Below are 71,796 nucleotides of genomic sequence, written 5' to 3'. Positions count from 1 at the left end.
GAGGAACAGGATTCGTCGTCAGGAGTTGCAAACATGGATGTGAGAGAAGAAAACCTGGCAGATCAACGCAATTCTTGTGTGTCCAGCATTACATGCCCTGCTTTCTTGTGCAATAATTTGCCTCAAACAAGCTGAGCTTTGTCATCTGAAGCTTTATAAAAGGGACGCACCAGCTGCTATTTCCCCCTTTACTGGGACATTAGATGGATGCGCAAAGCGCTCTGGAGTACTTTGGTCCTGAACAGTTGTCCAGTAGTTGTCATCTGTGGGCTGTCGTTCTATGGTGTCGTGAGGAGAACATCGCAGAGGCTTCACCACCAAAGCTGAGGGACAGCGAAAAAAAATTTGCCCCCTTGTGGGCTTCAAGCTGCAGTCAGCAGACCAATATTTGGCTGACGTGTCTATGGAACTTCTGGCCAGAGATTGTGAATGTTTTCTTGCCGCATTGCGAAAGGTTTTGCAGTGTTTTGTTATAGCCCCTCTCATCACTTGCGTTCAAGGAACTAAGCCTTGGTCGAAACTCGGTGCAGCTAGCTCGGAAATAAGTAGTTATCAAATATAACAAACTAAATGAAGATGCATCCTGTCGCGAGTGCAGTGCAACAAACAATCGCTACAAAAACAATGCTGGTTATAATGGAGCTTGCTCCAGTATCAAATGCAAACTTATTTCAACGAGGTACATCCTAAGCTCTGCGTAACATGGATATAACGAATTATTTATGCAACGAAGTAAATGTGAATTTGTCTACAGTGCAACACGTAAACTTCTATGGAGAGTGTCGGTCTTAACAAAGCTGTATTATCAGACTCGGCTCTCTTGCAACAAGGTTAACCGCAAAGTTTGACCATAGTTTGAGTGAGAGATTGAGAGCTAGTATGTTGTGAATGCGCTTCCGCTTGGCCTGTCATTAGACAGAGCATGGAGGGAAATTGGTTCAAGAAGTGAGAAATGTTCGCCCTGCAAAAGTAAGCAGCCCCCTTTTTTTCCCCCCGAAGCAACAGTTTAAAACGCTATTTTGTCTATGCTCTGTTCGTTCTGAAAGTCTGCCTTACTGCTACTCAAAGACGATTTTCGCTTTTTTTTTTTCCCTGCGTTTCCTGCAACTGGACTTTTCCACCTTGCACACTCATGTACTTTTGTTAGCCGAATTTTTCGTTCCATCCTTTCCTGAGGCTGTTTTTGTTGCTTCTTTGTTTGCAGCCTTTTGTTAACTGTTAACATCTGCCCTCTCGTTATATTGCTGCATAGTATTTTGTTTGTATTACACTCATTTGTTGGTTGGGATCACTACCTGTTCTATAATTTTTGCAATGCAATAGAAAGCTGATGTGATAGTGGCAATCGGTCCTGTTATTAATTTGACGCTTCTTGTCACCCGTTGCTGCTTTTCAGCCTTTGTCTTTCTTCAACATGTCTTACGTCGCAGCACATCCCGTCAACGTACTTTTCTTCTGTGGCCTGTTGTCAAAGTCCTTATACCGTCCCCATCATATCTATTCACACTGTCAAGCCACGATTTAATCGAGCGTATCTTGTTAAATGTGTTTGAATTTCCACAGTTATCTTCTACTCATTTGTCCGTGAAATCATTGATTTAATTTGCTGCAGTGTTCGACCAATCGCACTGCCCAAGATAGTGTTTGTACATTCTGTAAATGTTGGTGAGCCGATAAAAAAACCTTTGTCCTATAAGCTAATATGAGCTACAGGGTGTTCAGAGTACTCAGCTGCCCTCCAAAGTTTTTGCTGAAAGCAACGGTGTGCATTTATTTCGGGACACACTGGAGTGACTGTGTGCGATAGTAGAATAGTGATGTGTGTGTAAATCGTACTTCAGTGATTGCAATAAGTTTGAGCATTTTGCGGTTAAAGTGAATTCATTGTTTATTTAGACACGCCAGGAATATCGGGCCTATGATTTTTTTGTTCCCGCCAAGCAGTGGTTGAACAGCATTTCAGAATACACTCCTGCCAAGAATGCATTTGAAAAGCACCATAAGTTATAAACGGAGGCAAAATTTAAGCAAAGCAGTAAATTCAGTCGTTCGAAAATCGGAGCGCATTTTGTTATGCCTCCTGTAATTTTCTACCAATTAATATTGCACGTTTAGAGGTGTTGATCTAGTCTATTCTTTTTTTTTTTCTCTGTGATAAGTTGCTCATTCTGTGTATGTAATAAGAACCAACTTTCTGCTTGTTGTGTACCTCGCTGTTTGTCTTCATTAAAGTTTCACACTTTCTTGTTTTTTATCCAATTGGCTGCTTGACACAAGGCACACGCCTAATTCTGTGCCAGAAAGCTTTATCAGCATTGCTTGAAATGCAATGTGCTGAGCCATCTGTGTTGTGCTAGTGCAGGGCTATACTACAGTTTTTTTCATGCCAATATCTATGCCAGTTAAGAGGGCTGAACGCTGTGGTAGGTGGTAATCCATAACTACAAAAACTGTACGAAAAAGAGGCAAGAAACAGAGGAGGCTCACACACAAGCATGTGCTTGTGTATGTGAATTCTCTCTTTCTTGTCTTTCTTGCACAGTTTTTATAGTTACCTATGCCAGCTTTTCATTTGTGCTCCCTCTCTACAGTTTGCAAATTGTCATGCAACACTACTGTGACGCTTCTAGCAGTGCACCTAAAAAATATTTCTATGGTAGTCCTCGCCATTGAATTTGTCTTGCGCTTCACGTAGTCAGTAAGAATGCTCGCAAGGAACTTCAACAGAGAGTTGGCCGAGATGCGACAACTAGTGTGTGACTAAATAGAAACGTGGACCAAAAAGTATAGACAAACAGGTTCTCGTAAACATCATCACTGAAATGGTTTGTGACAAAGAATTTCCCGAGTGCACTTGTTTTAACACTATTGGACAACATATGCTGTACTTGCAGTGCCCTCATAATCTTTCTCTTGTATTCGTTGTTCACTGCAGTCAAAGCTTTGTGAGCAGAACAATAACTGCCAAATTGCATTTCGGCGGTGTAGCATGGCCATAGTATTCCCCGTCGTTGGCTATAGTGACTGCGCAGTGGCATATCTCTCTCTGCCACCAGGAGGGGCCCTATGGCTCCATCAGAAAAATGCTTACCCAAAGGTATTTAAAAAACATCTTTCTCTATTGTGTTCACACTGTAACTGTATGTGGACTAAGGTTCAGTTCTGTTGTGAAAGGGGCGGACTTATGACTTGATTTTCCAGGACAATGTATACATCAATGGAGTATACTCACCAAAATGTGTGCTGGTGGGTGCTAATAATGGTCCAATGGTCTTGCCTGCAGTAGTCAGCCCTATACATAGTGCCTCAGTTGTCTACGATTCCTGTTCTTCCTTTTCAAGTGGGTGAATAAATGTTATATTACGTACTCAATTAACCATTTGTAGAGGTACCACAGTCAGTCCGTATGGCCCATGTATGTGCCATTCAGTAGCTTATATTGGATTATTTAACCTTGCTGTCATTGCCGTCAGCCAGGCACGGGCGGCACCAGGATTTTTTTTACCAGGAGGGGGGCCCCCTGGTAAAAGACAAGCGAGTTCCTTCAGGTGGGCAGGGAGGCTGGGAGCCTATGCTGCGTTGTGAATTGACTATATATGCTTGCTCTTGGGGGGGGAGACCAGTCGGTCTCACCCTTGAGTCTCAAACCCCAAGAAAAACAAATTGGCCCCGTATCTGCATTTAATCTGCGAATGTCGTCGAAAGGTGATAGTCTTGCATGTAAGGAAAGAGAACAAAACATTTATTTGATGTTCGGCTCAAAAAAATTGGTGAATGGTATTCTGGAGGCGCTGCGTTAGAGTGCCTCGAGTGTGCAGCGGAGGCGAACGAGCGCACAGGTGTTCTGTGAGCGCACCAAGTCACGTCACATGTGAGTGATCCCCGCCGCGGTGGTCTAGTGGCTAAGGTACTCGGCTGCTGACCCGAAGGTCGCGGGTTCGAATCCCGGCTGCGTTTCCGATGGAGGCGGAAATGTCGTAGGCCTGTGTGCTTAGATTTAGGTGCACATTAAAGAACCCCAGGTGGTCGAAATTTCCGGAGCCCTCCACTACGGCGTCTCTCATAATCATATGGTGGTTTTGAAACGTTAAGCCCTACAAATCAATCAAATCACATGTGAGTGAGACATGAGCACCACCTGGCAGTTTTTTGTTTTTTTTTTTTTTTCAAAACCAAAACGCGTGGCTCTGAGACGGGTGTGCGCGCCCGCCTCGGAGATGATAAGGTGTACAACGCAAGGTGACGGGGAGGTGCCACCACCGTCTCGTTTTAGCAAAGCGTCGGAAACACGCGCCTTTCCGTGCAAGCGTTGGATGGTCAGCGCAAAGTGACGAGTGCTACGGTCCTTAAAATGACTTATGCATGCCTTTTCTAGTAAAAGGCGCACATGCAGAATATATACGTGTTATGCTGCCCCAAACACGCGCAATAATTGCTTTTTAATCAACAATTGCACAAGTATGAACGCTAAATCTTGAGCAACATAGGTGGGCGCTACGGAGGTAGTCGACTGTTTCAAATACCCAATGCTGTTAAGAATGGACAAACAGACAAATGTACAGACAGACAGACCAAAACTTTTGTGTCGAAGGTCCCCAAGAAAAACTACTGTCTTAAAAAAAAAAAAAATACGTGCACACGCATCCACACTTTTGTGGGGTTGTTTTGCCCCTCAACAACATCCGTAGCTTCCACGGTGCATGCGCACACTGGCGCACGTGCGCTATGTACGCACCTTGAAAATGACGTAATTGCGAAAGAAGTCATTTTCATGTTACTCTATGAGAAGTCTATGCTAGATTACTCACTATTACCCATTACATGATTATGCACGACGGTCAAACGATTACTTATTGATGGCGGCGTATATATGCGCGCATACTTATAGCTGCCCTTGCAGCGCGTCGTTGACACATGACTGCTTCGTGTGTGCCTCGCCAGGGTCACTTTTCAACCCGGGAAAATTTTGAAAGTCTCCATTGTCTTTCTCTGATCATCATCATCATGATCACGTATTGCCATTTGTTCTTGATATACTGATTACGACATCGGTGACGTATTGCTCACATTAGGGACGTCAGCACAGATAGGCTTGCGGACTTAGTCTGTGACTTGGCGCTTTTAAACAAAGGCGACGAAGGGCTTTCGAGGAATGGCGGCGGCAGCGTCAAAGGCCCTACGGAAGCTCGACCGGCCGCGGCCTCTGCGGTCGGCACAGGGTGCAGTAGGTGACCCGAGCGGCGGTGGAACGCCAAGCTTTGCAGCCGCAGCCGTGCTTGCTTCGACAAATCTGATCGAGCCGGTGGAAACGCTTTGCACATTTCTCGACAACGGGAACCGAGACGCTCAGACGCTGTCCCAGATCGCCGGCGTCTGCAGGCTCTTGAAGGACAGGGGTGCCGACATGGACCGCGATTATGAAAAGATCCTGGATCGCTGCTTCGCCATCTTCCGAAACGCGTCGAGGGACAACCAGCTCAGCTTTCTCGATCGGCTGCGACTGGTGGAGGTGATAGAAATGCGCGCCATGCGCTGGAAGGGAGACGAGGCGCTCGCCGAGCAATACGGTACCAGGTACGCACAGTTCGAAAACGCCGAGTGCGAAAAGTTTGACGGCGCTTCGTCGACGGAAGAGCAGCGCTTGTTAAAGCAGGTACAGCCGAGTGAGCAGTGTCCACAAACCGACAAGCCCGGGACAACCACGGACCTCGGTGGACAACCCAAGGTGCCTTCGACTGCGGCTGATGGCAATACGGGCGAATGGGAGAAGAGCGTGTCCGTTGGCATGGAATTGCTTCGCATCAGTGGAACGAACGAAACCATCGTGAATGTTGCTACATCGGTCCTGCAGACCTTCTTTACCAACACGAGTGTGGACGCCTTTTGTTCCTCGAACCAAACGCCATCGTGTGTGCCGTCTGACGCACTTGCGGGTAAAGCGGTGGCTCAGCCAATCAATAACATCTCGCGGCCTGGCGACGCGGCGGACGCACTTGGCGCACAGAATACTTCCGAGGCACCAGGCATAACCAATACATCTGAGAATAAGGGATTTGTTTGTCTAGGAAGTCAAACACGATGCACCAGTACTGGTATACAAGTATCTGTGCCTGACTGCAAGTCTTGGGCCAGTAACGACAGACCTGACCAAGCCAAGTGTTTTGACAGACTTGGAAACTTGCCACAAATCCCAGGACCTATTGAAGAGGAGAGTGTGTTTTCGACTGTCTCGAAGACAACGGGCTCTGCCAGCAAACTGGACCTGCCCGAGCCCATCAAGGGCCTTGAGAATTCTGCTCAACTAGCAAGGGGCGATGATGGCCGTCAGTTCTCCGCTGGCTTTAATGCATTGGGAGGTACCGGCACATATACCCAGTCGGGACAGTTTGGAAGTCGTAAGGGCTTGACACCACTTTCAAGCGACGCTGATATTCAGAAGTTGGATCCCTCGGGAGACTGCAAGGGATTGGCTAGCGGTGACATGACTAACAGGAGCAGGCAGCTCTCTAATGTGCACTATTCAAAGCAGCATTTCAACACCACTGATAAGCAAATGACCAAGGCTTTAGACAACATCGATGTGCCCAGCCAGCCTAAGCAGTCCAAAGGCCTTGGAAGACCGGCTCAGTTTTTGAGCAAGGCTCATGACAACAATCGGCAGCCACTCTCAAATGATTTCACTGCCACGACAAGTGGTACCAGCGGACAGAACCAGCGGAAACAAACTGGCGTCAAGACACCGAGCGTAAATGAACTGCCAACAGAGAAGCAGCAGCCAAAAGTGCTAGAACGTTTGGCTGAATCGGGAAACAGTGATCATAAAAGCCAAGTGCTCCAGCATACTTTGTCACCGAACCGCAGAGCATACAGTCGAAACTTTCTCCTGCAGTGCTCACACTCGCCATTGGCCACTAAAATGCCGCCGGACTTTCCGCTTCTGGATCCAGAGGTTGCAAGCGTGATGCTTCGTAAAAGTTGCAAATAAAACACTCTGCAAACAGAAACCACTTGGAGTACCGTTTTCTTTGCTGGTATTCTCAGCCAATCACCTTTGATGACCTTTTCACTTTCACTCGGCACAAGACTAACACCAGACCTGTTTGTCAGCTATGAGCTGCCTGGAATGTTTCCAAGTGTGCTAAAACCGTGCTAAAAATGTCACCTGTAGCTTCCAACACACCAGGCACTGATCTCAGGGTATCTTGCCGAGGTGGAGGCATCGCCAAAAGCAACTGCCCAAGAATACCATTCTGTTTCAGTTGTTCCATTACCTCTGTAACATTCATTGTAGCTTGTTTGATGCAAAAACATGTGATCCACATCACATTGTGATTGTTGTTTAGTTTTTAATGTTTTCTAGGATGAGCAATTTCTTGAATTATTTTGGACAGGTCAGTTACGCGATGTCATTCCCTAGAAGTTGCTTTTTATAGGTGGTGTTTGTACAGTTGCGAGAAGTTATAGCTGTTTTACATAACCCCAGATATTGCACAGTCATTCTAAATGTGCTCATTCTGTCAAGGTTAATGGGACAACAATGTGGATTATATGCCTCGTATTGCTGGTACATCTCTTCTATATTTTTGTCCAGGAACATGTAAAATTTGTCATTTCTTCGTTGAATTCTCGCGGCTTTATTTTCAAATTCTTGGGCCAATTAGTTTACATAAAGTCTCGTCTGACATGCACATTTTTGCCTGCTCAAGCTTGTCATTTTTAACATGGGCTTAAGTCATATAAAAGCTTTAGTCACAAGGTTGTCTTTAGAAGCCAGATCAACCCAGCGATGCCTAATGAAAGAGTCAAGCATGCCTGCTCTGCGATTAGGTTTGGAGCATTTTTGTTGCACGAGCTGGAAAATCTAGTTGTTTGCCTAGATGTGTGATTTATAGTCTAATAAATAGACAAATTTTAAGCTAAATGCACTAAAAAAAATTTTGTTTGACCAGTTTTGAAAGCATTAACTCTGCATGTTGTTTGATTTCGTGTTAGCTGTTGGGGTCAGTTTGAACATTTCTATTTCAACAAATTGCGAGCACAAAGACGGTTATCTCGCACTCTTGTGTTGTGGCATCTCTTGCGTGAAACTGACGAGGCAACTTGTATAGTGCTCGGCGTATCACTGAAATAGAGACTTGTAAATCGGGAGTGTCGAGCACTGCCAGATGAGTGCCAGCTCTTCTCGAAAGGTTTATTATTGTATGCTTGATTCGTGGTTGGTCGCAGCTGTCAGCACAGCCAAAAAATGTTGCTCACTGCCAACAAAGTGTGCTATGCACAATGACGTTGCAGAGAAGTGTCTGTGGTGTGATGTATTACTGCTCGTTGAAACTGCTGTGACTTGGAAACTATGAATTGTTTATCCGCACTATTGTGTAAATATAGCAATTGCCAGACCCTGCACAGCTGGTTAAAATATGCTCATAAAAGTCACAAAAGCCAGCTTTTTTGGAAGAAGGCGTTCTGCATTAAAGGGATACCAAAGCCAACTATTAAGTCTACGTTGATTGTTGAAATAACGGTCCAGAAACCTCGTAGTGTTACTTTCGTGCCAAAGAAGGGCCTACTTTGAAATAAAATCATGTCTTAGTGCTCCGCATCGGGTTAGCACACTTCAAATTACGCGCCTCAAGAAGCGGACAGACTGGACCTTCTCACGTCACTGTTGTCGTGCACAACGTTGCCCGGCTTTACTGTGCTAGTAGCAGCAGACCGAAAGCAGCGGGAGCCACAGCAGCAACAACGGCCATTGATCAATTTCTTGCCATTGGCTTCAAGACTGCAGGTGCTTTTGTTTGAACTGCACCCCGCTAGATGACACCGCCTGTCTTGTGCAACCAGAAAAATGAATTTTTGAACCACTGGCGTCATTCCCCAAAGTGACATCCGGCAGTTCTTTTTTTCATGAATCAAACAGAAACGAACAAGCTGCATTTTATTGCGTTTCTTGATGCACGAAAGGTTCCTTATTTAGTGCAGTTAGATCAATTACTAGTGATTAATTGCAGGCGGTCCGTCTGATGTTATCGGATTATTTTGAAAATGTCCTACTGCGGCGCTTGTGTTCTTGTGCATTTACAATAATTTCTCGGTAAGTAGGGCACTGTTGTTGATAATATTGTCGTTTTAGATTTTGTCATACATTGAGCTTTCACGTTTTAGATTTTGTCATACATTGAGCTTTCACTCTGACGTAAATTGTTATTTGATTTTAATCACTTTAAGGTAAACCGATTTAAGACTTAGTGCAAACATTTTAATTAAACCTTTTGCGCTGTAATGGACTACAAAACACCAAAATGGGGCGCCTAAGTTCATGTGCCTTGGCATCCATTCATACATATGTAGTGCCTCTTCCCCCCCCAAACACTTTGTTTTTCTTGTAGCGCATATGTGCATTCACTCAGAATCTTATCAATAAAAAATGGCACTTGCCAGCTTACACTTTTGTCTGTCCTCTCATAATGTTTTCCCATAAATTATACACCAAACAGCACAAGCTTCTATACTTCACCCTTTGCTGTACAGTCATGGTTGTATTTGCAGGCTTGTTACTTGTTTGGTGGCTCAACAGCAGCAACATTCTCTTACAGCAGAGCATCTTTATAAAGTATTCGCTGAGTTGCGTGCTTCCTTAACATTAACTTAGACGAGTTGTCACGAATTTAGCATGCAATTTCAGCCGAAAAATCGCACTTTGAGGTGCATGCCAACAATCTAAGCTGTCTCTTGAAAATGGAAGTAGCTCTTTCCTATGTATAAACCTATATTTAATTTTCTAGAAACGATGAGGTGAAAATTCTGAGGCTAGAATAAACACTGACGTACAAAAAACAATAAATATAAATGGGCTTCAAATTTTTCCAGGTATATGAGCAGCCGGCATGTCTGAACACAACACAGGCAAAAGGGCAACCAGTTGAGTTTTAGGCGTCTACTCTTCACTGCCTTGAACAGCACTTCCCGAAGAGTAACTTTGGCAAACTTCCCTACCGAGATTGTGTGCACTATAAGTATATACTAGGCTTGTGCGAGTAGCGAATTTTAGGTTTGAAGCGAAATTGAAGGATATAGTTATTTTCGTTGAATAATTTCAAATCTAATAGTATATATATTGCACATGATAAATAAAAGGCATACTTGACATGACCAGACTAATCTGCACGATATCTTTTAAAAATGGAAACAAGGACCGTGCAAACGCCTTTTTTTCCATCAAAGAAAGTGAAAACAACATCGAATTGTAGCAGAATTTGACTCTCAGTACATTGCTAGTGACGGCTTGTAAAATATGTTACATTTTAAACTTTGCTGTATTAAAGCATGTAAGTCGGTATAACGAGCTTCTAAATTAGAAAAAAATTAATCAATGTACAAGTAATATCTTTAATTAACAAGTGGGCTTCACTGCAGTGCAGTTTTTTTATAAATACGTGTTTTCACGGCTCCACTGCAGTAGAACCACCTTTACAGGACGTCGCACGCAAACAAATATGCATACTGAAGTTTTAGCGCGCACGCACGAGGACAAGAACGATAACAGGGACCAGGACATTACTGCAGACAAGTATGCATTTAGTCATTCATTCCGAATAATTTGAAATTTTCAATAACTAAAGTTCGATTCGAAGAGAGTTGGAATACTGCATTATTCGTTCGAAAATTCGCACAAGCCTACTATATACTCGATAAAACCCAAGAAAAACGACTTTTCGTTGTCGAAGGACTCCTCTCCAGCCAATGGTGTTGCAGATGCTTTGAGACACCCTTTGACACACTGGTTTGCGATTCCTCTCGTGGGCACGAGGCGAAGGTGGTCTGCCATAGGATTGCAATGACACCGCGACGCTGTTGCATGGAAGAGGGTCCTTTGATGGTGAATAGCAGGCTTTGTAGCATAAGCTGCATTTTTCGAGGTTGAGATGTTTCGGGTGGCTTATCGAGAGCTGTGCCGCAGATTCCCGAGGAGCAGCTACCTCACACTGTGCACAGCTGCAGCGCCGGAGAAGGCCTGAAAGCTCCAGGAGTGACGCGTCACTAATGGGCTGGCACTCGACTCGTGCAAGCTTGCTTGATAGTGCGTCCATCTGATTCTGTCTATCCATAGCTCACGCTAGTATATCCTGGCATAGCCAAGCTAACCCAATGGTAACTTTTTTTCTTCAGTTTGTATCCAAGTATAGACTAGGTGTCATTTTTCTTTTTTATCTGCCCTAATTGTGATGCCATGCCGCAATGTTGAGATGTGATGCTCATTTTGTCCATAGGAACTCTGTAATTTGGATGGAAAGTAATTCACCATGCCTCATTTCGATGAAATCTCTATTTTTTATTTTGTGGGTTTCAGCAATTTTCAGTGTTGGGAAGGACTAAACGATATTGAACAGGAGAGATTCAGAAACACCAACCTTGCAACTGAACGGATCAGAGCCAAAGAAAAAACAAAACCTTAAAAAAAAATGAACACCTGTTCCTAACAGTTTGGAGATGTTTAAATTTTTATTTGGTAACAGACTTATTCACCAGAGTTTAACTTTTTCTTTATTAACAGACTTATTCACCAAAACCCCACCTCCCCCTCCCCCCTCCCCCCCCCTTCAGTGGCTGAAAAAAAAAAAAAAGACAGTTTTCTATGAATGTTGGAAGTGGGCCCAAAGGCATTATTTTGCAATTACTACCGCTATCAATAGACACACGGCAATATACCTGCACATAACTTGTGTATTAAACGCTTAACATGCAAACAGAGTAAAGCTTTCAGGACATGAAAGTTGCTACTTTGGCCTGCACGAAAATTGGGAATGTAAACCATAGAGAGATATAGTGAGGCATATTGTGACCGAGAATTGACACATGCCAAGAGGTAGCCTAGTTGTGGAAAAAATAGAGGTGATGTTAACCAGCAGTTCACCTGTCTAGGTACACATACTAAAATAGAAATTGAGCCACGTTGTGTGCGTTGCGAAAACCAGCGAAAATTTGCAAAGCTAGGACTGTAGGTCTAGGTTAAGCTGAATGAAGACTTTGCTGTTTTGTCTGCAACTTGCTTTTAACCTGTTGCCTTTTGTACAAAACATGTGGCTTTACAAAACCCCTCTCAAAGCCTTAGCTATTTACAAGTCGTACTTAACCATAGGGTGAACAAACAATTACTAGTAGTTAACCCAGCTAACTGCTAGCAAATATGCCAATCAGGATTGATTATGAGAAACTAAAGTATTGGCTAAGTGCAATAGCAAGAAACACACATACAAAAAATAACAAAGATGACAATATGTCCTATTTTTTTCAACAAAAATTAACATCCGACTTGTCATGCAAAGTGTGCGTTCTCATCTTTTAAGCCTTTAACAAAACTTTTCCCTGAAGCTTCAAAACTGGCTAATCATTAGCTATGGCAGAGTGATTTCCCAATTTTCCAACAGTGGGCATAGTTCTCTACAAGAAACTTTGGCAAGATTGCAATTGTTGTAATTTTCAAAATTTGATGTTTAACATTTGGCAATAGCTAATAATCATGACTAGTTAACAAGTACAAATTACGCTGTCGTGGTGTAGAACCTTGTCTTTCACATTCTATGCACATTCTGTTTAGTGAAACACAAAATAAGTGGCCACTTTATGCCGTTGTGAACAGAAGACCGAGAATCCTCAAACAATCAAAGACCATGCGCACATCTAATTTGTACCAAAATGATTCCTTTAGAACTCTCTATCAAACCCACAACAAACGAGGAACACTTTACAAGCTCATAAGGAGGTAGTTTCACCCTTTCACTTGTGAGACATCCGTGACCGTCACAAGCCTCAAAGTACTAGCACCAGAGATGCAAAAAGTATGACGTTTTTAGCGCCAACCATCCATTCTAGATTATCCACGCTGAATACAAATGTGTACCCTCGCATGTAAGTGACCATCCCCCAACAAGAAGTGCGACGAGTTTCCTGGTGGTACTTGCCCATTTTGTGAATTCATGGGGTAAATGTTCTACCATGCCTTGTAAATGACAATTGTCAACCATCTAGAGTAGCTGACCGTCACAAGTCGCGCAGCGCCACAAATGCGTCACCATCGGAATTACAACGTGCCACAACTATGTCGGGTCAATCTCGGCTTGCAAATCTATTTGGTGGAGCTCTATGCTTCAGTGTGCGTCACAGACAAATCCTAAATGTGTAACAAATGAATCATTGTGAAAGTCCCCCAAAAGGCTGCTGTAAAGCTTCCCCAAATGTCGCAATGTTCCCAACCACACCAAGCCATCCGTTCACAGCTGCCCCGAGTTAGCTTCCCTTCTTGCTATCTTCGCGGTTTGCCGCGCAACGAGCGATGAGCCGGTAGAAGTGCAACTGGTAAAGGCATCCCACGACGCGCAGGGCGCCCATGGTGAGAGCCTGCATGGCCACCTCAAGCAGCGAGCTGGGTGGCATCATGCCTGCGCACATTATCAATGCCACTTGACCGTCGAGTCCCAGGGCTGAGGTTGTGTTGCTCTCCAAAATGTCCTGCAGCATGGTGGTGGCCACCGCGTCGGCTGACGACAGGCCGACCATCGCCGAGATGAGCTTGGTCTCAGTCGGCTTGGTGCGCTCCTCCTCTGCAAAGCCAGGCGTGTCTGTGTCCGGTGGGAAGGCCACCATCACGTGGATGCCGTGGTGCTTGACCTGTGCCAGAATTAAGTTTGTATATCAAGTAAACCTGAGGTACTGTAAAAGGCATTCGAGCAGTTTATATCTGGAAAGCTTACACAACACAGCTATCAGTGCTTCTGGCATTACAATAAATAACTTGCAAAAAAAATGAAGATGCAAGCTGAACACATTCAGCACCCAATATCATTCTCCAAAGTGCTACTTTTCTACTGACTTGAAATTATGATGCTCCAATCCGCCTAGCTCGCAGTCTTGCCGATTTCATTTCTAAATAGTCACACTTATGACGTATTTGGTTGACCGCCCTGGTCCTCTGGCTCAGAGTCGCCAGATGCAGAGGCAGCTCGCAATCGGAGCGCGATAGGCAGCGTACCAACCGAATACATCAGCGATCTCGGAGCACTTAGAGCAGCTAAGGGGCCGAGTAGCGCGCCTGTAGCCCCACGGTGCAGCCAGCGCGGGAAGCTGCCGGATTAACATGGTTGCGTCGCATCAACAAAGGTTTCAATCAGTTCAGTGGACATCATTTAACCGTATGGTGAAGTAGCGCAAATTCACGGGGACGAAGAGGACAAGAAAACACGACACTCGTGTCGTGTTTTCTTGTCCTCCTTGTTCTCTTCATCCCCGTGAATTTGCGCTACTTCACCATACGGTTAAATGATGTCTCACCAACTAGCCCAGCTCTCAACCATACAGTTCAGTGGACATCTCTGACATGCCTGACCTTCGTTATATTCTTTCTCTCTCTCTCTGACATGCCTGGATATAGCAAAAGCCTTCTAAGATCAGCACATAAATCTGGTGATCGTTTTCGTCCAAGCTTCTATCTTCAAGGCAAATCACAAGGCTGTCTGCGAGCTGCTGCAATGACAGCATTTTGCTAGCCGCCTAACTATAGACATGGTGCATTTATGGCCTAGTAAGTGTGAATTTGCCCCACACATGCGCATGAACGCCATTGGCAACGTACATGCATAAAGTATTACGCATCTGGCGATACCACCTTCCCAAATGCACACTCGTGCACCTCACCTCGTTCTCCTGCAGGCAGCCATGCGATTGGCTGGCTTGTGTCACGTGATCTGTCTTCCCGGTCAGATCACGCCACGCTCTCACTTGGAAGTCAGAGCGGACGGGAGCGATCTGAGTCAGAGGCTGACGCTCTGAAAGAACCAACTGAAGGTAGTCCGAGCGCTCGAATTCTACCAACCAAAGGCGCAGCCACTTTTCAGAGCGCCCGAAAACAACCAACTAAATGCGCCATTAGAAAAAAAAAAGGTTTTGCCAGTTTGCCCAATATGCAAACAAATCGCAATGACAGCTCCCAGCTACTTGTAGTATTGTAAAAGTTACATCATTTTTCTCACTTTGACAGCTCTTGCTATTTTTCACATCCAATCCAGTTTTGCATTATACTTCCAACATGCTCTAGAGTAACTTTAGATTGACCCAGTAAACTTGCTGCACGATTTTTCAGCAGTGTGCCTGTTATTGCAAAGTCTTTCAAACAGTAGGTTCACAGGAGAAGAAATCGTGCTTGTTTTATGAGACGACGTTGTGGTGGCGTAAACCTGTGTTGCAGAACGGGCACCTTCATTCCGTGTCAATTCCATTCCGGGGAACTAGAACATGCCGCAATTACACTCCTTTCAATTCCTCAGAATGAAAAAACTTGGCTCATTCCCACTGCAGCCATTTCAATTCCATTCCTTTAATTCCTCAAGGTAGGAAAAACATCTTGATAGTTTCATTGAGTTTAGGATAAACGCCCCATAAAGCTGATGTCATCACGTGCATTAAGAACTGCAAAATTACTTCTTTGTTGTCCTGATCTTTGTGTGTATACTGTTAGCTACTCAGTGATGTTTTTCATGACCCAGTACTGATGCTCATTTTATTATTATTATTATTATTATTACTAATATTATCTGAAGCATATTCTAAATTTTTTGTGATTAAACATAAAGAATACACTTAAACTTCATTTAACAAGGTTTAATCTTATACAAAAATAATTTTGTTATATTTGAAAATTCATTATAAACATATATTCATAACACTGTATCTATTGCAACCCTTTTTTCATTTACTTCATTACAACCGATAATTCTTTATATCCATGTTCGTTATATCGAGGTTCGAGTGTATACTAATAAAAACAAAATGGCCACTATTGCCACATGTGTGTCCCCCCTTGTGGTTCTTCTGGACTTGTGTCATTGAGATGGAAGTAGTAGCACCAAATGTGATGCATTCCAGAACGAGGCAGTCTGCACCAGTCATTGGTGTGAATGTCGCTGGCCGGCAATCACTTCCCGGCTGTCGGTAGTGAATGGTCACCAGCTGTGCTACTGGGGCTCTTCGATTTTCCACTTCTGGCTACCCGCGGGCTGCCAGAGCCAGCCAGAGCGCGCTCGTTTTTCTCTGGCTGCTCCGCTCCGCCCCCCCCCCCCCCCCCCCGCGGCGCACTTCCTTCCGGTTGGCGTTCGTTTTTCTCGGGTTGGACGTTCTGGCGACCCGCGGGGAGCCCGAGGGTCGCCAGACGCTTTCAGGACAATTTAGTCGTGGAAGCTTTCTGGAAGGTTGTGGGCAGGTTTCGGGCTAGCAGATGCCAAAAAGGTACGATGCGCGATCTGTGCCATCTTTGTGTGGACTCAATGGATTGCAATGTGGGCACTTGAGGACTGCGCCTTCACTTGTCATTACGCGTGGCGTTATCTTCTAAAGCCTGTTCTGCCTTGCGAGATGAGGCGATTACGAGTGGTGGCGAGTGTGTAAAGCTACTGTTCATCGCATTTGTTATGCTTCCCGTGACGCTTCCTTCTGTGAACAATGCTATGAACTGTTGCCTGTTGACTGCGTCGTGCACATGCCTTAAAAGTTATGTACGTACTACACATGGGAACATGGGAGAGGCCTTTGTCCTGCAGTAGACGTAGTCAGGCTGCTGCTGATGATGATGACGTACTACACGTTCGTGCGCACGCATGGAGACAACTTTGAAGTTAATTTTTTTTTTCCGTAGTAGTCGTTTGTGGAGCTGTGCCTGCTTTCTGTGCACTTAGCAAAGACGATTGTGATCGAACTAGCTCGTTCCTTCGTATGTTTGAACCTCTGTCCTGACTACTCGATTGATCTTCGATGGTGACAAAAGGCCCTAAATCGCGACTGTTGCTGATGCTCGCTGGTCGCGAACGGCGTGCAAACCCACTTCGATCTATAGGCCAGCATATGTGGTATGATATTATACGATACGGCGCGAGAAAGAAAAAAAGAATGGATTCAGAAATGTATACATCCTTTCGTGGCCCATTTCATGGTTGGCTTTGTCTTTTTTCACCTCTTCGTAATAATGCCGCGCAGTATGTGCTATGACCTAGTAGGTCAAATCAAAGCTGATATACATGACATTCGTTAAGTGCCACTTAGGACTGGAAAACAGGCCAAGGCAAGTTCCAAAATGGGTCGAGAACTTGTCATGCAAATGTTTATTTTATATACGACATGCACTCGTGGTACCGATACCTGCGCATATCATAAACTTTAGACAAAAACGTAAGTTGGTCAACGCGTGTTTGCGACATACAATACACGATAGCTGAGCAGGTATATATCGTCGAGCTCTTTTTGGGACACAATCACTTTCGCATGACATCGCGTCGTGTTGTGCAGTGACTGATACATGTACTAAAGAAATGTGAGCTTGTTAAGCCGTCAGCGTCGCGGCAGCTCACCTTGCATTGTTCTCGAGGCAGCGTCCGCCAGCTGGCTGTTTCGTTCGCGGACGAGGCAAGTGATCGTGTGAGCGTACGAAGCCGTACCCAAAATGCGTACGCTCGAGAATATTATTTCAGCTTTTGGCGAGCTTAGCTACGTATTTCCAAGCGGACAATGCAGAAAAAACTAACATACACGCGGCGCATTGTTTTGTTTGCTGCCATGGTGGTAAAGTTTGTTTATGTTCACGCTGGCTGTCCCAGCGTGCGATTTTGCGATCTTCGAGCAGCTTCGGGTTCCCCACACACGTGACCACGACGCTATTTCCTGTCCAGACCGGAACTAGCTGACTGAACCTCTGGCTACCTCTGGCTGCCAGAGGCCTGAAAATCGAACAGCCTCACTGTCGACCTTTACTGCAAACTAGCCCTAATAGACAGAGGCTCGCACTCGCCTCCATGCGGAGCGACTGCGCCAGACCCACGAGGGCAAACTTGGACGGGCAGTAGGCCGTGTAGCCATACAGGCCCATCAGGCCAACGATGGACGACACAAAAGTGATGCTGCCCGAGCCTCGCTGCTTCATGCCAGGCAGCACTGCCATGGTCGTGTGCACCGCACTCAGGTAGTTGACCTGCAGAATGAATAGCAAGCATGTTCAGTGCACTGAAACAGAATGAGACAGATCAACACTTGTAACAGTCTACAACAAAACCTTGCTTGTACAGTCGTCAGCAAGCCTAACAAGAATGCTCCATGGTGTGCCTTGAAATAGTTTGGTTGATGCTAGCGCCGCGTAGCTTTGGTTTCTGTTGCGGAATGTTACCCGTGCATGCCGACATGCTATCCAAGCATACTGAAGTATTATCTCGGTAGGAGTTCCCAGCACTTAGAGGCTGGCATCAGTCAAAGTAGTCCAGGTCACGTGTCACAGGGTTTTAGTTAAGCTTGCTGATGATTGTGCATAAAATAAAGAAATGTTGCAAGAAAATGTGCTACTACTATAGCAAAAAATACTTTTGAAGCTCACTAAAGCATAATGTGTTTTCGTTCGGTAATCATATCACAAACAATGGCACTGGGAAACAGGAACGTACCCAATGAAGCTCTACAGAATTTCGTAGGGTTGTTTATTGCCTTCTTAGCGAACTCAGGTGCTTATCTGATGCGTGAATGTACAGCCAAGCATGAATGTGGGAAACACCAACAACACAAGTACAACATGTATTGCTTTCTCAAAAAAATCGCTATCTACCTGCAATTCCTCACCTAGTATTGCCATATATTGGCTAATATAATTGGGCCAACAGCCACTCAGCTGCTGCTCTTAAAGCGCTTGACAATGTAGCAGTGCGTTGGTAAGGATAATCACCATGTTGTCATACTAACAGCAACAAAAATCCAGAGCAGAATCTGTGTAAGCAGAAATTCCTCAAGGGGGCTGTTTTTATACAAAACTTTTCCTCCATTTGTGGTGGTTTTTCACCTGCTTGCTGTACACAACTAACATCTTGCTCAGCGAACAAAATCCTTGTTAGAACAAATTTTTGCAGTCCCGTAGGGCCCTGCATAAAAATATTCTACTATAAATAGTTGCACATTAGACAGCAAACACAAAGCAATAAGAAGCATTGAGACTGCTATCCTCAGGGCTTGTGTGTTTTGCATTAGCTGCTGGATCTACCCCCTAACGTTCCAACCTCTGCAAAATTTGAAATTGCCCCGCCGCCGTGGTCTAGTGGCAAAGGTACTTGGCTGCTGACCCGCAGGCCGCGGGATTGAATCCATGCTGCGGCGGCTGCATTTTCGATGGTGGTGAAAATGCTCTAGGCCAGTGTGCTCAGATTTGGGTGCAGGTAAACAACCTCGGGTGGTAGAAATTTCCGGAGCCCTCCACTCTCATTATCATATGATGTCTCTCATAACCATATAATGGTTTTGGGACGTTAAACCCCACATATCAAACTATCATAAAAATTTGAAATTGCTAAAAAAAGGAGTTTCAGATTGTGTAGATGTAAAGCGTAACATAAATCCGTGCAGCTCGGTCAGTAGAACACGGCCCGTACAACTGATAGGGGCCTTCAAGAAAAAGAAAACTTTTGAAAGATGAGCAGAAACACCACAAAAAGCTCGCAAAAAAAAAAAAAAAATGTCTGTCATTGATATCGATCGCCACATGAGCCAACAATTGTACCAACCATGAATCTTTCTTCAAAAGAAAGTCATTTTATAGAACGGTTTAACTTTTACCGCCACATGCCCAGTCGAATTTTATTTTGCTTCAGGGTTTTTGCGATGCCATCCTTGTGTATATATGTGAAGAAAACGCCTGGAAATAAAACAGTTGTTAACCTGCGCTGTGTTTGCGGTGTACTCAGGGCATCCCTGTACTTAAAAAACAATTGCCTGGAAAGTTAATATAGCAGGCCTTTAATGACACACTGGCTCGCCCAGCTGTTGGTTTTGTGAATGTAAATTGTTCGTGGCAGGTTGAAGTGAAGACAGCTTTTAGGGCACTCACCTCCATCATGCGCCGAAACTCGATCAGTGGTGTCTCATCGAAACGCAAGCTGATCGCGGAGCCGGCGCAGTTCACAAGGTAGTCCACGGGTCCGCAGACCTGCTCGGCCTCTTCGATGCCCCTGGCGAGCACTGCCTCGCTAGTGTTGCCCTTTGCCAGGTCAGCCGACAGCGTGTGGACGGCCTGCTCGGGTGAGCTGGCTTCTTCGAGCAGCTCAAGCTTTGCCTCCTCGAGACGGTCCAGGTTTCGTGCAATCTACACAAACCCCACCTTCTAAGTGAGACCTCCGCGAGCCTACCACCTGGACGTGAACACTCCTGAAACAACCGTAACGTGCAATACGGTTGAACCCTTGCACAAGAAACACTGATATGAGAGACACCAGTGTGTTTATATCCGAACAGCGATTGCAAAGAAAACGATAATGCCCTGCCCTGCTAACAAACGACCTCTCTAGCAGTACTCGCTGTTGGGCTAGTTGGTGCATGTCTGAATTCAATAGTCAATTTCACGCGACAATCACAACCACACTGAAATTCGAGAAAGGCCCTGGCTATGTGTTTCTTCACTTTTAGTGTGGTCATGACTTTGGCCCGAAATTAACCTTTGGATTCAAACGACCTCTTGTATAAGTGACAGGACTTGCTCCCCGATAAGCATCTCTTACAAAGAGGCTCAACTATACTACACAAGTGCTGCTTCAGAACCAGCAGGTGATGCTGTGAATGATAAAGCAATGTTTCAGACTACTACTTATGTTGGCCAGCAAGAAATAGTACCATGCTGGTTACTTAGGTGCAAGCTTGACTGTGAACTGTACGTTGTTGATAATACATGAAGCAAATGTTAAAGACAGTAACCATGCTTAGTAACCATGCCATGATGATAGAGACTCAATTTTCCCAGCTGCATTTACTCCACTCCGAATGCACTGCTCATATTTACATTTAAAACAGTCATTATGTACGACATATTGACACATCTAGAATATATGTGGTGCAATGTTAGCTTTATATATTATGGGCATAGCTCTAAGATTTTGTATGAATCCGGAAAAGCTTGATAAACACTCGCCGGTCAAGTTTTTGACCATTCAGATATATTCAATGAACTTTGTAATAGCCAGTTTGACCCTGTTCGATTATTTCTAGAAAGGGCATGCTTCAAGCAGTCACTGATACATATATGAACTGTACGTCATTGCCACAGTACCTTTATACTGTACCCATTTACCTAATGACTTGTAGCGCATAGAGCAAGGGCCCCTAGGAGCGCAAGACGTTGTCCTAATATACGGCCCTCTGGTGGCGCTGGGACGCGCCAGGCAATGTCAAATATATGGACCTATGTATGCTAGCATGTTGTGATACGCAGTAATCTAGGTAATATGTATTCAAACATTTGTGCTCATGTGTATAAATGTTTGTGAATTCAAACCTTCCAGAAAACTAAAATACGGTTAGTGTATTTTGATGTTTTGAGATTCAGATATCATTCCTGATATCTGATTATTGAGAAGAAGATGCTGAGATAATGAAGCGTTGAGAATAAGGTAATGAGGAGATTAGATACTTTAGAGCAATAAACTACAATAAATGCCAAATTTCCACCTAGAGATACTTAAAGAAAAAACCTCCAAAGTTAAAGAAATAAAAAGTGATATCATAGCCCCAATTATGACTCTAATACATTCTGTTAATTACAAAAATGAAATGCCAGTTCCTTGTTTGCAACTGAAACATATCAGTAAAACATATCAGTAAAGTGAAGCTGGTAAAGAAACTGTGCAGTACTTTTACAGTGAAAGCTGTTATGAGATCACAACTCGGGTCACGCGCAGTTGTACGCTGCCACCTGTGTCCGTAACCACATCGTGCAAAATTAAAAAAAAAAAAAAAAACTTAGCACCGATGACACAGTGAGGCTCGAACCGGGTCCGCTGGGGGGTCCGCTGGGTGCCAGCCCAGTATTCTAACACTGAGCTGTGCTGGTGCTTGTGACTTGTTGGCAAACTTGCCTTAGGCAGGTTTGATGTCGGAAAAGCAATCGCGTTAATATTACTTATAAAGCGTTTTAAAACAGCGAAAGAACAACCCGGCAGATTACTTGATGGCCGACAACAGTTCTTGCTGCTATAAGCACACAGGTTAAATTACTCGCACCCTGACTTTTCATTTTCCTGGCACGGTTTCCCAAAAATTAACGGCTCTCATCTTTAATAAACCGAGTGCTGTCCTCATCATTGTCCTGACTACGTGACAGCACGATGTATCAACAATAGGTAAGACGGCAATGCAAGCTGTGTCAACAGCCACTAATCACTGTGTTGTAAAACAATCATCGGCCATTACAATAAAATAATTGAGAAAAGGTATTGAAAGGCAAATCTGGGACAGCAGATTTCACATGCACTCCAGTGCAAGAAAAGAGCTTGGCAAGGTGCCACCTGTGGCATGCCACCCAAGCAATGTTTACATTTTTTTTAAGAGGCAGCGCACAAAGAAACACAGTCATGCACACATAAAATTGGTACGACATGCGCATTATTTTGATTTCACCCGCTTAAACTATTAACAATGCTCACCACAGACTGCACTTCAATGTTTGAGAAGCATTGTGATTGTTTGAGATCATTCTGTTAAGACTACACGTAGGACATGAATCGTGTTATGACTTGTGTGTCTGATTGTGCCCTTTTGTGCTTTGCCTCATGAAAAGTCATACTCGCCAACAACTCCACCAGTACATAATAAGCAACTTTGCATTTATTTTTGCTATTTTCTTCTAGTTTACTTGTTTCTGCTTTCAAGTCACTTATAAACCACACAATGCCAACATTTGCATGTGTGCCTCTGATAACGTTACAGGGAAGCAACTTACTATTGTCACATTAGCACCTCTTCGTACAGCAGCTCGGGCGAGCGCACGGCCGATACCGCTGGAGCCACCGGTGATGACAAAGTGTCGGTGCCGCAGACAAGCGTGTTGAGCCCGGTATCGGCGCCACAGCTTCGACACTACAAGGAGCGCCACTGGGGATGTGAGCAGGAAGGACACATAATACTGCCACGGTGTGGACAGCAGCGATGAAAGCAGTGCCATCGTCCAGTCTTCTGACAGAGATTGTAAGCTGAAAAAATAAAATTGTAGGGGTTCCTTACGCAGCTGCCTAAGGGAACATTATAATATGCAAAAGCTACGGGCAACTTATATGCCGATACTCCAATTGACTGCTGAGACATTCCCATGCAGCGTGTAACAACAATATCTTGCTAAAACAAACAGCAGAACATTACAAATGATTTGCCAGAAAAAACAAAGGTGGCAGCATCTGTTGACTAGCTGTCCACGCCGCATGGGTCTTGTGATATCTTTGGTACCATTTGTTCGGTCGCCAGTTGTGCACAGAATAAAACTGTCAAGTTTCACTCTTATGAGCAACCTGAGGCTTCCACATTAGAAAAATAATAAATAAATAAAAAACAAAAGGAAAACACGCAAGAGAAGCAGTGTTTACAGGAAACATGTACAACATATTCAAGTTCTGTCAGTGCCAACAGCCTAGGAAACACTGCTTTTTTAGTTGGGCAGACTATTAATAAAGCATTGCACAGATGCAGTAGAGGCTGTAGTAATACATTATGGAGATGTCATTACTTGACCTTTATGTTTAAAACAAATCATACAGTCAAATTACGCATGTTCCTTCAAAAACATACAGTGCATAAGTTATTGGTTAGTTCAAACCCATGCTAAAATGTCTTAACGATTCGTACACTTCAAGAGACTTCACTTCTAAAGCACCTTGATACACGATGGCTATATCCTCCCGAGATCTGAAGAGAGCTAAGAGACACAGCGCTAGACTTGAAGCAGCACACACAGAATGAAGGACAGTAAACAGGAACACTGGCTAGCAATTGAATTTCCGTGAGGAAAGCATCCACTGTACACAAATGAACAGTAAGGTACCTGCAGGGCAATGTGAACAGCAGGTCAATAGAACGCAGATGTCAATTATCCGGCAAGGCACAAAATTTAGGCATCGTGCAACATGACTGACAGCTGTCTACATTTCTTTTTTACATAGAGAGGCCACAGGCGATCGAGGCATACATTATAAAAATGAGAATTCAGGCACGAGCATGTGGATCGTAAATAATTTCATACAACATTGAGGCTTTACACGTTGATGGACAATGAAAAAAAAAAGCACTTTGCTGACTTGCTTTCTAACATTGGTTGTCATTTTTTATATTTGTATCAGTGGATGCTGTGCCAGTACATTTACTTGCGAATCTTTTTTTTTTTTTTTGCCATCTTTCCGGGCATTGTTTCAAGCTCCTTTTATCACATTCCCCCGGTGCACAATTTGATCTTTCGATTTTTATTCAGGGACATAACCACTTTTCCAAGCTGGTCCCAAGTAGCGACTTGTACGTTATGAACATGAAAAACCTGCTTTTCTTAAATATAGGATTGCCAAGATTAAAGCTTGGACGAGTCGGTACACATTCATAGTAAAGAAACAGCACAAAATCGACAAGAAACAGAAGAACCAGGATAGAGCACAAACATACAACTCGTACTATTATGAACTACTATGACTATTAAATGTAGGAGCTGGATGCTAAAACTGCAGTCATTACGTATGTAGAGAAAGTTACAATTTTCTCACATTGGTAAGCAAAAAACTTTTTCTGGGAAATGAGAATATTAAAGTTACATCACACATTTTTGCATCACATCTCGTTACTCAAGACCTACTTAACAGAGGCTTTTTGTAGTACGAGGGCCACGCGAGAATGGTGACATCAACTTTTTATGCTTTCACTTACTTCTAACTTGACAGAAAAATATGGTCAAGCTACTTCCATAGAGTTGGAACGACATCCGAGTTTTTACAATGGATAAATAAAATTCCATTTGCCTTCTTCAATCCTTTCTGAACACAGTTAAAAGAAATATGCAGTACAAAATACAGGTTCTCTAGGAACAACTTTAGAATTTACACCAAGCCTTTGTAATGAGTGCCTTTAAATCCTTGTAGTTTCTTGCTACTAATGCAGTGCCTGATTCGTAAGCTCGCTACGACTATTCTTCCAATTTTCACTCTTCAGTTCTAATTTTCAAGGTCACACTTTCCAAGCAAGCATTCCGCGTACAAACTATATAAGATTAATGGAATGTGACAACCTTGCCCGACTCCCTTATGAATCATAGAGGGATTTTCCAATACTTCTGAAGCATTTATTTTTCATTCAGTGTTTGTGAAGACAGGTTGCTGGGAACAATTTTAGGTGTATGTCTAAATGTCGATATTAAATGATTTAGTATTTTAATCTTGCAATAAAGTCACTACATAGCTGCGACCGCTTCAGCATGTGGTGGCGTTCGCCAGAACTTATACGGGCGGAAACGTTGGCAGATGGGGCAAGCTTAGAAAATTGCGACATTAGAAGCGATCGTGGCGTGGAATCAAAACTGAGATCACTAATGTGTTTCATTTTTATTATCTGTGCTTTTTCATTGAATCCCAAACAGACGCTCCTGCAACAAAAAAGGTCACCTTGACTACATAGCGCGACAAATGTGCTCACTACTTGCTTGAACCCTGGATTTCACCTCTGGATGTTTGGCTTGCGCGGGTCAGATGTTCATACGAAAGGCTTTTCTCTCTTCTTGCTTCTGTGTGTTTGCGAGCTGCCTCTTTTTTCACAAAGAGTAGGCTCTCGATTTTTGTTGAGGGGGCACAAGCAATCCCGTTTGTTGAATTGATGTCGCTGCACCCTTGTAGTTAATCATGCGGCTCACCGAACAACCCGCGAAGGATCAACAGTACTTCACACCCTGTTTAATCTGAAAATTCCTTTTTCAGAAGGAGAGAAGGGGGTGACATGGAATGTTTTAGTAAAGGACAGCAGAAAATACCTTGCATCGAAGCAGTAGTACCTGCTCTGTCAAAGTCAGGCATCATGTTTGTTACTATGACATCAATGTCTCCAATACATTAAAAGGACAAGCAACAATGAAGTGCGAGCTTCCCAATGTAGGAGATTCCAGCTTCATTTCATTGATGGAACCCTCCAACACAGCAGGGCTTGTCTAGGCGAGTGAAACATGGTCAGGTGACACCACGAAAATCAGTTAAGAGTAGGCATTCCTTCCTTGTATATTGAATATACTAACTATAAGAACTTCGGATGCTGTGCCGTTCTTGCGGCATTACTCTGTCTGTACTTCAGTCCAAACAACTTTGGAAGGCCCCTTTAAAAGCCAATTTGCGTTATGAACATTTGTCTTAAAGGGGCCCCGCAACACTTTTTTAAGTAGCCATGAAATCAATTGACTAAAGAAGCTTTATAGTCTCACCAATTCACCGCTGTAAAAATTTTGAAAATCCGTCCAGTACAAGTGGAGTTACAAAGATTTCTCACATGCTACAATTGCATTCTCTCTTCTCTCGTGCTGACGAAAGCGCTGCAAGTTAAGCAGGGATCGATGGCACGGGGAAAGAAAATACGTCACGTGCACCTCGTGACCTTCAGCATTTTCTTTTTTTTTTTGTATGCATGGCTTTTCAAAGCAATCACACACACATGTGGATAAGTCCTAGCCTCCCATGGCAGCCCTCGTAACAACTGAGCGCGCCATGCTCAAATCACCCAATAACTGACACAATGGTTGTGATGAGTGATCTTTGAACTCGTAGCGTCATTTGTCGAGACAATAGAAAGCAAATTTTAGCTGACTTTGCGAACGCCAGGCTGTGTGCTGCGCTATAATATTTGGCCCACGTGTATTCGGGAACCTCGACTACCGACAGGCAGCATTTTCTGAGCATGCTGAATAAGTGTTGCAGGGTGCCTCTAATGAGCGCTTCCTGTCCTGTGCATTATGGGATGCTTGGGGATATCCATTTTTATAATACACATCCAGAGCTTTGGAGTAGGCTTCTAAATTCCTGAAGGTTGCCATCAACCACTTCATACTTTTTACGTGATCCCGCAGCACCCCTTTCCGAAGCCTGCTTGCTCTATTAGCATTTTCATCTCTGCGTGCAAGACTCAAGCCTTTTTTGCTACTGTGAGTAGCACTTTATTGATATGAAAAGGCAATGGTTCGACTGTTCCACATTGTGTCACATGCCTAGAGTTTGTTGGTAGAAGAAAAGTTGATTGTGTTGCGATTGCCACATTATTTTGCAGACACCCAATGCAAGTTAACTAAGTAACAAAGAATGAAGAAAAAGAAAAGGCATAGTGGTCATGGAGGTCAATCAACTGCTACGAAATGAATAAAAGAAGTGGAATGGATTTTGAAGCCCATTTTTTCTTACAGGCAAGTTTGTTAAGTTATAGAATTTTATAACTGGCATTCAGCAATGCTTAACCCTATGTTTTCCAGTGCATTAATCTCCTGACTCTTCATTTACAGCATCACAAGCTGCAAGTCAGTTTTCTATTAAACAGCTGGCTTTATGCTTTACACAGTTGCATGGAAAACTTCGCTCCAAAGACTGAAAACGCGCTATGCGAAGTGCGGATATATTTGTAGAAAAAATAACACACAAGTAAAAAAAAATTGTGGACTCACTGTTCGCTCCGGGGACAGTGTACAAAGGGCACCATTATTTTTCTAGACACAACCCCATTCCGAAATGTTCACCGTCTACCCCCGAGTGGGTCACACCAGGGCGTTACAACCTCGAGCCCGGCAGTTTTGTGAACCCTGGATTGTCTCCAACGCTCAGTCAACAGTGAGTTCGATTTTCGACGCACGCTCCAGCGTGCATTTGTGACAGGTATAGTATTCATTTGTGGCACTTCAGTCTCAATCACACAGTACTAAAGAGCTCGGCTTCAACGAGGGCAGCAGGTGTCGCACGGTTAAATATCACACATGTCGCGACTTCCCGATCTACAGCAACAGAAGCGTGGCCACATTTTTTTTTTATTTCGAGGGGTGTCTTACCGCTCCTTATGCGAATTAAGGCTAGTGCTTTTCATACAAGTACAAAGTGTAGGTGGAAACAGTTAGGGGATAGCTTAAACGCCTCCACTTGACACCGTCCGCCGCTACACGTCGGCCAGATAACGAAACCGTTCAACTACTCGGGTAAAAGGTACAGTGGGACGAGCGATGCAGTAGCACAAGCTCTTCAGCAATGCCGAAAGTATTCCGTTCCCTGAATCACTACATGGATCGTAATCTATGCGTAATCGCGGCGGCCCGAAACTGATCTCCCCGAAATCACACCACCTTAAACACGTCGCGTGCGGTCAGTCTTCTCGAACACACAGTCTCGTTGGACTTACCCTGATGGCAGCGTTAATGGATCAATCAAGAGGCAACGCAGCGGTAGCAAAATAAAAAGTTCCCGCCTTCGAACGATGATGCGAGAGAACGCGACTTTGTCTACGTTTTTCCGTCGCCGACGACGCGAAAACAACTGATGACAATGAAGATAGCACTGGCTGGGCACGAGTCAGCTCACGTAGCAGCTGCGAGCTGTCGTTTTAAGCCCAAACTCCATACGCGCGAAAATGCACGCGACAGCGACGAGCGACGCTATGAGCGACGAAACAGGGCGTTCGCGCGACGTGTCGCGTGCTCGTTTTCGCGCGATCGCTCGGTCCTCCAGATTTGGAAACCGTCGCTCATCGCCCGGAAGTGCTGGGCTCAAGCAGCCCATGACCTACTACACTCCTGACCTGCCCAGAGAGCACCTCTTCCAGCGCCCACGTTCTAGTTCATACCTTCTGCCGCTAGGGCCGTCACCTACGAGCGGCGTGGCGCTAGGCAGCACCTGTTCGCTGACGTCACCTTCACTCTTTGTAGTCAAATTTTAACCAACAAAGCACTCGTAGTGCGAATTTATGATCCACAATTTAGAAATATCCAGAAATAATAATACTAAAAGACATTCAGAATTTTTTTTGCAATAAAATGCACGCGACAACGCATAGGCTGTCCAAAATCATGTAAATCCACGGGTTTCCACGTTTGTCAACCAGTGTGCTATAAATTCTTAAGCGCACTGAACAGCTTACTTGACCAGCAATGTATGGGAAGAAATAGTCACATATATGCCGACAGTTCACCACAGAAAGCAGGCATTCTTATACCAGCGCCTACAAAACAACCGTAAAGAAGCAGACGAACAGGTTATAGGTAGCGCCACCTACGGCGAGCGATTGAACGAGAGCGGGGACACGCGCTCCCATAGGAACCCCGCTATCTGAACAGGTCAGGAGTGTAGTAGGTCATGAAGCAGCCAATAGCGAAAAACCGGAAAAGACGAAGACTACATAGGTGCACGTGACCCTGGCCGAGTCACGTATGCGCAACAAGAAATAACGCAATGTTTATTACGCATGCGCATATAAAAAATGCTGCAAGGCAATAATAAACACTTTCCGTTCCATTACACAACAATATATCTTATTTTTAAATTGGAAACCGCTCGCTACGCGGTTTTCTTGGTGCGAGTTGACGGCCTCATGCCAGCAACAGTGGAATTCGCTCGCCGAAGCCGTCGCGTGAATGGAGTTTGCCTGCGCGAGCGACTGATCGCGCGACGCCGATCTACGTCGCGTCGCTCGTCGCTGTCGCGTGCATTTTCGCGCTTATGGAGTTTGGGCTTTAAAGTCCCAAGGACAAAGATTAGCGGGCGACTCGCGCCCGTCTCTGTCAGCGCTCATCACACGATGAGATCACCGAAGCACTTGAGCGAACTTTGAAGGAATTCGCTTTTATGCCCTTCGAAACTGAGGCGTACGGCACTCGACAGCAACAGCTAAACGCGCCGTTTTTTTTGTTTTCTTTTTCTTCATATTTTTCGACGTTTCTCCTCTTGTTTATTACATGACTGGCGTAAAGTTTGCCGCCCGATGTAGACGCAGTTGCCGCAGCTTGCGTGGATCGGCGTCGAAGTAGCGCCGGTCTCATCGTCACCATTTTTTTTATTCCGGGAACTCCTCGTTTCCCCGCCGTCCGCTGTGATTGCCGCGAGGCGCCTACGAACAGGAACTGACCGCGACCAGCGAAAAAAATAAAGCCCGCACTACCTTGAGCGGACTCAAACAAATCTGGCTCGCGGCCAGGTGTATCGGCCTCCGTTCACGTTTGTTTATCGCAGGAACTCTGCGTCCCGCTGCTCGTCTTCCAAGAAGGTGCCTCGTTTTACACAGCGACATGACATCGATCTGGAAATCGGTGTGGTCTTCTCCCATGGGACTGCTGGGTCGTCTTCGACATAAAAGTGAGTCGCGACATTTTTTCCGTCGTTCCCTGCTGTAACTGCCGCGAGTGTCTCTCGAAACGGCGTGCTTCCTATGCACGCTTCCTTTCCTCAGCGCGAGCGAGAAAACCGGCACGTTTATACTTTCTTTTAGCGGAGAAAACGCCGCACGTTTCCGCCGCGTGTTTCTTTTCGTTGAAAACCTCCGCCTTTAATTCTATTGAATGGGCGGGACCCTTCTGTCGTTTGTGCCCAAAAAGAACCTCGCTCCAATTGCATGTGACAATCAAGCCTGAGCGATCAGTTAACGTTCATTTTGTCGTGGACACAGCTTGAAATAAACAAAGAAAATGCTGTCGCTTGTGGTGAAACTGCAGTCAAGCGCGCGGTGCAGGTGCAGCGACCGGCGCTCCTCTGGCGCGTGACTAATCTTCGGTTGCGCTTGCAAACCACCGAGGCGCAGAGCGATTGTCACGCGAATGTTTATGCAAATGCGTCGCTGTAGTCGAAGTTGCGTTGCCCAGAAATAGCGTTTTCGCCGGTCGTAGACTCCCGCTTCGCATTCTTTCGCAGGGCGTGCCAGAGAGGCGCAATATGCGCGTGCAAGTTGCGTCATGTCACTCAGTTCGCCGTTACTTTGTGTGATTTCAACCTGCGGAGATTTTGCGCATTTGCACTCCGCGGAAATTGAACAACAAAATAGAAGGATCGAGATTTTAGGTAATGCTCTGGTCAGCTAGACGGGATCGCAGCAGAAGCCGCGGTCGTGACCGCTGAGAACGCGACGCTTGTCACGGGCACCCCGCCGTCAAAGGCCCCTTTGAAGAGCTGTTTTGTATCCGCCGTGTCTTGTGTGCGTGTCGCGGCGTGTGTGTACAAGCACTGCCTCCTTTGGACGAGGCGCGCGTCTCCTGGCGAACGGGCCGAGGTCACCGTTAGCGCTTAGCGACCGTCCGAGCGCGGGGGACGAAGCGAAAAAGAAACTAAATTTTGCTTAGCGGGAGGCCGGCGGTCAGGAACTGGCTGCTAGTACACAGTGTGGCGCAACGCTGCAACGGAGGCTGGTTGCGCAGCTTCAGGCGGGTTCCTCGATGTACGGGACGCACGCGAGAAAGAGTTTAGTGGACGCGCTTCTAGGACGCACCATCTCACGAGCGCGCCGCCTTCGAAGGACGGCTGCGCAACAAGTCGGCTCATAAAGTAAGAAAGAAATGAAGGCCCAAATATAAGCGCTCTGCGAGGCGGGGGAATGTTGGCAGAGGGGTCCGTATAAGATCTGGTCGGGTGCCATGTATACATATTACACGATCGAATGCCTGCATTGGTATTAAGGGCTCCGTGTAGACGTACTAGCAAATATAATGGGTGGTTGAGTCGCTCCTAATGACGACATCTAGCAAACCCGTTTGGGGTCGTGATTGTATGTCAGAAACACCTGTGGGACGTTTGCATCTGTCGACGTGAACATGTACGCATCAATTTATAAAATGCCACTATAGCGATACGTGGCCTTCTTTGTCTTTTCATTTGGAAGATGGATGGATTTAATCGAACTGTGTGGTTAGTTGAATGCTTCGCGGTGTGCTAGTTCTTATGCGGCATATCGCACACATTTTTCGTAGTGATACTGTGTGCAAAAATACTTCACAACATATCTAAATAAATCGCAAAGTGTGCTCATAGAGCAGTCTAGTTTCTTAATTGCTTTCAGCATCCAAAAAAGTATGAAGTACGGGAGTTGTGACAGCGGAGGCCACTGGATTAATTTAATGTTGCCTCAAAGTACAGTGTACAAGTATTTTTCATGTTTGGAATGTGGCTACCAAAACACTTCAACTCATCGGGCACAGAGCTCCTGTAACGAACTCTGTAATGAAGAAATGCAGATGGTAAGAAAGCCTGGTAATTAGGACATGTACGTCTGTATACATTAATTCTCTTGCATGTAAAGCATGCCGGTTGTAATGCACAATGGCGAAGTAGTGTACAATACCAACAGCTGTTAAAAGAGTCAACTTGACAGTTTCCGTCTGTTGTTGGCAAGCGTAGTTCTGGTTGGCAGCAGCTTGAAAAGTTTCCTCGACCCTTTGTGGCATTGCTTATCTTGTATGTCATTGTAACTTCCAGGCATGGCTATGCATTGTACTTCTGCATAGTGTAGGGGTTGTCCCTTATGTAACCAGTGCCTGCAAAACACTTGGAAGTTTTTGCCTTTCGTTATTTGTACTGTAGAGGTGTCGATTCCTCCCGCAGGGCCGTCTGTGCAAGTAGGCGTTTGGTGCGTAGCGTCATCACGGACCCGAGCTAACGGAGTTTTTTACTGCCTCCCACGCATAGCCGTGTGTGGCTTAGCCATGTCCTGGGAAGGGGTTCCTTGGGGTTTAGCCGACCGGGTGATTGGACTTTTACCAGGTGAACTTCATTGCCGCACACTTCGAGGAGGTTTCCAGCTCGTCGCACTATACTGCAGAGTTTCAACGATACAAAGTCAGAATAGAAAAAAAAAAAAACTACAGCTCAAATCCACAACCCATGAGGCATGCAATGCACCTTTCTGTTTAGCTGAGCTACAGGCCTCATTAAACTGCTGCAACAAGTCTGCCCCAGGCTCCGACCGTGCGTCATATGAAATGCTGAAACACCTGCCGATCGAAACTCAAAAAGCCCTTCTCTGCCTGTGTAATGTTGTACGGTTTTCTGGAGAGGTGCCCTCGACCTGGAAAGAAGCCATAGTTATTACTATTTTAAAATAAAGCAAGGACCCGTCCTCAGTTTCAAGCTACAGGCCAATAGCATTAACCAGTTGTCTTTGCAAGTTCTTTGAAAAAATGATAAACGAGCGACTTATGTACTTCCTTGAGACTAATGGCCTACTTGACCCTTAGCAGTGTGGGTTTCGAAAGGCTAGGTCCACCACTGACCACCTTGTCCGTATTGAGGCTCAAATTCTTGGTGCCTTCATTCATAATCAGTTTTTTCTCTCTGTGTTTCTCGATATGGAGAAGGCCTATGATACCACGTGGCACTTTGACATACTTAGGGATCTTTCACACTTCGGTGTTCGTGGTGGAATGTTGAACATAATTGAAAGCTACTTGACCAATCGCACATTCTGAGTTCGATTAGGCACTGTTTTGTCGTGAACATTTATCCAGAAAACAGGAGTGCCGCAAAGAGGTGTATTGAGTTGCACACTCTTAATCAAAATGAACTCCTTGCACCTCGCTATCTTTCGCAATATGTTTTGCTGCACATATGTTGATGATGTACAGGTTGGTTTTAAATTGTGCAACCTCTCAATATGTGAAGTGAACGACAGGTGCAGTTAGGTTTGAACAAGGTTTCTCAATGGGCACATGTTACAAGCTGCCACTCTAGCGTCGCCAGCGCGAAGTCGGCGACGGGAATGACAGCAGGTTGGCTCGTTCCGTACGCAAGCAGAGACAGTGAAGAGATCAGAGACGTGAGAAAACAAAACAACTTTACTCTAGTGATATTGCAGCACACGGGATCTAATACAACACTTCAATACAACTAACAAAATACATCGACACTTGATGCAATTAAAGAAATATATAACAGAAACAATAAACCAGCTTACGAGAGAGAACTATTACAAACTACACAAACTAACAAGAATAGAACGACGGAGGAGAAAGTTCGAAGATATAAACAGGTGAAGGCATACGTGTGATGACCGGCAGCGTTGTGTCCCCGACGATCGGATGCGAGAAGTCGAAGAGAGTTCTGGCACGACTGCGATGTCGGCGGTGTTGCAACGCTGGTGGCTCCGGGAGGCTAGTGCTTGCAGGTGAGTTCGAGCAGGTTGAGCTAACTTGAGGCGAAGTCCCGATGTCTACGTCGCAGATGTTAATATCGCGTCACAACTAAACGAACGGCTAAGATTAGGTGGCCAGCCGATACAGAGCCACACTAAAAACTTCTACAAGAGATGCTTGTTGATCTGTTTCTACACCATCTTGGTCAGCGACTAGTCTGCCTAGCAGGGCAAATACCTGCGCTTAAATCCCCCTCGTGTCTCCTCGCTCTCTTCCTTGGGGACAAGAGACCTCTACATGAATCCAATCATGTGCGTTTAATTGATGGAAACTCCGCCCCAAAAATATTTTGACCCCACCCCTTTTTAATTGGGAGAGGGCCCGCAACTAGCGAGAGTGACAACCTGTCGGGTTGTTGTCATACGGCTTGACCACCAGAGCGTTTCCCACGCTTTTCCCCGTGGGAACGGTCAAACGTTTGGCTCTCAGCAGGTGCGTCTTGTAGTCTAATCCTTGTTCGGGGTATACCGCGGCCTTCTACGACCTTGCAGACGCCGCCACAGTTACAAAAGGATTAACCGTCGGCGGCGACGTCCTAAGAAGAGCACTCCGTTCTGCCCTTCTCGGCTCCCTTTCATGCGTCGCCGTTTCTCACGGTCAGTCGGGGAGTACGGCGCCCGTTAATTGCCGTGACGCGGTGTCGCCAAAAATGGCCGTCCGTGACAGCACATCAGAATGCTTTTGAAGTGAACGCGCAAAAGAGCATATGCGTCTTGTTCTGCCAGACCAGGGGCATTCATCCTGATCCCGAAATTGACCTGCATGGTTAATGTCTGTCTGCGTAGTCTGAGCACAAGTTTCTGGGTGTAATATTAGACACAAAACTAACCTTCATACCCCACATCAAGTATTTAAAGAACAGGTGCTTAAAAACAATGAATATTTTGAAAGTGTTGTCACGCACTACGTGGTGTAGTGACAGGAAATGCCCGATGAATTTCTATAGAAGCCTTGTGCTTCTACAAGCCACGATCACGCTGCTACCAGCTATCAGTCTGCGACACCATCAGCTTTAAAGATGCTTGACCCTGTCCACCGCCTAGGAATTCGCCTTTTTACGGGTGCTTTTCGATTTCGCCCCAAAAAAAGCCTGCATGCTGAGTCAAACGAATGGTCGCTCCATCTGCAGAGATGCTATGCATCTTTTACATATTATCTCAGGGTGAACGCAGACGGGAAACATCCCACTCAATCCACAATTAATGATCTGTCCCATTCTACTTTATTACATAACCGTCCTTTGCTGAGACAGCCCTACTCACTCCGTGTCAGGAAACTCGCTGAGGAAACAGCCGTGCCACCTGTAGAAGACTGTTTGATGGCTCGCAGTATATCTGCCACCGTGGCAATGGCAGGTTATAGATTGCGATCTATCTTTCGTGGAAGTCACTAAACATGCACCTACTGCACATATACGCATGCACTTCCTCGAACTCCAATACCAGTATACTTGCCCAGAAGTTTTTACAGATGCTTCGAAGTCTCACACTGGCGTGTCCTATGAAGCTGTTGTCCCATCTTACGGTATTCGGTATTCTGCACCCCCAAATTACGCAAATTACGGTATTCTGCCCCCCCAAACAAGCATTTTCACCGCAGAGCCCATGCAGCATCTGTGGCTGTCAGGCATATTAAGGAATTATAACGTGCGGTTGTGTACACGGATTCTCCGAGTGTCGTGACAGCTTTGAAAACACTCAAAAAACATAAAAATCCTGTACTTGTGTTGCTTTACTATCTTTTATGCAGTATCTACGCCCTCAAACGACATGTTGTTGTGTGCTGGGTGCCAAGGCACTGTGAGATCGCAGGAAACGAGGCAGCAGACTAGCTAGCCGCGTCTACGCATGACCACGCACCCGCCAATACACCCATGGCGTCCCTTCAATTGACATGAAACCTTTTTTACGACGGGAGCTCAGAGCGTGCTGGCAGCGCCTATGGGATAGGCAAACAGACAACAAACTACATTTTAATAAATCGATACTTGGAAGTTGGCCACCAGTGTCCAGAACACGCTACACACAAGTTGCACTTACAAGGCTGCAGACAAGACACACACACTCTACACATTCATACCTTTTGTCTGGCGATGATCAACCCATCTGTGAGAGGTGTGGAGATCCACTTACGTTGCTCCACATCCTAGTTCAGTGTAGTGATTTAGACGAATTAAGGAAAAAAACACTCTTTATTGCCCAACCGACAGCAGCTACCACTACATCCTGTCATGCTCAACGTTAATTTTTTGAAACGGTGTAGCGGTGTAGGTTTCGCGTTTACCTTAGGTGGGAGGAAGAACCCTGTGTCTGGCCTTCGCTGCCTCCTTGGTTCTGGCGATGAAACGTCGTTGTTGGTTCAGGTCCTCCAAAGCGAGCTTGGCCTCCCACGTTTCGAAAAGGTTCCTGGGCACGAAGGGCTGGAAGGAAACGAGGCGGCTCATGCTGCGGCCTGCGATCATGCCTACCGGGCTACCCCTTCATCAGTAGAGATCTGCTTTTTGAACACACATCGAGTTCCTCGGAACTCTCATCTGTGTGTTCAGCTAAACATTATTTCCTTTTTCTTCTTTTCTTTTTTATCCTCCTTTTTTTTTTGCTGAACTGAACTCTTTTTTTTTTTTTCCTTCTCTCGCGTTTTCGGGCTATCCGCCCTTGCCAGTGTTCTGTGCCCCCTCTGGATTATTTCACCAAGGTCAACAGGACACTAATATGTAAGTTCAACAGTTTTTTTTTCCTTCTCGTTGAACTGGAACAATGTTTCTTTTTTTTTTTTCCCTCTTTCGTCCCTGAGCTACGGGCCCACGCGCATATCTCCCATCAGTGCGTTCAACTGATTTTTTTTTCTCATTGAACCGAAATCATTCGGCCTTTTTTTTTTCTTTCCTCTCTCGTGCTTGCGCTTTGTGGTCACATGAGTGTGTTCCCCCATCATTTTATGCGCCTCTTAGGCTCATCCTCTTCTTTTTCGGTGAATTATTTATCCGGCCTTCACGCAGCTTTTCCTTATGGTTGCGGATCATTGCAGCGGTTGCGGACGCACGCTATGTGATGCGGTGCGAGTGCTTTTCACTACCCTTCTCCTACCTCTTCTCTTCTGTCTCTTTAATTCCTATTCCCCCCGTCCCTGCGCATAACTGTGGCGGTGCCATCGATTAAGAGAGGCAGTAACAGGACTGCGCTTTTTTCTTCCTTTTTCCTCTTTTCAAAAGCCACTTGGAACTTGAGTCACTTTTTACGTTTAAAAAAAAATTTACATAGTTTGCACCCCATATACCAAAGTGATCCGTAGCTCGATCCCTCTACAGAGGTCTTGGCTGTGGCGCTCCTCACACACATTTATTCCAGCGCCACGACATTTATTCCAGCGCCACGTGTTTCACGTCACCGCCATGATTTAAATATTTTTGAAGTTTAACCCGCCTCCAGGCATGGAATTTTAGGCCCCTTTACAGCCGTGCAACAATTATCATTGTTCGTATCCTGTTCATATCACATCAATAGCGTACCATTGCTTTTCGGTCATCATTTTTCATGGTGTTGTTTGGCCATCACATGGCCCTTGCGCCAATTAACACCATATATCATCATCATGGGGTGTCGATTCCACTTCTTGAATTGTTTTTAGAGGCTTGACATCAAGGCAGTCAGTTGGAAGCGTGGTTTTCCTTAGCATTGGAATTGTGCAGAGATACGTCGAACTTCACAAATTGGCTGGAGATGGTAAGAAGGATGTTTCCACTGCAAGCTGAATAAACTGTCTAGGGTGTCGTCGATTTGATTTAGTTTCATTTCATTCTGCAGTAAAAGCATCGGCTCTAGAAGAACTGCAAATAAGAACGTTATCAAGCACGGCATGAACAACAGTGTATTGGAAAACAGCGGGTTTGGTTAAGGGGGTCAACTTGCCATTTATGACCGTGTGGAAGATAAGTCTCTCAAGCCTAGAGTGCTTGATGCTTGATGAGGCCTTGCCACAGGTAATTGCAGCAGAGTGGCTGTGTTTGCAGCTTTTGCCTTTATAAAAATGAGAAAATAAACATGTTTGATGGAGATTGACTTTAAGCTGAGAAGAGTAAGATGTTATTCTGGTCTCTGGGATAGTTTTGTAGTTTAAGTAAGTATTCAGAGGTGTTTAATAGTGCCAGGTTTTTCACGAGATGAAAAATTCGTCAGCACGGGATGTGTTCTGAGGCAGACGTCTCGACAAGCAGACTTGTTGGTATGTTGGCTCCAACGATGTCCCGTGCTCAAGAATTTTTCGTGTATTCAAACTTGCATCTTGCCCTGTACTTCTGCCTTTTCCAGCTTTGTCATGTCACATGTGATACCTCCTGCCGTAATTTTTTGTTTCTAAGTACATCAAAACAGTGCAGTCGATGTTTTTCAGCTGTTGTGATCTTGTTGTACGAACACGTATCAAGTTGGCTGTTACACTCGCTTATTCTGTGCATGCACGCATCACGCAGAGCTGTCTGAGGAATGGGTGAACATCCAGCAGCCGGTGGTGGAGGGCATCACCTTCTATGCCAAGTACCTGGGCAGCACCTTGGTTGAGGAGCCTAGTGGGGACAAGGCTACGGCAGATGCGATCAAGGCCATCATTGCCATGGTGAGCGTGTTGTTCAGGGCCTTTGCTTGATCACTTCTCTGCACTACCATCATTTCCTTACTGTTTCCCTTATTGCATGCAAGGCTTACATTACATTGCCCACACAACTATTTCTGTTACTTATGGTGGGGTGAGACTGAAAATGAGCTTTCGAAATTTGGCTACACAAAAGTGGAGCCTGCCTTGGTGGTTCTAGTGGCTATGGTGCTTCACTGCTGACTTGCAGACCGCGAGAACGAATCCAGGCCACGGCAGCCGCATTTATGAATGGGGCGAAAATGCTAGAGGCCTGTGTACTTGTATTTAGGTGCACGTTAAAGGCACAATAAAAGCAAAAACGTCAGCAGTTACCATGCACCTTGGGTTATGCGGAGAGAAGGTGACAGTGTTGTAATTATATTGCTACGTGCCATTGCATGAAGATGAAGAAGAAAAGCTATGGACCGGCGCGAGCTAGTCTGTGTGGCTGGTGCTGCTCGCTTAACCGGCTGAAAATACATCCTCGACTACCCCTCCGAGTCGGTCTTCTTCTTGTAACATATTTGGTGGAGTTGTGCGTCCCCGTCCTCGCCACAGAACTTCAAAGCGGATGCTCTCTCGCGACATTCAACATGACCACTCAAGACTCGGCTACATCCTCTCCTGTCACCCGCCCTTCTGCCCGGCCTGTCAACCCAGCTCCCATAACAACTTTCGTGACGCCTCCCGCGCTCAAAGACCCCGGCGTGTTCTCCGGCCACGAGGGTTCCGACGTCGGCCAGTGGCTACGCCTCTACGAACGCGTCAGTGCCACTTACAGGTGGGATCCCACTCTTATGCTCGCAAACGTCGTCTTTTATCTCGACAGAACCCCTCGTGTTTGCTTTGACAACCGCGAGCATGACATAGCAAGCTGGGACAGCTTCAAGGAAAAGATCCATGAGCTTTTTGGCAACACCTCTGGTCGTCGTGAAGCTGCGAAAAATGAGTTGTCAACTCGCCCACAATCTTCTACGGAGCCCTACATCGGTTACATTCAGGCTGTCCTCTCACTATGCCGCCAAGCTGACGAAAACATGTCCGAGCCTGAAAAAGTTGCGCATATCCTAAAGGGTATCACCGGCAATGTGTTAAACCTGTTGGTATTCAACAATGTGTCATCTGTTGATGCGATCATTCAAGAATGCCGCCGGTTCCAACAAGCTAAAAGCAGGCGCATCTCCCATCAGTTCTAGCGCCTTCCGAACACCACTGCGACGTCCTTGTGTCACGACACATATCGTCCACCAGACACCTGTGACAACTTGACGCGACTCGTCACGCAGGAACTTGAAGCGGCTGCTCCAGCTAAGGTGGGACCAACGTCCCCTGACCCCTCTCCTCCAATCACGTTGCCTCTCATTCAAGCAGTCGTCCGGCAGGAAATCGCCAGCTTGGGAATTCACTCTATCTCACCGCCTCTCCGCACCGACTACCAGCCCCAATACACGCCTGCACGTCCCTTCCCGGCCGGCTCTCCCTCATCATCATCATCATCATCAGCCTGAATACGTCCACTGCAGGACAAAGGCCTCTCCCATGTTCCGCCAGTTAACCCGGTCCTGTGCTTGCTGCTGCCAATTTATACCCGCAAACTTCTTAATCTCTCATCTGCCCACCTGACTTTCTGCCTCCCCCTAACCCGCTTGCCTTCTCTGGGAATCCAGTTAGTTACCCTTAACGACCAGCAGTTATCCTGTCTACGCGCTACATCCCCGGCCCATGTCCATTTCTTCTTCTTGATTTCAGCTATGATATCCTTAACCCCCGTTTGTTCCCTGATCCACTCTGCTCTCTTCTTGTCTCTTAAGGTTACACCTACCATTTTTCTTTCCATTGCTCGCTGCGTCGTCCTCAATTTAAGCTGAACCCTCTTTGTAAGTCTCCAGGTTTATGCTCTGTAGCAAAGTACCGGCAAGATACAGCTGTTATATACCTTCCTCTTGAGGCATAGTGGCAATCTACCTCTCATAATTTGAGAGTGCTTGCCAAATGTGCTCCACCCCATTCTTATTCTTCTAGTTACTTCAATCTCGTGGTTCGGCTCCGCGGTTATTACCTGCCCTAGGTAGACATAGTCTTTTACAACTTGAAGTGCACTATTACCTATCTCGAAGCGCTGCTCTTTTCCGAGGTTGTTGTACATTACTTTCGTTTTCTGCAGATTCATTTTAAGACCCACCTTTCTGCTCTCCTTGTCTAACTCCGTAATCATTAGTTGCAATTCGTCCCCTGAGTTACTCAGCAATGCAACGTCATCGGCGAAGCGCAGGTTACTCAAGTACACTTCAATAACTCTTATCCCTAACTGTTCCCATTCTAGGCTTCTGAAAACCTCCTGTAAGCACGCGGTAAATAGCATTGGGGAGATTGTGTCCCCCTGCCTTACACCCTTCTTGATTGGTATTCTGTTGCTTTCTTTATGAAGCACTATGGTAGCAGTTGATCCCCTGTAGATTTCTTCCAGGATGTTTATATATACTTCATCGACGCCCTGATTCCGCAGTGTCTACATGACGGCTGATATTTCTACTGAATCAAACGCCTTCTCGTAATCTATGAAGGCTATGTTTAGTGGTTGGTTATATTCTGAGCATTTCTCTATTACCTGATTGATAGTATGAATGTGGTCGATTGTTCAGTAGCCTGTTCGAAATCCTGCTTGTTTCTTCGGTTGATTGAATTCTAATGTTTTCTTTACTCTGTTAGCAATTACCTTTGTAAATAGCTTGTATACTACAGAGAGCAAGCTAATCGGCCTGTAATTCTTCAAGTCCTTGTCATCTCCTTTCTTATGTATTAAGATGATGCTAGCGTTCTTCCAAGACTCTGGTACTCTTCCCGTCAGGAAACATGTCGTAAACAGGGTGGCTAGTTTTTCTAACACAATCTGTCCTCCATTTCTCAGCAGATCTGATGTTACCTAATCCTCACCAGCAGTTTTGCCTCTTTGCATGCTCTCCAAAGCTTTTCTGACTTCTATCATTACTGGTGGGGTGTCATCTAGGTTACTGCTAGTTCTTATAGTATTAAAGTCGTGGTTGTCCCGGCTACTGTACAGATCTTTGTAAAACTCCTCCGCTATTTTAACTATCCTATCCATATTGGTAGTTATTTTGCCTTCTTTGTTCCTTAGTGCCTGCATCCGATTTTTGCCTATCCCAAGTTTCCTCTTCACTGCTTTGATGCTTACTCCGTTTTTCAGAGCGTGTTCAATTCTCTCCATGTTATACCTTCTTACATCGGATACCTTACGCCTATTAATCAACTTCGAATGCTCTGCCAGTTCTATTTTGTCTGTTGTCCTTGAGATTTTCATGATTTGATGCTTCTTAATGAGATTCTTCATTTCCTGGGAAAGCTTGCCAGTGTCCTGTCTAACTACCCTGCCTCCAACGTCTACTGCACACTCCGTAATGATACTCGTCAGATTATCATTCATTGTATCTATGCTAAGGTTGGTTTCCTCACTAAGAGCCGAGTACCTGTTCTGAAGCGAGACTCTGAATTCCTGTACTTTCCTTCTCAGTGCTAACTCATTGATTGGCTTCTTGCGTATCAGTTTCTGTCGTTCCTTTCTCAAGTCTAGGCGAATTCGAGACCGTACCATTCTATGGTCACTGCATGGTACCTTGCCCCGCACTTCCACATCTTGCACGATGCCTGGGTGTGCACTCATTATAAAGTATATTTCGTTCTTATTTTCGCCATTAGGGCTCCTCTATGTCCACTTGCGGTTTTCTCGTTTTTGGTAGAAGGTATTCAAAATCCGTAAATAATTGCATTCTGCGAATTCTACTAGTAGCTCTCCTCTGGCGTTTCTAATACCGATGCCATAATCTCCTACTGCCTGGTCTCCAGCCTGCGTCTTCCCTACCTTTGCATTAACGTCTCCCATCAGTATTGTATACTGTGTTTTTACCTTACTCATTGCCGATTCCACTTCTTCATAGAAGCTTTCAACTGAAGCGTCATCGTGGCTGGATGTAGGCGTGTAAGCCTGTACCACCTTCATCTTGTATCTCTTATTCAGTTCTACCACCCTTTCATTAATGCTATAGTGTTCCTCTATGTTGCCAGCTATGTTTCTGTGAATTAGGAGCCCCACTCCCAGTTCTCTTCTGTCAGCCAAGCCCTGATAGCAAAGGACGTGCCCATTCTGTAGCACCGTATAGGCCTCATCTGTCCTCCTGACCTCACTGAGCCCTATTATATCCCATTTAACATCCTCTAGCTCCTCGAATAGTACAGCTAGACTTCCCTCACTAGATAAGGTTCTAGCGTTAAACGTTGCCAAGTTCAGGTTCCAATGGCAGCCTGTCCGAATCCAGAGATTCTTAGCAACCCCTGCTGCGTTGCAGATCTGACCGCCGCCATGGTCAGTTGCTTCGGAGCCGCTGGGGACTGAGGGCCGTGAGTTTTTTGACGTATGCATGTGGGAGGTAGTGGCCAGATACTGCACCAGGGTGCCCAATTCTTCTCTGGTGAGGGAGTGCGTTCCCGGCGGTGGTTACCGGTGAGGCCGCACCCCAGGCCTCGTAATGAAGTTCCATCACCACGCGGATTTTTTTTTTTTTATTCGGTTGGGAACTGCGAGGCACCGGGATTTGAGCCACGGACCTTTTGCATGCGAGGCAGATGCTCTAACCACTACGCCATTGCTGCTTCACTCAACGTTCCGTAATCCGTCTGCATGGCGAACACATGATAAGCCGATCTGCTTCTCGTGTCACCGAATCGGGCACATTTCTCGCCATTGCAGAAGTCACTGGGGTCCTCCTGCACAAGCTTCCTCTCGTTATTCCATGCACGTTCTGCCTATCGCCATGACACCAGCCGCGACCATTTTGCCCAAGAACATGCTACTGAACACCGCTACTTCCGCTCTCCATCCCCCCAACGTCGCCAGTCTCGTTCTCCCCAGCCCCGCCGACCATCTTCCCCCGCCTTCCCACGAGGCTCTTCGACAGAAAACTAAGTGTTGCAACTCCCGGAGGTGGCGCTACATCACTCACACTGACAGAAAATCCTCTCTTGACAATACGGACAAAACAGGACCTTATAGACGTACAAGTAGACGGCGTACATGTCACTGCTCTTGTCGACACTGGCGCACAACTTTCCGTGATGACGAGTGATTTTCACTGCAAGCTCAAGAAGGTTCTCACGCCTGCGACCACTCAGTTCGCCCGTGTTGCAGATGGTGAAATAGCATCTATCGTTGGAATGTGCTCCGCTCGTGTGAGCATTGCGGATCGACACACAGTTGTTCTCTTCACGATCCTTGATAAATGCCCCCACGACTTAATCTTAGGCCTCGACTTCCTGTCCGCGCATTCTGCCCTCATAGACTGTTTGACTAGTACGCTCCGTCTACACTTGCCCGCAACAGAACCTCTTGCACAACGGCCGAGTCGCCTCTGCACAACGGGACATGCGCACCTCCCTCCACAGACACTGACCTACGTAGAGCTCGTCTCAATACCACCAGTTACTATGTTCTGACCCCTATTGCTAATGTCCTCATAAACCGTGGCATTACGTTACCGCACTCCATTCTGTCTGTTGCAGGAAATTCCACGTGTCTCCCAGTTGTCAACTTTAGCTTGACACTTCAAGTGCTGCCACAAGGGATCTCTTTGGCGTTGCTCTGCACCTTAGAAGACAATGCGGTAGATGTTTTCACGATGGCCGCTCCTTCTGACCCCCACACTCAACATCAATCTGACACTTGCTCCGACGGCGCTATTACGTCGATGATCGCTTCCAGCTTAACGCCGCTGCAGACTGACGAGCTCCACAGGGTTCTGCTGTCCTACATCGACGTTTTTGACCTCAATGGCCGTCCGTTGGGGAAAGCTACTGGTCCGACTCACCACATAAACACTGGTATTGAGCACCCTATTCATAGGCGTCCATATCGGGTGTCAGCGGCCGAGCGTCACATTATCCAAAGTGAGGTCGACAAAATGCTCGCCAAGGACATCATTGAGCCATCCTGCAGTCCTTGGGCTTCTCCTGTAGTGCTAGTCCGCAAGAAAGACGGTGCATGCCGTTTCTGCGTGGATTAGCGACACCTAAACAAAATTACCAAAAAAAGACGTCTAGCCTCTGCCACGAATAGATGATGTGCTTGATTGCCTCTATGGGTTCCACTATTTTTTTTCTATAGACCTTCGTTCCGGCTACTGGCAGATAGAGGTAGATGAAATGGACCGTGTAAAGACGGCATTCATCACCCCCGATGGCCTATATTAGTTCGAGGTCATGCCCTTCGACCTTTGTAACGCTCCAGCCACCTTCGAACGAATGATGGACTCCCTGCTCAGAGGATTCAAATGGTCCACCTGTTCGTGCTACTTGGACGACGTCATTGTCTTTTCACCAACATTTGAAACTCATATAGAGAGCCTATCAGCCATCTTAGGCATCTTCTGTCGCACTGACCTGCAGCTCAACTTGTCGAAATGTCACTTTGGACTCCATCAAATCACAGTACTTGTCCATTTAGTAGACGCCAACGGTGTACTACCAGACCCGGCAAAAATCAGTGCTGTCAAAAACTTTCCTTTACCACGATCTGCAAAGGATGTAACCAGCTTTATAGGACTATGTTCCTACTTCGGACGCTTCGTGAAAAATTTTGCGCACATAGCGAGGCCGCTTACGTAGCTCCTCAAGAAAGACGTCTTGTTTTCATGGGGCTCCGAAGAGGCTTCTGCGTTCTCGACCTTCATCACGTGCGATGTCAGTGCACGTGATAACAGAGTTATACGAGTTGCGAAACTTCCCATAGGCTCTGTGTATCGAAATCCAGACACGCCATTGGCCCTGCTGTCGGGAGGGAGCAGAGATAGTGTATATGCTACCTTTATGTAGCAGAGTTGAGCATACCTTTTCCTTCTGCCGCTCGCGCCGCTGTACAACGAGTGCTGTAACGTGGTGCAAAGGGATGTCAAATGTTCAGCTTCACGTGGCGAAGCCAACTTTACGTGCACGCTTGCATGGCACTCGCGCGTTCTCTGCCCGCACCGACTTCAGTCTCATCGTGACCGTCATTAGGGCCTTTTAGCTTGTAAGTACTATATGATTTGCGTTACCATGTTACCATATAGAATCTGCACATGCGCGGGTCTTTACAGAACGTAAACCTTTACGTAACGTAAACTACCCGCCGGATAGGCTTTATGTTGCGGCTCTATTCTGTAAACTACCTGCGTTTGTAGAAAGTTGCAATAGCCATATTGCGGAGACTCCAGACATCGTGTCAAAATAAGCCGAAGGGCGAGTGCCTATAGCGATTACATTGTTTCAGCCGGATCACCAAAGCTAGAATGGCTGGAAGATCGAAGCCTCGAACATGTGAGCCCTCGACAGACTGGATAGGTGTCATCATCTAGCAGGGTCAAAATGAACATCGTAATCACAAAATTTTTATTGCAGAAACATTCTGCATCGTATGTATAGTGTGTAAACGGTCTTGTGATGGTATTACGAATTAGTTACTTTTTAAAATCGTTTTGGCCTCATTTTATAATTGTTGAGTTTACCGTCCCTTTTGTATTTATTGCTAAAAAACAGCCTTGTTTGAATATTTGACTGATATTTTTTTCGTTTGTTGTAGTGTTCCTCATTTATTTATCATTTGTATGTATGTTGTTGAATATATACATGGGCTGTTTTGCTGTACCTGTCCGAGGTGCCTCCCGAAGAGTGGGCTAAGTCAGCAGGCACTCTCTTCGTTTGCCCCCTTTATATGCATTTGTAAAAATGCCCAAATAAATAAATAAATAAAAATAAAAAAACACTTTATTAATTTATGAGAGACGCCGCAGTGAAGGGCTAAAAGAATTTCAGCCACCTGGGGTTCTTAAACATGCAGCTGAATCTAAGCACACAGGCCTCAAGCATTTTCGCTAACTATAGCAATTTACCAACTCACTGCAACAGTGCAGTGTTGCTCAGCACGTGCGAGTAAGTCTGCAGCACGCTGCCCGCACTGGAACGTTGCACCCTATTTTTCTTGTTCGCGCGCGACGAGTGGCTTCACTGGACAGCCATTGAACATAATGGTGGACCTATGCGCAACTCTGCTCTTGTAGGAAGCATATACAGTAATTCTAGAAGTGAGCAGATTGTCGCGCCACCTGTTGATCTGCACGCCCACTATCAAACCCATTATTTATGTTTTGTGTTGCCACTCCCAGGTGGCGTGACAGTCATATAACTTCCGAAAAATCGGGCCAACTGCGTGTCCGGGTTTCGAAACGCAGTTTCGCAACTGGTATGATTGAGTAACTCTGCATTGAAAAACACCAAATGGTAGAAATTTCCAGAGCCCTCCACTATGGTATCCCTAATGGTCACATCATGTTTCTGGGATGTGATACCCCAGATAAAGATTGTTATTTGTATATATGGAATGAACACTGTCAGATATACAAGCATCCCGAGGTGAGGTTATCGGGGACTTGGTATGTAAGGGTACTACAGGGGACATTATCATGATTGTTGTGAAGTTTTACGAGTTTTATGACTGCATAGATTTACAATTATCCTCTCTTTTAGGACCTCTACCGATGTGGATCTCAGCAATCGTGAAAGGTGAAAATGTATGCATAAATGAATGAGACACTGTGTGTTTTGTGCATGCGCAGGCCAAGGCAAGTGGCAAGAAACTGCCCAAGGTGGCCATTACAGTGTCGCCCAAAGGTATCTCCACTCGTGACCTAGCCACAGGGGAGCTGCAACTGGATGTCTCCATCTACAGGTTGGTGCTGTGCACCTACCCTTACTGTTTGACAGCTATGAGCATCTGTTTTGCATTGGGATGGCTGAGAGAGCAGCCTTCTTGACATGGTCTCCAGGAACATACGCAGACACGGTTGGCGGGGAAGAGCGCTCTCCTGTTCTATCCTACTCTATTTTATGGAGTGTTCAGCCAATAAAAGTCCCAGCAGGTGATGCCGTACTGTAATGCACAGTATTTGAGTGCACTAATAATGACTATTGGTATGTGTGAGAACAAGGTTGCAGGATTTTTACAACTTCCAAAACTTTGTTGGTATTCACTTACTTTCTGCATGAACGAGTTTTCCAAGCTGGTGTTTTTACAGCTCGCTACGCACAGAGCATGTGTTTGGAGCACTATTATTAATGACAAGTCACGTGAGCAGCTACTTCCCAGAACTGTTGTCACTGTTTACAAATTACACTCTATGTGCAGTGAGTGTTTCGGTGGTGTGTTATTGGTGAGGACATTGCCTGCATATCTTGTAATGCTAGATACTCCTTCAGCAAACGTCCTTTGCCTTTTATTTCTTTCTTTATTCATTTGCGCAAGAATACAAGATTGTCATGCTGTGTGTGGCAAAAGGGTGTGATTTTGATGTGATAGCCTTGGGGAAGACCCAGAATAGGGGCCAGTGGGCCAGTTGGTTGTGCATAGTTTAAACATTTAGCGCGCTACAAGGAAGTAAAATCGAATGAGAACTCGCAAAAAAAAGAAATCAGCGAAGACTTCGCAGTGCACTGTGCTGGCGCTGTTACCTGTGTTAGCGCTCTTTCGCTATCCCTAACAGTAGCGGAAGTGTCATTCCTTCATGGCAAGGAAGCTACGGTAACAGCTGTCAAGATACATGGGCGCCGAATTGAGGATAGTATCTCTCTTGATGTAATTCTTGCGCATGTGTGAGTGTTTTTTGTTCTGTTTGTTTCCCTACTTCGTCCTAACACATGAGTTTCTTGGAACAGTGGTGTGCAGCTGCACGAAGCACAATGTAATGGCAGGTGTGAACCCATGCCAATCTTAATTTATATTAACTCGTGTGTTAGGATGAAGCAGGGAAATGTTAGCCCGTGAAGTACTTGAGGCATATCACATACAAAGGAAGGGGAACGAATGTGTCAATTTCCCGTCGATCACTTTGTACAAGAAGGAATACCTGTTTCTAGATAGCACTGTGTGATAGCTCTCTTCTGTTTGTGTTTTTGGGTGTTTAATGTCATAGTCGCTTGTGCTGCATGCCCCCCTCTTTGTGCTCATTCTGGAAGCATATATATTTGGGTGATGTGAGAAAAATAAACGAGCTGAAAGTCTGGTGCCCAATCCTGTCTCCTTTTTTTTTCTTGCTTGTATCAGTCAGTTGCGCCACAAATACTTCATTAAGCTGATAAAAGCGTACAGGTAAAGGTGTGGTGCTGAGTTGTGTATGCAGGTGCTTTGTAGCCAACGTTTTTGCATAGGTGTGAGAATACATTTTGTCTGTAATAGTTTAAATAAGTGAATTTGGGTGCACTACTCTGAAAGCAGGTCTTCGTAATGGGTATGCTCAAAACAACAGCATCTTTTTTTTTTTTTTAATGAGGTTGGCTGTGCAGCTAAAAGGTGAGTTTATGCAGAAGCTGTGAGCAGTTCTAGCAAACATAGTCATTCTAATTGAATGATTGAAACAAGTCATGTGCAGCCAGTGTTAAGCAGCAAATGCTGGCTAATGTTTTTCGGGAATCGCACGTTGCCAGGCACAGATTATTTGCCGTATTGCACCGATTGTTCGTTGAGTGTTATGAACGTAGTGTTTCTTTTGCTTTGGATACCATAGTCCTCCTAAACTTTTTAGGCATTGTCTTAGTGTTAGTGGCTGCAGGTACAGCATACTCATGGCAACAAAACAAAATTAATTATGCGGTTGCAAAAAGCTTTCGTGGGTACCAGATGAACTCTGATAAGCATAGATCGCGTGCTACATTATGTCCTTTGGCAAGAAGTGCTCTGTACATTATTCTTGGCCTAATTGTCTCTTGGACTTCTTTGGTTGTGCCCTCTGTACAAGGCACTGTTGTGAAGTAGTTCTTGTTTACACTCAATGTGCCGGCTGGAAAAATGCCAATTAATAGGAAAAACAGACAAAAAAAAATAATTCCACGATTATTAGAAGCAATATTTCATTGTAGTGACATTTAGCAACCACGACTCGATGGTGCAGCTTCGTGCATTGGGGATAGCGAGAGGAAATTCAGGATCAATTATTGTGAATGTCACAAAGCCAGAATGACCCAGCAACGCTGTGCAATCTTTTCTGCAATGCTCTTTTTGTGAAGTCTGCAAAGTGCGTTCTTCCTATCCAATGAGTTCTGGGGCTCCTTGCAGGATCTCATTCTGCTCAGCCGATGCCAGCTTTGACCGAGTGGTGGCCTTCATTGGGACGCACAGCAATGAGGTGATGGAGTGCCATGCATTCCTCTGTGCTAAGCGAAGAGTTGCCCAAGCGGCCGCTCTCACCATTTCGCAAGCCTTTCAGGTGGGTGCCCGATCGCAGTCGGAGTGACATCTTTGTACATGTGCGCTCATCTTAAAGCCTCTTAAGGGAGTGAATGAAACGTGCCAATAAGAATGGCAGTTTTAGTCAAAATGTGCAATTTATTTTTGACTTTTTTTGCAACCATGAGACCATTTTTTACGTAATGGCAAAATATTAGGCGGAAATAAGTAGTAGAAGTTGTGAGAAATGCTGTTTTACTAGTGGGCTCTCATCAAAAGCTACGGAGAAATTGGGGGGGGGGGGGGGGAGGATTAGAAAATAGCTATCGGCAGCGTTCCCTTGGCACAATGGCACCATATTGGCATCATCATGAGGGGAACAGGTCGAAGCTCAAGACAGCCACAAAACTGCATTTCTCCAGTGAAAAATAAAGACAGCATCCTTCCGAGTTCCATTTGCTTAGCTCCTAGCTCCTATTTTTTATTTTAGACTCGGTTTCCTCAGCTTTCATTTTTGAGCAGTTGCTGTCAGTCATTCCTGTGCCATTTTGCAACGAATGAAGATGTAGCCACTTCGTTTTCTGCACTTAGATGCTGAGACCTTGGTGAGTGCCGTAAAGCTGTTTATATTTGTGGGCACATCATACAGATATTTATAATCTGAGATTTTGCTAATCTGCAAGTGCACTTCTTTGCGATGCATATTCACCCTACTAATGGCAGTACCAGTAGTGCTTCAAGTGGAAATGAGGTCTTAGTTGCACGTGATGTGGCTTGTCTATTATCCGTGTCTATATCGCGACAGCCGAGACGACATTTTCCACGTCATTGCGCAAGAAAATTGTGCTCGAATACATTGCTTTTAGTAAGAGACTAGGTGCCATTAGAAGTACAAACTGCATAGCAGAGAAGCGCACTTGTGGACTAGAAAAATCTCCTATTGGCTTTTTGTGAAGGTTGTTCGTTAAACAATATGCCCAGAACATTTCAAAAATTTTTTTGTGTGCTTACTTGAATATTAAAAAAATAAGCCAATAGCATTACAGCACAGAATGGCCCTTATAAATATTTTTATAAGGGCCATTTATAAAAAAATTTTGGCAGACTTATGGCTAATTAATTAATTTTGGGCTGACATTGAGAGTCTTTCAAGTGTTGCCAATCAAGAACTGCATTAAACTGATTTCAGTTATGATATCCACACAACAAATGGCATCTGCATGCCAAATTTCATCACTTTATAAGTAAAGAAATTTGTGTTCATTGCCACATCCCCCTAGGGTCCCTGCAGCATTTTTGAGCATCATAAAACAACTATGCTGATCGGTAGTACAGTCTCCTGACAAAACCTGAGCCAGATATTATAGCACAGAACGCAGCCTGGCATTCATGATTAATTCTCAGTCTGCTAAAAATTGCTTTTTGACAAATGACGATACAAGCTCAGAAATCGCTCATCGCAGCTGTTGTATCCGCCATTGATTGATATGAGTATGTTGCATTCGTTTGTTACTTGGGCCACCACGAGAAACTGCGACTTGTCCACGTGCGCACGCAATCACACTGAAAAGTTTCATATTCGAAAAAAAAAAAAAGAAAGAGAGAGAGAGAGAAAAGAAAAAGTTCTCAAGGTCATGCAGCGCTCGGGATGTGCTTTCTTTCCTTGAGCCATTCCTCCCCGCTTTGCTTCGAGCGCTTTTGTCAGAACGAAATCAGAAAGAGTGCAATGGTAGCATGCGACAAATCGTAGCAACTCCGCTCGTACTGGACCGATTCTAAAAATCTTTGTGGCGGTGAATTTATTTGGTAATAAGCTCCTTTAGTGAATTCTTTCCAAGGCTACTTCAAAAAGTGCTGCAGGGCCCCAAGTCGGAGATTCAGTTCAAACAGAGGAGTGGTCACACCTCGGAACTTTATAGCCTATGGGAGCCATTGCAAACGTTTTGATACACCTGGTGCAGTTCCTTTTGCATAGCTGAATGTTTTCGTGCAGCATAGCACTACTTACTTCTGTTCCATAAAACCTTATTTAACTAACATTTTAAATGTTTCACTATATTCCAGCTTATGGCTCTCTGTCATGTATGACACATTTCCTTGTATGCTATGCAAACTACTGATATCTGGCTATTGACGGCAGCGCTTCACTCAAGTCGGCCTCTTGTTGCATGGCACACCTTGAACACATGGCTGCTTTGGAGTGTCCACACCAGCTGTGTTGCCAGCTGTATTCTTTCTGGCACTTGTTATTGACCAGCCACCACTGCACCGGGCTTGTGTGGAAACACTGATTGCCAGATTCACTAAGGAAAAAAAAAAGCCATTGTCTTGGGTAGTCAAAGCAGAAGCTCACTGCGAAAAGGTTGAATGGGGAGCTGGAATTACGAGTGCTACTTTGGTTCGACTGTTGTCTGCTTTCAGGGCTATTATGGTCAGCACCATGTACTTGATGGAGACACATCAAACTGCGATAATTTATTAGTTCTATGACCCGAACAATCTTGACGCACGTATTTACTGTCCAATTCAATTTTGGAAGTCTGCGGCATCTCTTCCTTAACGGCAAATGCATGCAAGCCTGCCCCAATGGAAATGCACTCTGAACTGACAGAACCAGACACCCAGTAACCTCATCTTTTGGGAAAGCATTGCGGACTGCACGAGCAGGATCACTTCTTTAGTCACAGAGGTGATGTCTGCTGCCGTGCTTTGGCCTTGTTTGCACGGCCTTTCAGGTTTTTTCAAGTTCTGTCCGACTACAGTGCCACTATGGGCAGATGCGTCGTATTTACCATAAAAAAAAAATTATAATTTATTGTGCACAAATGTGCATTCGCTGTGCAAACCTTGGGAGGCACATGCTGCGATTGCTCAATTACAGTTGCACTCAGCCCCTGAGCTTAATGTTGTTGTTTCGATTCCCGGCTCCCTCAACTTCATAACAATGCAAGGCAGAATGCCAAAGAGTGCACGGTGTGCTTAGGTTTGAAAGATAAATTCTCAATTGCTCAAAATCAATCCTAAGCCCCCAGCAACTGTGTCCATGATAGTTTACCACGCTAACTAGCTTTGGAGTTGTTAATCTCGCATAATTCAACGTATATCTGTGTCCACTGTATTAAGTACGTATTGCATTCACTGTAATATGTATAGAAGTTCGCCTGTAGTACTTTAAATAGGAGGGTCAATGAATGTCTTCGCATTTTATCTTTGTGTATGTCCCCTTGCTGTGAGGCATTTGGCCTGATTACTCTTTTTTTTTTTCCCATAATATAGGTGGCCTACCAAGCCTGGCAAGGTTCACGACAAGCTGCAGCAGCCTCACAGGTACGTTATAACATTGCACATTTGAATTCTCCATAAGACTGTAAGATGCTTCCTGCGACGTGACAAAATAGTGTGACCTGATATCTAGAAGTGTGATTCATTACGCTACAGTCGATCCCAGATATATCAAAACTCAGATATATAGAATTATTGGCTATATCGAACGGTTGAGAAATCCCGTTGAATTTCCCATGCAAAAGTATGAGACCGGTGCACCCATATGTCGAACTCCCGCAGAGCTGCACTTCGCTGTATGGAATGCTGTGCTGAGCCTAAGCCCAGAAAGTGTATTTTTCCTTGCAAATATTGATCAATTTTCGGTGATGTTCTAACGAGTTTCAATCCCTTTACGTGCGCATGTGATGAAAAGGCGGTGTTATTCCATTGCGCTGATTTGATTCGTTGTGTGGCGCTTACAAGTGCCCCGGTATGCTTGTTGTGCAATCTGCAGGTCTTAACACACGGCCATAGTGTTTTTCAAAAAGAATGTTGCCGAGGACACCAAAATGAGAATGCGAAGTGACTCGGGGATCTAGTTGCAATGTTCGCATTCCCTTCCTTGTCTGTTTGCGCACAATGGCATGCGATGGGCATACGAGGTTCAAAAACATAGCCTTCGAGATGTGCATGCAACCTTTTGACGTAATTTTAGTGTTTTCGGGCGGGCGGCCGGCGGCTGATGCCACAACCAAAAACTAGCTTTCTCTCTTTTTTTTTACTGTAAGTAGTGAAGTGGAGCACTGGCACTTTGCAGTGAAAAGTTTAAAACTCTGCCCCGTCAAAAACTCTGCGCCATCATCCTGAACTATAGGGTGAAGCCCTTTACAGAACATAAACAAGTGTTCGGCAGTTCCTTCCTCCTCTTCACATGCACTGCAAACCGTGCCTACCCCTTTGTAGTTGGTCCGATGAGTCTTGGTTCGCAATACTCCGATCCTGGCCTCAAACAGTGGAGAACTACCCCAAGTATCATCATAGATTCCTTTCCTTGGCAAATTACTGCTTAAAAGTTCGATAGATCTCTAGTGCTGGCTTCTTAATCATACCAATTCTCTACATATGGGTCTCCCTTTCCTTCACCTTCTTCCTGACGCATAGTTCTTTTTATTTTGGCCCCCTGCTCTTCTCCAAGTATTTACCCGTCAATTTCCTGGTTCGCTTCCTCCATTTTGTATCGACATTCTTTATGTACAAGTAGCTGAAAACCTTCCTAGCCCAACGTTCCTCTCCCATTTCTCTCAGTCGCTTCTCAAATTTTATCTTGCTGCTAGCTTCCCTGCCCTCGAATGATGTCCATCCCATATCGCCTTCTACTCCCCGATTTGGTGTATTCCTGTGAGCTTCTAAAGCAAGCCTACCTATTCCATGTTGCTCAATTACTAATCTTGCTTGAACCTCTCACCTCATGCACAAGACCGCATTGCCGAAAGTCAGACCAGGAACCATGACACCTTTCCAAATTCCTCTCACAACATCATACCTACTGTAATTCCACAGTGCCTTATTTTACATCACCGCTGCATTCCTGTTTCCTTTAGTCGTTTCGTATATTTCGTGTTCCCTTAGGTACCTGGTCCCATTGCCTATCCATAGCCTAGATATTTGTATTTATTCGTTATTTCTAGTATGACCTCCTGTATTCTATGCTCACTACCTTCATTATCGTTAAAAATCATGACTGCTGATTTTTCCTTACTGAATCTCAAATCTAACCTATCTGCCTCATTACCACAGATGTCCATCAATCTCTGCAAATCTTCCTTGTTGTCGGCCATTATCACTATATCATCTGCGTACATTAATGCTGGTAGTGCCTGTTCAATGAATTTTTCTTGTTTTACGAAAGAGAGGTTGAAGCCGATTCCACTTCCTTCTAATTTGGCCTCTAATCCTTGTAGGTGCATCATGAATAACAAAGATGACAGAGCCTTTTACGGCAAAACGTGTGGGGTCTCGACAAGGCGAGCTAGCGCCACGCTACGCTCTTGGAGTGAACGGACACAGTTGACACGGTCGGTACAAACCAAACAACATACATTTATTTAATTAATTTATAACGACGATATCGTCCGCCGAATCGGTACATCAATCGTTATCAACATGCTAAATCATCATTACACAAAATTACCAAACACTCAAACAACATAGCTCAAGAGAACACAAAAGGCGGCGTCGCCAACGCTTCACTCACCACGCGGGCCTACCGCAGGTAGCCCACGGTGCCGTTCACGGCAGACCCACCGCAAGAGACAACCGTTCGCGGCAACCACCACGCGCAGAGGAGGCTCGCTCAACTCTTGCCCACCACCAAGGCTTGCTTTCCACCAGGGGTCACTACTGGCGCTACCACTGTCACAACCATGACGATGATGACAGTGGTAATCAATGCCACCTACCACCCGGTAGTTGTAACACGAAATGCGGCTTTTGGGCGAGGCCTTTGCGCCACACAGCGCAAACAACTTTACAGGGGGTGTCAGCACCGCCACAAGCGCCATCTGTTGAATGCTGGAGAAAACTTTTTGCTGATAGCGCCACGCAAGCACAGCGGCACAAAAACAAAGTGCATGGCCTTCAAACTGGCACGTGCGTGGCGTAGAGACACCTCGCAATTTCGAAGGTCATGCAAAATGCAACTGCATCCATCGTGCCAACGGCGTGTTGTATGCCGCCATCTGACGCTGCGTTATATTGCAATAGCAATTATATGGATACATTCGGCTGGGTTCCGCCACCGATGTCGGCGTCACTCACCGTATATGTATCGATATATATGAAAACTTAAAGAAAAAATTGGCCCCGTATCTGCATGGTGATCAGCAAATGTTGTCGAAAGACTGTAGTCTTGCGTGTAGAGAGAGTGAACAAAACATTTATTTGATGTTCTGCGCAATAAAATCGATGAATGGTATTCTGGAGGCGCTGCGTTAGAGTGCCTCGAACGTGCAGCGGAAACGAACGAGCGCAAGTCACTTCACACGTGAGACTTTAGCGCCATCTGGCAGTTGTTTTTGGAAAACAAAATGCGTGGCCCTGAGACGGGCGTGCGCGCCCGTCTCAGAGGTGATAAGGTGTAGAACGCAGGGCGACGGGCAGGGGCCACCACTGTGTCGTCTTAGAAAAGCGTTCGAAACACTCGCCTTTCCGAGCAAGCGTTGCATGGTCAGCGCAGTGTGATAAGCGCGACGGTCCTTAAAATTACTCATGTATGCCAGTTCTAGTAAAAGATGCACATGCAGAATATATACGTGTTGTTATGGTGCTCCGGACATGTGCAATAATTGCTTTTTGATTGGCAATTGCACAAGTATGAAGGCTGAATCTTGAGCAACATTGGTGGGCGCTGCGAATGGGGTCGGCCGTTTCAAGTACCCGGTGCAGTTAAGAGTGCACAGACAAATGTACAGACAGACAGATCAAAATTTTTGCGTCGCAGGTCCCCAAGAAAGACTATCGTGTTTAAAAAGCCATCTTTGCTAGGCACGCAGCTCGGTCATGATGCACCGACACGCGCTTATCCCCCTGCGTACTTTGCCCCGCGAATGAAAGGGGGGGGGGGTCTATAGATGCTTGTGCGTGCGTGCTTATCTTTCGGGAGAGAGAATCGCAAGCCTTCCACTTTGACCGGAACGATTGTGTTTAGTTACCGGGCGCACAAAGATCCCTTTGCTCGCTGGACAGGCGCCGTTTGCGAAAAGAGGGCGCTTTTCAAACACAGCGAAGTAATAACTGGAGCGCTTTTTACTTGTTATTGCGCACGCATATCTATACCTGTGATTACGCTTAGTGCGTAGTTTTTGTTTAAACAGCGCGCTACGTGTCGAGCCATAAACGTTAGTTAGCTCTCGTCCTGTGTGTGTTGTTTCGTGCGTCATGTGTGCATGAACCACGTGTTGCACGTTTTGATCTGCTAGCCGTCCTCAGCGTTACATTTGAAGTTGTTGCTATTGTATTCATTGCTTCGCTTGTGCAGCGAAACTGCCACTTCTTTGTTGTCGGGTTTCTCGTTTTGAACTTAGTTGGGACACCTGCTGCGTGGGGCGCGTTCGGCCGGTACATTAGCTACACGGCTGGTTACAAGCAGCAAGCGCTAAAGCATTTGAAGCGAGCAGCAGGACGGCACTTCGGCGTTGATCTGTGTGCTTTCGTTATGAGAGGAAACAAAAAGAGCTTCGGGCTACAAAAAAGATTTGTCGCGCATTTCACGGGCCCAAACAAGCAAAGCCGTCACGCGTAATTTTCACTGTTGTGACTCCCGTAGCTTGTTTTCCCCACGTAATGAACCCTCCCCCCAAATTGGCATGAACTTTTCTGAAAAAGAAGGTGGGTTCATTACACGAGTAAGTACTGTATTTTCATGCAAAATAAAGCGCGGTAATTTGCAGTTCACACCTTGTTCTTCATCATACTGTGAGCTAATGGTTATGTTAGCGCTGGTAACAATTTCTGAGGTCTGAAATGCTTTAATTTAGGCCTGTAACGCGCATATTTTGTATTTTGAATTATCGATACATCAAACCATACCATGATCCTCTTCAAGTTTGATATATCCAGTATCTACTGTAGTAGGTCAAACATTTGTAACAAAAAAAAAAAAACAGCGCGAAGGAGGCGTAACACAAGTGAACAAACATACAGGACAAGCCCTGCCCGCAGCGTTGAACACGCAAATGTTTGACAGGAAAGGAGTTATAAATGTTGCACCAGTGCTGTCCTGTGTGTTTCATAAGCAATGGAACACACAAGACGAGCACTGCCCACAGTGTTGAACACTGTGAGTGTTATGCAGTTAATTAATTATATAACAGTGTCAACCTGTGCATTCCACAAACGAAGGAATATACAGGACAAGCACTGCCCACAGTGGTGAACACTGAAAATGTTACACAGTGAATTAATTATGAATGTTCCACCAGTGTTGACCTGTGTGTTTCTTTGCACTGCCCTTTTACAAGTGTGAACTGATTTCCTGCAAGGAGTGAAGGAGGTAGCGTGCTGTGCCTTGTTATTTCCTTCTTCCTTGTGTCTCATTAGTTCTCCATCCTTCTTAGTTTATTGGCTCACCCTAATTTTTATTCTATTGCTGTTTGTAGCTTTTGGTGGGCAGTTATGAATGTCTCGCCATTATAATGTCAGTGCAACTGTTTATCAAACTTGCAGGAGTTAGATTGATTGAAAATAGCTGGTATAATATATATCTCAATTGATTCTAAAAAATCCCCCCTAAAACCACATGAAAGGGCCCATTAGCCCTTTTCAAATTCCTATTTATTTTATTTGTGTGTATTGTTGACTCAAGGAGCGACAGATAAACACTGCAATAATAGCACTCCAAAAGATGCTCAGTTCAGTTAAGTGTTTCTTATGTAAGTAAAAGCTGGTGGTTCTAGACATGCTCCCCCTCATTTCATCAACATCTGTAGCCTTTTTGTTAGCACCTTCGTTGCCTTGAATTTCATCAAATTCAAGCTCGACGAGCAGTCCTTTTGAATAAGATTTAATGAGCTCATATCGTATCAGATTAATTTGTGATCTCTTTCTGATTCAATACTCGTGTTCGACTGCATAAACGGGGGAGAAATGAGGAGGTCGCCAGAATGTTTAAAGATGTCTTCAGGACCACAGTAGAGATCTTGAGAGAGCCCTTGTTGGCAGCAGATGTTTTGTGTGACTGACTCGGTTACTTTGCTTAACAGCTAGGACACTGCCCCTCTATTTTTGCAGGATGCAGACAGTCAGCAGGACAACCAGGTCGAGGCCAATGGCAACAGGGAGGTCGAAAGGAAGGAGGAAGGTCGTGTGACACCACTCATCGACCTCTCCTCCGACACGGTGGGTATAATGTGTTGCTGTGCCCTTTCTAGCCACCTTTTTCTACGATGGTGTTCTGTGTGATACATTGACGGCCATCTTTGTCACATCGAATGAAGACAGCTTTGTAGGGGGTTAAAAGGGGCAGGCTTGCTTTCTTCACCATTGCTTCACCATTTATTCACCATGGCTAGGTCGCTTCCAATGTTAGAGGTGGCATGCCAGAAGCATGCATACACTGGTGGCCGAATATATGGTGCATCGGGCTGCTGAGTTCGAGGAGAGCGATATTGCAGGTCTGATTTCTCGATTGATCAGGGATCATTTGGGGACCTATTGGGCTTTGAAGTAGCGGCAGCCGTGGCAATCATCATGTGCCCTTGTAAAATGTTCTGCTAAACCACACCGAAAAACCTTTGTAGAACTGCTTCGTATCCATACTGCTTTGTATTTTTTGTAGTTGTTGGTAGCTGGTAATCATCCTCGCCTTCTGGACAGTTTTGCTCATTGAAACACTTGTTGGCGTGTTGCATGTCTAAAAGCCGCACAATGTTTAGCGATGGTGATTTGCATGCTCTAAGCTCAAAGCATGCACAATTTGGCTACATTCATTATTTTACGTTCAACATTGCAACCTAATTAGGCATGTGCAAATATTCAAGTATTTCAAACATTGAGACGAACGTTACGGTATTTTTAAAGTAATTTTGACTAAAGTTTAAGTATTTCTAAATTTCTAAGTATTTGAAATGAACTAATGCGTATATTAGATCACTTGTTCAATTGAAAGCTCTCTATGCTTAGGGTAAATGTAGAAACAACCCTCATCAGTAAATTCAGGCCTAGAAACAATCTAGAAGCAACCAGATTAGTCTTTAGAATTGTCCAGTTTTGCTGTTTCAAGCCTTGCGCGGCTTAGGGCTCTGTTATACTCCGCGGTTCAGAATGTGCGCGTGGTGGCATTCATTTAGTTGAATCATGTTGGCAATAACTTGCTGTGCGCAAATCCACCTGCCCGATATTCCTCTGCATGCCCCGTGATTAGTTGCCTTGACGCATGCGCGTTTGAGCAAGCTCGGCGTTCCTCCGTTACGAAGAGACGCAGGCGCAGTAGAGTCTGAGGTTATGTTCCTGGCGTGAATTGTAACATTTTGCGCAGGCTGCCGTCGGGGCGCGCCGACAGACTATGGAGTGTTCATGCTTTGCTAGCATAGTGCTGCTGAAACCAGTGTGCATGTGCGTCAACGTTACGTTGAACTATACTGGGCCCTTTAGTGCAAGCTGCAGCAATTTTTTTCGTACAACTTTACAATTCGTTGCTGTCGCATTCATTACTTGGCCCTTGCAGCAAAACTTTGAGGAGGAGAAGGAAATAACTGTATTAGAAAAAAAAAAACCTGCAAGATGTGGGAGAATGGTCTTTTTCTCCTAGGTGGCGGCCATGAGTCCTTGCGCTCTGGCGGCATCCTCGCCTTGCCGAAGAACGTCGAGTTTCACTTTTCTGGGTCTGCGCTTGGCAGTGCAGCCTCCCACTGCTCTCCATTGCTGTATCTTTTATATTTCCCTGTTACTGAGGGGCAAGCCCACAGTATATGATTAAGATCCACCCTTTGATTGCAGAACTTACACAAATCTGAGTATATATCTCTGGGTAGATTTAGTGAAAAGTTACCGGGTTCGGGGAAGTGTTGGTTTTTAAGAGGCGCCATGCTGACGCCTGCTTCTTGTTGAGCGAGTTATGTGCCGGAGGGAATCGGACCCTTCCTAGCCTGTAGTGTTTTGTGATCTCTATTCATAACTAATCATGCCGTCCCTCTCCCCCACCGGACTTCGCGCTGCGCCTATTTGGCGGCTAGTTCTCGAGCCAGGTCATGCATGATTTCGTTCCCAGGGAGAGAGAAGTGAGCAGGTGCCCATATAATATGAACTCCCGCTCGTTGCAGAGGTTAGCCAGAATTCTTAGCGCTTCCCGTGAGATCCTTCCCTTGGTGTAATTTTTAACTGCGGTTTGGAATCTCCTCTGGTCGCGAGTTCGGCTTTGGTGGAGGCTAATGCTAGTGCTAGTGCTATCGCAGCCTCCTCCGCCACTTCTGCCCTATCTGTACGTACACTGCCACTGACGTTGGAATCCCTTTGAATATTCGTAGGTACAATTGCCATGTTTCGGCCATTCTCGTATTCTGCTGCATCTACATAGACGACGTCCCGGGCGTTGCTGAACTTTTATGTAAGCTTTTCGCCCTTTATATCCTTCTAGCGTGGTGATGCGCAGGATTCATATTTCTAGGTAACAAAGGCACCGAGATATGCCCCCTTGCCTCCCACAGAACGTCTTTTTTACCCCATGTTGCACGTTGTACATGACGCCGATTGTGTCCAAAATATGCCTGCCTGTAGGGCTCTGGGTTAACCGATCATACTGTGCCATCGTGTGGGCCTCTATTAGCTCTGCGAGCTTGTTATGTTGCCCTAGAGGTAAGAACTTGTCGTGTGACGTATTTCATGGTAGACCTATTGCTTGTTTATATGCTTTCCTAATGATGCAATTCATTTTGCTCTGTTAGGCTGCGTGTAGTTTAAGATATGGGGCGACGTACACGATGCGGCTGACTAAAAAAGCCTGGACTAAACGAACTAAGTTAAGTTCCTTCATACCATAGTTTTTGTTAGGTATTCGTTTGATCAGCCTGCTTGTTTGGTGGACGCTGTTCTCTAATAGCCTAATAGTTTCTCCGTTGTGCCCATTCTCAGATATACGGAGGCCTAGAACTGGTAGGTTTGCTACCGTGGGTATTTTACTTCTCCCTGCAAAAATCGTGATGTCTGGCCTTTCCTGTAGGCTTTTGCGTCCCCTACATGTGTGCCTATAAATGAGCAATTCCAACTTTTGGGGAGAACATTTTAGCCTCTTACCTTCTACATATCTTTCTACCGTGTCAACAGCCTCTTGTAATATGTTTTCAATGTCGCCGTCACTCCCACTCGTCACCCAGAGGGTGATGTCGTCTGCATATATGCTATGTCTAAGGCCCTCGATCTGGTTAAGTTTTGCGGATAGGCCAATCATCGCCACAATAAATAACAGGGGAGACAGCACCGAACCCTGTGGCGTCCTCCTACTGCTCAATTCAATCTCTTCAGATCTTGCCTCTCCAATCGCAATTCTTGCAGTGCGGTTGGATAGGAAGTCTCTCACATATGCGTAGGTGTGCTGTCCTATCCCCAGTCCCTGAAGATTCTCTAATATGGCTCTGTGTGTGATGGTATCGAGGGCGTTAGTCAGATCAAGGCCAAGGATAGCCTTAGAGTCTAAGATTACGTCTTGGGGGCATTTATCAAGGACGGTGAAGAGAACAACTGTGTGTCGATCCGCAATGCTCACATGTGTGGAGCACATTCCAACGATAGATGCTATTCCACCATCTGCAACACGGACGAACTGAGTGGTCGCAGGTGTGAGAGCCTTCTTGAGCTTGCGGCGAAAATCACTCATCATCATGGAAAGTTCAGCGCCGGTGTCGACAAGAGCAGTGACATGTACGCCGTCTACTTGTACGTCTATAAGGTTTCGTTTTGTGGGTATCGTCAAGAGAGGATTTTCGGTCAGTCCAAGCGATGCAGCGCCACCTCCGGGGGCTCCAACACTTAGTTTTCCATCGGGGAACCTCGTGGGAAGACGGAGGAAGACTGTCGGCGGGGCTGTGGATGTTGGGGGGATGGGGAGCGGGAGTAGCGGTGTTCAGTAGCAGGTTCTTGGGCAAAATGGTCGCGGCTGGTCTCGTGATGATAAGCAGGACGTGCATAGAAGGGACGAGAGGACTGTTGTGCAGGAGGACCCCAGCGACTTCTGCAATGGCGAGAAATGTGCCCGATTCCGTGACACGAGGAGCAGATCGACTTCTCATCGTGTGTTCACCATGTGGACGGATTGCGGAACGTTGAGGGAGAGCCGGTCGGGAAGCGACGTGCAGGCGTGTATTGGGGCTGGTAGTCGGTGCGGAGAGGCGGTGAGATAGAGTGAATTCCCAAGCTGGCGATTTCCTGCCGGACGACTGCTTGAATGAGAGGCAACGTGATTGGAGGAGAGGGGTCAGGGGACGTTGGTCCCACCTTAGCTGGAGCAGCCGCTTGAAGTTCCTGCGTGACGAGTCGCGTCAAGTTGTCACAGGTGTCTGGTGGACGATATGTGTCGTGACACAAGGACGTCGCAGTGGTGTTCGGAAGGCGCTAGAACTGATGGGAGATGTGCCTGCTTTTAGCTTGTTGGAACCGGCGGCATTCTTGAATGATCGCATCAAGAGATGACACATTGTTGAATACCAACAGGTTGAACACATCGCCGGTGATACCCTTTAGGATATGCGCAACTTTTTCAGGCTCGGACATGTTTTCGTCAGCTTGGCGGCATAGTGAGAGGACAGCCTGAATGTAACCGATGTAGGGCTCCGTAGAAGATTGTGGGCGAGTTGACAACTCATTTTTCGCAGCTTCACGACGACCAGAGGTGTTGCCAAAAAGCTCATGGATCTTTTCCTTGAAGCTGTCCCAGCTTGCTATGTCATGCTCGCGGTTGTCAAAGCAAACACGAGGGGTTCTGTCGAGATAAAAGACGACGTTTGCGAGCATAAGAGTGGGATCCCACCTGTAAGTGGCACTGACGCGTTCGTAGAGGCGTAGCCACTGGCTGACGTTGGAACCCTCGGGGCCCGAGAACACGCCGGGGTCTTTGAGCGCGGGAAGCGTCACGAAAGTTGTTGCGGGCGCTGGGTTGACAGGCCGGGCAGAAGGGCGAGTGACAGGAGAGGATGTAGCCGAGTCTTGAGTGGTCATGTTGAAAGCCGCGAGGGAGCGTCCGCTTCGGAGTTCCGTGGCGAGGACGGGAATCGCACTACTCCACCAAATATGCTACGAGGAGACCGACTCGGAGGGGTAGTCACCGATGTATTTACAGCCAGTTAAGCGAGCAGCGCCAGCCGCACAGATTAGCTTGCACCAGTCTATCTGCTTTGTCTTTTTCAACTCCATGCACTGGCATGTAGCAATATTGTCCGTGTTTCCCATCCTTTTAGGGGCGAAGCTCCTTAGGGCGTGGGCTGTGCGTCCCCTGTAGCCTGTATGTAGCCACCTCTAGTTTAGTTCTTGCAGTGTTCACTAGATGGCGGTACCGTCCCCTGTATGTAGCCATCTCTAGTTTAGTTCTTGCGGTGTTCACCAGATGGCGGTACCGTCTCCTGTATGTAGCCACCTCTCGTTTAGTTCTTGTAGTGTTTACTAGATGGTGGTACTTGTAGCTGATGATGAAAAGATGCAAGATGTTATAAACTAGAAAGCGGTACTTGTAGTTGATGAAAGACGCGAGATCTTATACAGGAACCGCTCTCCCTTCATTTCACAGACCATAAAGCCGTCATAATGAAGGGACATCGCAAGCCATCCATCGTCTAAGAACAAATAAAAGTTGATTTGTGTATATACACACACAGCGTTTCTCACGTCTTTACATGATGATCGACTGGGCGAATTACACGGAAGATTCACAGTTTACCGAAGAATCCCTCCGGAGCTTCGCCCATTCATCATCATTCACCCCGTGAATATGCCGTAATTTTTTTGCATGAAGGACTCCTGGGTTACGTGGAGTGACCAAGTTGCTAAAGATGTCTTCTGGGCTCTCTTTCTTGGACACCCCTTGTTTCAGTCCCCTTGACATGTTCTTCGGGGCTGCCCTGTATGCACAGGTCTCAAATTCCTGCTGACCTATTCGTAGTTTGGTTTTGGCTCCATACTGTCGGGCTCGATCCTCGGATGGTGTACTGATGACGAGTATGTTTTGCGTGTTGTTGATGCACTTACTGTCTCCCCCAGCCGCCTCCCGGCCGACCCCCACAGTGTTGCACAGGCAGCAATATATGCAATCCATCCTGTAATTTGAGACGTTAAGCCCACCACGCGGACGCACAATGACCTTATAATCTTCCGTCGGCAGATTGGGCAGTCGAATCGCCTTGATGATTTGTCGAGCGTTCCGCTCATTCTTCCATTTGTTTCCTGGTGCCTTTCCTACAAAGACGTATTTCTCGCCGAGCCGGGCTCCTGGTCGATCTGCGTCTTGGTGCCTTTTCGCACTTCGCACCAGCCTGACCCTTTTCCAAACTCTTCCGATGGTACATCTTCTCCGTCCACAGGTACGACCTCCATTTCGGCATCAATCGAGCCTTCGAAGAGGAACGGGGGACCCAGAATAGCTCTGACGGCACGTTCAACCGAGCTATCCACACCACCGCGGCGATGGAGACACTAGCGTCCAGTTCGCATTCGCTGAGCTTAGCTGCTGCGTTGACATGGCGACTCGAAAACCACGGTTGTTGCACCAAAAAGATGTAGCCCACCTGTGAAAACGTGGTGTCTAGAAGATCTCCAGAACTTCCGTCGTCCACTGGGGTAAAAAATGGAGCTATGAACTTCGATATCGTGCCAATAATCATAAAAAAAACTGTGAAGCCAGTACGACGTGCGTCCGCACTCTGTGGCCCCCAAGTGGCGATCCTGCAAAACTTTGACTTCTTTTTTTTTTCTTTTGTGCCCGCAGGAAATGGAGGCTGCCTTTGGACGCCTAGGTGCCAGCCCGCCCCTATTCTCGAGCGGCCTGAAGCCTCAGGAGGAAGAGGAGCTGAGGCAGTTCGTGGCTTCGGGCGCGTGCAGTCGCGAGGCAGGTCTGCTCGACCGCGAGGATGACCTCTTATCACTCTGAATGGGAGCACCATGACGGTGCAACACTGGTCCAACACTGGTGCGCCAATAACACACAGCATGTTTGACGTCTGCATCTGCCGAAGCCTCCCGCGGTGGATTTGGCGTCTGGATAAGTCAACAGCAAGTGGTGGCATATCTGATAGAGACTGCAGTGTTGTGAATTGTGTGTATAATTTGTGCAGTGCGGTGGCCTTATTCTGGTCTGTTTCGAGTGAAGTTAACGGACGCAGTTGCACGAGGCTGAAAAAAAAAAAGAAGTACGATGCCCCACTGTGGGTGGGTGACACCATGTGTAACCCCACGCTATTGCGCATAATTAGAAATGTGCCACAACTGACCAGTTTACCAGAGCTTTGTTTCTGTGAGTAGAAACGTACATTGATTAACGTGTGCCAGGCTTCTGCCCATCATAATCGCCTTGACATGCCCTCGATTCTCTTCAGTGACTGTACTGTGCACTGGCTCTAACCTTGCTGAAGGAATAATTGCACAAAAGACGTGCTGTCGACATCATTTGTCTCCCGTGTTACATCACATGCAAGGGAGGCCAGTAATGAGCGTTGCGTTAACTAATAGAGCGACTGCTCGTTCTTTTTGCTGCATAATTGTAAATTGCTTCTTTGTGCATCGTTTCCTTTCAGCGTTTGGTTCGCTCCTGTCTGCGCATGTTCTCAACCATGGATAAGAAAAAGCATATTGCTTGGAATGTCATCTGGCTGCCACTTTATAAGTTTCAGTGTGAAGCAAATATTTCTTTTTGTGGCCTTTTCTTCACAGCTGTACAATATTGTTTTAGGGATGTGTCAATAGTGTTACTAGAGGTTCAGTGCAAGCAGAATAGCATGTAAAGGAATTTGAACTGTGTTGTATGTAAAACACCAGCAAACAGTGTTCCAAATTATGGAAGGCCATTTCTACCCCTAATATAAAATGTTCACATCGTGGTGTTCATAATTTCAACATTAAAACCACGAATCAGGCATTAGGAATGAGTAAGTAGGTTTTCTGTACAAAAACCTTCAGAGTTAACATTGCTGTTTATTTGTGTGCAATCAACGTTCTGAAATGTTAGGACTACTAGAAGCATATTTGCGCTTACGAGTAGCATACATTCAAAATCTTGGAATATTTGCACCCTTCCACACCTCTTGTTTTATTGTTCTAATTAGCGTTAACACCTCTGTAGAGTGCAGTTGGTTTGAGCTTGCCAACTAGCACCAAAAGGTAAACTTGGCCAGCTGGTCAGTTTGGCACATTTAGGGCATGTATGGGTGCTCCTGTTTGTTGTTTAAGCCGAGATTGATACTATAGCAAGGGTGCAGTACTGTCCCGAGTTGGCCTTTCCTACAGGTCATGCCACCACAGTCAGTCTTATGCCCCATGAACGGTGTCTAAAAGTGCCTAATTTGTTTTCGGCGTAGCAAGCCCAGGTTTCATGTGTGTTGTACGTAGCACTCGATCTTGAATAAGTCCGGAGATGTTTATATATGCTGGCTGCTCTAGGTAGCAGTTGTTCTGCATGTAGTTTAGTCTTGAACGCAAGTAATGCTGTTGTATAAGGACAGCAGAGGATGACATCCTCCATCATCGTTAAGCATAAGAAAACTGCTAAGGTATCAAAACCAATTTTTTTTTTAACTCTGTGTACTCTCCTCGCATACATCATGCGTAGCATTTTTTTTTTTTGCCTGTCTTAAAGGCGGTGGTTTGCAGTGACTGCCAAAGCTGCACATCCAACTGATTGTTCTGCCATTAGTTAAAACTGAGAGTTATGACTTGAAGGGCTGAGAACAATTGTTTCGTATGGAAATACCAACCTCATCGACTGCTTTTCTCATTAGCTCTTATTTTTTCAAAGATCAAAGAAGTGTTGCGGTTATCCTAGCATGATTGATTGCCTGCTAGGTATTCTTCTTAAATTGCGCTGTGCTGTACATGCATTCATACATCGTGGCAGAGCTTTGTTAGTGCTAGCAGTTTGGCAGTGTCAGCACTAGTTTTACGACATATTCGCCATTGTGCATATCACTGTTCGTGATAATTGATGCAAGGCTTATGAGGTGTTCCTTGTGACTTCGGCAAGGTGCCTCAGGTTTCCTGGGGCAAAGTTCGATGCTCAATTGAACGAGATCTGTGCGAATATTTTAGATAGCAATTGAGTGGGGAAGTCTGTGGTATCTGATATAGGCAGCACATGGTGCCCAAGTGGTACTTTACTCGGGTAGGCCTCATAGCCCCCACTGGTATCAGCTCTGCTTAACTGTGGCTTCCCTCGTGACAGCCTAGCCTGGTAAGCCCTCTCTGGAAGTAACGCACGGCTGTTGAGAAAGCAAAATGTCCTCTGCCACTCTAAAATGCTGAAAGCACAGCGTCTATGGATGGCCTTGCTTGGCATCTGTCGTACATTCCTTCTTGTCAGGCAAAAGCTCTATGTTGACCAAAGGGTGGCAGTGGAAGCATTAATCTAAACAAAATGTCTTTCACCTTACTGACCTTTTGTGTTCTTACATGCCTAAAAGGCAATTTTCGTTTTTCTTGGTGCAATGTTGCATTTTCTTTGTATTCAAGACGTGTGACTGTTGCATAGTTATTGATGCACCCCGCATGTTTTTCTCTCCCGGTTGTTTTTAAGGTTGTGTTGTTTTGTTTTTTACCATGTGATATAGGTAATCTTATGACTGTCAACATTGTGCATTATTTGCCTATTCGACTTCATTATTAATCATTGCTGTCCCGCAACGGTTGAAGTTCTAGCAGCGTGTTAGCGAAGTTAGGAAGTGCTCATACCTCCGGAACAGCAACGCAAGCTCGCAACATCTGTTGATGGCCACCAGAACTGACGTCTGTTGTTGACATAGTGCTGATAACGCAGAGGGGCATGAACTTGAGTTGTAATTTCCGGTTCAGTCTTGTTCAGACAGCATCTCTGTTGCGAATAAGAGTTAGGACTGCGACTTCCAAGCAAACACTGAATCCTCGGGCATGCCAGTGCTAGACAATGCATGTTTGCCCAGTAGGGTTGAGAGCTGGGCTAGTTGGTGAGACATCATTTGACCATATGGTGTAGTAGCGCAATTTTCACGGGGACGAAGAGGACAAGAACACACGACACTCGCAACTAATTTTATTTCTAATTTACTAATTTAATATGTGCTGCTTCTGAAATAAAATTAGTTGCAAGTGTAGCGAGTGTCGTGTGTTCTTGTCCTCTTCGTCCCCGTGAAAATTGCGCTACTACACCATATGGTCAAATGAAAGCATGTTTGCCCACACGCTAGAATAGAGGTGCCATTTTCAAACCGCTGCACTGTGTCCTTGATGGGGACGGTGTTTCGAAGGTTATGCGCGCTTCCTTTAGGATAGCACTAACTGTTGGCGGGATGAGGATGGCAGTGCACTGAGGTGGTGGTGTTTGTAATAGACCGGAGCTTTGTGTGTTCGGTCTCCACCGTGTCACTAATGCGGGGAGCCAGTGTGGCTCGCTGATGGCGTTTAGTGCACATCTTGCATTTGATTCTACTGCTGATACTGAATGTGCTTTGCATTCGTCATTGATGGCCTATGGGGAACAAGTACTATAATGTGATGCTGCTCACAGTGATGTCGGTATTTTGAACATACGCGACACTTAGTTTTGATATTGATGTTTCACGCCAGAGATTTTACCTCGTTCTAGCATCACAGCTGGTTGGAAGTGTGCCTCATTTGAAGAGGCTTTCAAAGTCTGGGATCCATGAGGCCTCTAGATGTTTGTTCGAGAAAGAGAGCTTTTATTCAATGTTGGATGGACTGTACGTTGCTCAGAAGACTGTTCTCTTGCGGCTGTCTGTAAAAATATTGTATTGCATGCGCTGAACGGTATACGACTTTTTTTTTTTTACTGTGACTTTTATATTTGTCTATATGTGCTTTCTTTAAGAATGACATGACTTTTGCAGTCTGGCTGTGATGTTCTGTAGTGTTTGGCCAGTTAGTGATGAATGTTGAAAGTTGTCGTGAGGAGTGAAAAGATGCTGTTTTGTTTGGTTTTACATGTAAATGTAAAATAAATGTATATATTCTATGCACTGACAGTTTGAATTGAATTGCTGGGAAGGTTGTGTAGCTCAAAGGCATTGCTGTTGTTAGTCAAGCCTACGTATAATTTACCACTCAGTCGTGCGCGGCCTGTTGCAATTTTCGGAAACAGACGATCTATTGTCAGTTGCAGAGGAGAGTGTGCAATTGCTTTTACGTTTAACCAAACCAGATATATAGTGACATTCAGTATATTGCCAATGCATAATGTACGTAGCTTGCCATGTGAGGTACTTTTGGATCAGGCAGTAACGTCTCCATTTTTCATGTTTGTGTTTACTAAGAGTGGACCATTGCAGTACCATTTTTGATTATATTTCCTATTGCCTAATGAGGGAAAAGCAATGATACGTTTCCATTATAATGAACGCTTCATCTGGACCTAACGTTGCTGCTTTCTTTCCCACTTGAAATGAAAATCTTTATTCTCGCAATTGATGTTTCTGTTGTGTTACTGTTGTGTACGCATCTGTATGTTTGTTCCTGTGGGAAAAGCTGTTGTGATGTGATGAAAGAGAAACTCTTTATCCTTATTCATGTTGTAAAGATCAGCCCAATGTGTTTTGTATTATGGTTAGCATTTCAACTGGTCTATAAACTCTGTTTTGAAGCTTCTTTTGTTTTATCTGCAATGGGCACCTTTCTGCAGCGTTTGCTTTTGTTAAAGGAGGTTTCTTAAACATGATTTGTTTCGTGAGCAGGGCTGAGAGTTTTCGCTAATGGTTTGAACCAACTGTCGAGAGCGGTGCTTTGCTGTACAGTGTATGCACCATTTTCACCATACACCAGTTCGTGAATGCGCCAGTGAGAGCATGTATGGTATCATCTTTGCTTTGCCGCCAAATCACGTGTATGTAGACATGATGCATCTTAGCCAATTGTGACTTTTGCATATGTATGCCATATTGAGAAAGTAAAGATATGGCTTTGCTGCAGTTGGCAGGCTTGTGCTTATCTGGTCTTCGACATTGAATGTATGAATCCATGTACAAGGGTGTAATACTGTATTAATTACTCTGCGCTCAGAAATCATTCGTATGCATGTCTACTGTTGTTTCAGCCCAGGCAGTTGGCACCCAGCAAACATTGTTTTAAAGATAAATAGTATGCGTGTTTTTAAGTATTAGCAACACTTAAAGCAGCTAACTTTTTGTAGGGGCTTAATCTTTGAAATCACTAATTATACACAAATAGCCCTTTTCTGGAAACGAGGTGTGTTGTAAATCCGAATTTAACGGTATAGGGCATAAGGTAGTGTTCACACCTATGTGCAGCAAAAAAAAAAAAAAGGTGCCTGCTTTGTTTTTTCAGTGTCATACTGACCCGTAAATGGGACATCGAGTGCATGTGCCGGCAGTTGCAAAAATAGTTTTATCACACGCTCGGTGTCGTCACATTGGGTCACAGTTATGCACACGCTGTAGCTTTTTGAATCTTGCTTTCAACTTACTGCTCATTCATTGCTACTTGCTGTTTGCAAGCTGAAAGTTAAGTGCATCTGGTTGCTTGGTTGTGAAAATTGCATTGACTCATCCCAGCAAGAGGAGGTGAAGTCGGCGCTAGTGTGAATAAGTGAAAAGGAGAGATGTACGGCCCACTTCTTAACGTGGAGAATGCACATTCACATTTCTCTCTACTGATGTTATGAATGGTCCTCGCCATTCAGGTTTACACAACCTCATGCATTTTTACAGTAACTTCATCTCCCGTTTCTATAGCTCGGTGTTATAATCGCCACCCTTGTTGTTTTTTGCACATTGTTTAATGCTGTGTTTGTATAGCCATCAAGCATTTAGTGTCACCATGCATGCATGCATTAGTACTAGAAAGTGCTTTCTCCTCGGTTTTTGCTGAAAAAAAAAAACAAAAAACGACATGAAGCTGATGTGATAATGGCGCAACAGAGCACCTGATGCCTGTGTAAATGACACATGTAACATGCTCTAAATAGTGGTAGTTG

General features: G+C 45.4%; 2 protein-coding genes across 3 annotated transcripts; one reads left to right on the top strand and one right to left on the bottom strand.

The window, feature by feature from the left end:
• Positions 1–11,624: 11,624 nt before the first annotated feature.
• Kdsr (3-ketodihydrosphingosine reductase) lies at positions 11,625–28,561 on the bottom strand. 2 transcript variants are annotated; one of them, XM_037425035.2, is made up of 5 exons: positions 28,216–28,561; positions 22,778–23,027; positions 19,898–20,152; positions 17,828–18,007; positions 11,625–13,665 (listed from the first exon to the last, which is right to left on the bottom strand). In XM_037425035.2, exons 2-5 carry the CDS (start codon positions 22,997–22,999, stop codon positions 13,285–13,287), a joined length of 1,038 nt encoding a protein of 345 aa, XP_037280932.1. In that variant the 5' UTR covers positions 23,000–23,027; positions 28,216–28,561; the 3' UTR covers positions 11,625–13,284. The 2 variants fall into 2 exon arrangements, with proteins under 2 accessions (XP_037280932.1, XP_075752112.1); XM_075895997.1 differs by lacking the exon at positions 28,216–28,561 and adding an exon at positions 25,498–26,058.
• A 1,348-nt stretch (positions 28,562–29,909) lies between these two features.
• LOC119173701 (low density lipoprotein receptor adapter protein 1-B) lies at positions 29,910–66,043 on the top strand. Its single transcript, XM_075895996.1, has 7 exons — positions 29,910–30,161; positions 38,448–38,590; positions 47,266–47,378; positions 49,758–49,908; positions 53,145–53,195; positions 58,920–59,027; positions 65,596–66,043. Exons 1-7 carry the CDS (start codon positions 30,095–30,097, stop codon positions 65,755–65,757), a joined length of 795 nt encoding a protein of 264 aa, XP_075752111.1. The 5' UTR covers positions 29,910–30,094; the 3' UTR covers positions 65,758–66,043.
• The last annotated feature ends 5,753 nt before the right edge of the window (positions 66,044–71,796 follow it).

The sequence above is a fragment of the Rhipicephalus microplus genome, chromosome 5 (genome assembly GCF_043290135.1).
Source record: "Rhipicephalus microplus isolate Deutch F79 chromosome 5, USDA_Rmic, whole genome shotgun sequence".
Taxonomy (NCBI): domain Eukaryota; kingdom Metazoa; phylum Arthropoda; class Arachnida; order Ixodida; family Ixodidae; genus Rhipicephalus; species Rhipicephalus microplus.
This window is presented reverse-complemented; position numbering and strand designations above follow the sequence as displayed.

Coding starts and splice junctions, on each gene's coding strand:
- LOC119173701 (XM_075895996.1), top strand. CDS start 30,095: ATGACATCGATCTGGAAATCGGTGTGGTCTTCTCCCATGGGACTGCTG. Junction 47,379..49,757: donor CTGGATGTCTCCATCTACAG/GTTGGTGCTGTG, acceptor GGCTCCTTGCAG/GATCTCATTCTGCTCAGCCG. Junction 49,909..53,144: donor CCATTTCGCAAGCCTTTCAG/GTGGGTGCCCGA, acceptor CCCATAATATAG/GTGGCCTACCAAGCCTGGCA.
- Kdsr (XM_037425035.2), bottom strand. CDS start 22,999: ATGGCACTGCTTTCATCGCTGCTGTCCACACCGTGGCAGTATTATGTG. Junction 20,153..22,777: donor GAGGTGCTAATGTGACAATA/GTAAGTTGCTTC, acceptor GGGTTTGTGTAG/ATTGCACGAAACCTGGACCG. Junction 13,666..17,827: donor CGCAGTCGCTCCGCATGGAG/GCGAGTGCGAGC, acceptor ATTCTGGCACAG/GTCAAGCACCACGGCATCCA.